At 60.5% G+C, this 64,899-nt stretch overlaps 3 protein-coding genes across 3 annotated transcripts in view; all 3 read left to right on the top strand.

The window, feature by feature from the left end:
* Positions 1 to 4,648: 4,648 nt before the first annotated feature.
* Ireb2 (iron responsive element binding protein 2) lies at positions 4,649 to 43,839 on the top strand. The gene is made up of 22 exons (XM_048329333.1): positions 4,649 to 4,761; positions 6,929 to 7,018; positions 19,777 to 19,942; positions 22,150 to 22,287; positions 23,751 to 23,966; positions 25,602 to 25,671; positions 26,544 to 26,727; positions 28,374 to 28,513; positions 30,630 to 30,801; positions 31,983 to 32,080; positions 34,254 to 34,370; positions 34,926 to 35,085; positions 35,837 to 35,972; positions 37,029 to 37,113; positions 37,481 to 37,637; positions 37,854 to 37,978; positions 39,694 to 39,798; positions 39,890 to 40,032; positions 41,038 to 41,185; positions 41,271 to 41,393; positions 42,790 to 42,975; positions 43,429 to 43,839. Exons 1-22 carry the CDS (start codon positions 4,743 to 4,745, stop codon positions 43,537 to 43,539), a joined length of 2,889 nt encoding a protein of 962 aa, XP_048185290.1. The 5' UTR covers positions 4,649 to 4,742; the 3' UTR covers positions 43,540 to 43,839.
* A 10,816-nt stretch (positions 43,840 to 54,655) lies between these two features.
* On the top strand, positions 54,656 to 60,429 carry Hykk (hydroxylysine kinase). The gene is made up of 5 exons (XM_048369085.1): positions 54,656 to 55,033; positions 55,406 to 55,545; positions 55,997 to 56,180; positions 56,840 to 57,321; positions 59,893 to 60,429. Exons 1-5 carry the CDS (start codon positions 54,691 to 54,693, stop codon positions 60,427 to 60,429), a joined length of 1,686 nt encoding a protein of 561 aa, XP_048225042.1. The 5' UTR covers positions 54,656 to 54,690.
* Positions 60,336 to 64,899, top strand: part of Psma4 (proteasome 20S subunit alpha 4) — an 11,275-nt gene continuing 6,711 nt past the window's right edge. Inside the window, exons 1-5 of the mRNA XM_048369451.1 lie at positions 60,336 to 60,425; positions 61,207 to 61,232; positions 61,405 to 61,447; positions 61,770 to 61,932; positions 64,032 to 64,109. Of these exons, the coding sequence (XP_048225408.1) occupies positions 61,230 to 61,232; positions 61,405 to 61,447; positions 61,770 to 61,932; positions 64,032 to 64,109 (287 nt within the window). The 5' untranslated portion in view covers positions 60,336 to 60,425; positions 61,207 to 61,229. The remainder of the gene's footprint in view (positions 60,426 to 61,206; positions 61,233 to 61,404; positions 61,448 to 61,769; positions 61,933 to 64,031; positions 64,110 to 64,899) is intronic.

Here is a 64,899-nt window from a genome sequence, read left to right as displayed (position 1 = left end):
GGAAAAGAGTCTGACAGGCTCTCCCGCCCAGGCTGGCTTTGAACCGTGACCCTCCGGTCTTGGCCTCCCAGTAGCTGGGAGGACAGGCGTGCGCAGCCGATCCGTTCTCTGCCCCCTGTCCCGTGTGGGGGCGCGTGCCGAGCCTCAGCACTTCCAGTGTAAAGTCGTCAGCTCGCGTCGGTGCAGGCGAGTGGACACAGGAGACTTAGACTCCGTCTGGTCTCAGAACCCAGAACTAGGGCCGGGCGCCGGTGCTCACGCCCGTCGTCCCTGCTGCTCACGGAGGCCGAGATCTGAGGGTTTAGGGTTCGAACCAACTCAGGCAGCAAAGTCTAGGCAACTCTACCTTCCATGAACCAGCAAAAGGCCAGAGTGAAGTTGCGGTTCAAGTGGTAGAACACCAAAGCAGAAGGCCAAAGGAAAGCATAGTGCCCCGAGTTCAAACCCAGAACCGTTACGTACCAAATTAGTAATAATAATAATAATAATACCGTGTTCCAAGTGGGAGGTTTGCCTTGCCGAGGTGGTGGCTACACTGGCAGCAGAGAGGGCGGAGGCTCGAACAGTTTTCAACCCGGACGGAGAGGGCAAGCGAGAGCCGGACCGCAGCACAGGCCGAGCAAGAACTTGACGCCCGCCGGGGGGTTCAGTGCTCTCCCCTACCCGTGCCGATGAGAGGAACCTCAAGTTCAGAGACTGGGGGTGGCTTTGCTGAGACGCGCGGCCGCTCCAGTCCAACGGCTGGGAGGGAGGGGAGGGAGGCCCCGGACAGCAGCCGCTCCAGTCCCGAGGCTGGGAGGGAGGGAGGGAGGGAGGCCCTGGACAGCAGCCGCTCCAGTCCCGACGGCTGGGAGGGAGGGAGGCCCTGGACAGCAGCGGCTCCAGTCCCGACGGCTGGGTGGGAGGGAGGGAGGGAGCCCTGGACAGCAGCCGCTCCAGTCCCGACGGCTGGGTGGGAGGGAGGGAGGGAGGCCCTGGACAGCAGCCGCTCCAGTCCCGACGGCTGGGAGGGAGGGAGGGAGGGAGGCCCTGGACAGCAGCCGCTCCAGTCCCGACGGCTGGGAGGGAGGGAGGGAGGCCCTGGACAGCAGCCGCTCCAGTCCCGACGGCTGGGTGGGAGGGAGGGAGGGAGGCCCTGGACAGCAGCCGCTCCAGTCCCGACGGCTGGGAGGGAGGGAGGGAGGGAGGCCCTGGACAGCAGCCGCTCCAGTCCCGACGGCTGGGAGGGAGGGAGGCCCTGGACAGCAGCCGCTCCAGTCCCGACGGCTGGGTGGGAGGGAGGGAGGGAGGCCCCGGACAGCAGCGGCTCCAGTCCCGACGGCTGGGAGGGAGGGAGGGAGGCCCTGGACAGCAGCCGCTCCAGTCCCGACGGCTGGGTGGGAGGGAGGGAGGGCGGCCCTGGACAGCAGCCGCTCAGTCCCCACGGCTGGGTGGGAGGGAGGGAGGGCGGCCCTGGACAGCAGCCGCTCCAGTCCGACGGCTGGGTGGGAGGGAGGGAGGGAGGCCCTGGACAGCAGCCGCTCCAGTCCCGACGGCTGGGTGGGAGGGAGGGAGGGAGGCCCTGGACAGCAGCGGCTCCAGTCCCGACGGCTGGGTGGGAGGGAGGCGGCCTGGACAGCAGCCGCTCCAGTCCCGACGGCTGGGTGGGAGGGAGGGAGGGAGGCCCTGGACAGCAGCCGCTCCAGTCCCCACGGCTGGGTGGGAGGGAGGGAGGGAGGCCCTGGACAGCAGCGGCTCCAGTCCCGACGGCTGGGTGGGAGGGAGGGAGGCCCTGGACAGCAGCCGCTCCAGTCCCGACGGCTGGGAGGGAGGGAGGGAGGGAGGCCCTGGACAGCAGCCGCTCCAGTCCCGACGGCTGGGTGGGAGGGAGGGAGGGAGGCCCTGGACAGCAGCGGCTCCAGTCCCGACGGCTGGGTGGGAGGGAGGGAGGCGGCCTGGACAGCAGCCGCTCCAGTCCCGACGGCTGGGAGGGAGGAGGGAGGGAGGCAGCCTGGACAGCAGCCGCTCCAGTCCCGACGGCTGGGTGGGAGGGAGGGAGGGAGGCCCTGGACAGCAGCCGCTCCAGTCCCCACGGCTGGGAGGGAGGGAGGGAGGCCCTGGACAGCAGCCGCTCCAGTCCCCACGGCTGGGAGGGAGGGAGGGAGGCCCTGGACAGCAGCGGCTCCAGTCCCGACGGCTGGGTGGGAGGGAGGGAGGGAGGCCCTGGACAGCAGCCGCTCCAGTCCCGACGGCTGGGTGGGAGGGAGGGAGGGAGGCCCTGGACAGCAGCCGCTCCAGTCCCGACGGCTGGGTGGGAGGGAGGGAGGGAGGCCCTGGACAGCAGCCGCTCCAGTCCCGACGGCTGGGTGGGAGGGAGGGAGGGAGGCCCTGGACAGCAGCGGCTCCAGTCCCGACGGCTGGGTGGGAGGGAGGCGGCCTGGACAGCAGCGGCTCCAGTCCCGACGGCTGGGTGGGAGGGAGGGAGGGAGGCCCTGGACAGCAGCCGCTCCAGTCCCCACGGCTGGGTGGGAGGGAGGGAGGCCCTGGACAGCAGCCGCTCCAGTCCCCACGGCTGGGTGGGAGGGAGGGAGGAGGCCCTGGACAGCAGCCGCTCCAGTCCAACGGCTGGGTGGGAGGGAGGGAGGGAGGCCCTGGACAGCAGCGGCTCCAGTCCCGACGGCTGGGTGGGAGGGAGGGAGGCCCTGGACAGCAGCGGCTCCAGTCCCGACGGCTGGGTGGGAGGGAGGGAGGGAGGCCCTGGACAGCAGCGGCTCCAGTCCCGACGGCTGGGTGGGAGGGAGGGAGGCGGCCTGGACAGCAGCCGCTCCAGTCCCGACGGCTGGGAGGGAGGGAGGGAGGGAGGCCCTGGACAGCAGCCGCTCCAGTCCCGACGGCTGGGTGGGAGGGAGGGAGGGAGGCCCTGGACAGCAGCCGCTCCAGTCCCGACGGCTGGGAGGGAGGGAGGGAGGGAGGCCCTGGACAGCAGCCGCTCCAGTCCCGACGGCTGGGTGGGAGGGAGGGAGGGAGGCCCTGGACAGCAGCCGCTCCAGTCCCGACGGCTGGGTGGGAGGGAGGGAGGGAGGCCCTGGACAGCAGCCGCTCCAGTCCCGACGGCTGGGAGGCGGCCCCGGGCTGCGTGCTCGCCGCCCCCGCGCGCCTCTCCAGGGCTCCGGGCGGCCGCCCCCTGCCGGCCCCCGCGCCGCCCCGCAGCCCGCGCGCGGCCGTCATTCCCGGGGATCATTCCCGGGGGTCACCGGCCTGCAGAACCGCGGGGACAAGCACTCGGTCCTCACTTTCCGGGGGTCACAGACCCGGAAGAGGCCAGGAGGGGCGCTGTGGGCCACGCGGCAGGGCGCTGGCCTGGAGCCAAAGGGGGGGACAGCGCCCGGGCCCCGAGGTCAAGGCCCAGGACGGGCCACCAACCACCACCAAAGCCAGCGCGTGAAGCAGCGCGCTCGGGGCTCCCGCCACCGCCCTGGGCGCGGGGGCTCCCATCGGCCCGCAGGCAGGAGCCGGGCCCGGGGCTCCCGCCGGTGACCTCGAGGGCTGCGGATCGTGGTTCGAAGCCAGCCTGGCAGCAAAGCCCCCGAGGCTCTGATCTCCAGTGAGCCAGAAAAGAAACCCCAAACAGCCGGAAGTGGGGCGCCAGCCTCGAGCACGGGGGTCCCGAGTTCAAGCCCCACGCCCAGCTCAAACCAGCAAACAACAAGCCCGCAGGCGCCATGAGAGGCCTGTGGCCCGCAGCCGCGGTCTGAGGGTGCTGGGACTTGAACTCAGGGCCGCGTGATGTCATTGGGATCTTCTGCCCCCCCTCCCCGGGGGGCGGGGGCGGGAGGCGGGGTGGGGGCGGGGGCGGGGGCGGGGGCGGGGGCGCCCGCAGCACGCAGCCCGCCTCGCTGCCGTCCCCGGTGCCCCGGGAGGCGGGGTGGGGGCGGGGTGGGGGCGGGGGCGGGGGCGGGGGCGGGGGCGCCCGCAGCACGCAGCCCGCCTCGCGGCCGTCCCCGGTGCCCCGGGAGGCGGGGTGGGGGCGGGGGTGGGGGCGGGGGTGGGGGCGGGGGCGGGGGCGGGGGCGCCCGCAGCACGCAGCCCGCCTCGCGGCCGTCCCCGGTGCCCCGGGAGGCGGGGTGGGGGCGGGGGTGGGGGCGGGGGCGGGGGCGGGGGCGGGGGCGCCCGCAGCACGCAGCCCGCCTCGCGGCCGTCCCCGGCGCGGCCGGCACTGGGGCTGGAGGCCGGCGGGCGCCCAGGCCCGAGTTCGAGCCCCGGGGCCAGCACAGCGTGGAGAAGGAAATGCCGGGCCCGCCTGACCCCGCGGCCCGCGGCCCCGCTCCGCCCGCCCCGCCAGGCCCGCGTTCCGTCCCCGCCCCCCGTCCCCGGGCGGCCCGGCGGAGGGAAAGCCGCGCTCCGGACCCGAGGCCGAGGCCCCGCGCGCGCCGCGCCCCCTCCGAACCTGGAGGCCCCTCCCCGCGGGGCGGAGCCAGCGACGTCACGCGCCCCGCCCTCGGAGAGCCCCGCCCCTCGCCCGCCGCGACTGCGCACGGAGCCGCTTCCCTCCTCGGCTCCGCCCCCTCCCTTCCTTTGTTTCCCCGGGTCCCAGGATCTCGCGGGAGCGAGGCGCCAAGTCCCGCGAACGCTGACCTGGGGCCCGGCCCGTCAGCTCTCGCGGTGTTTCGCGCGAGACTGCTCCTTTCCGTCCCCCCGCGCCGGTCCTCCCGGCCCGGTCCCTCCTCCCGCCGCCCTCCCCGCGGGGAATATGGTCGCCGGCCATGGACGCCCCCGGTGCAGGTCGGTGCGGGGCTGCCGCGTGGGTCGCGGCCCGCGGACGCGCGCGGCCCGAGCTCGGCCCTCAGGGCCCGCCCGGCGCGGGGCCTGCGGGGTTCGGGGTTCGAGCTCCCCGCGGGGCGCTGGGCCGCCCGGGCCTCCGGGGTTCGGGGCTCCCCGCGGGGCGCGGGGCCTCTGGGGTTCGGGGTTCCCTGCCCGGCGCGGGGCCTGCGGGGTTCGGGGTTCGGGGTTCGGGCCTCCCCGCGGGGCGCTGGGCCCCCCGGGCCTCCGGGGTTCGAGGCTCCCTGACCGGCACGGGGCCTGCGGGGTTCGGGGTCCCCGCGGGGCGCTGGGCCTTCGGGGTTCGGGGCTCCCCGCGGGGCGCTGGGCCTTCGGGGTTCGGGGCTCCCCTCGCTGGGCCGCACTGGGCGCCCGGGCCTGCGGGGTTCGGGGCTCCCCGCGGGGCGCTGGGCCGCACTGGGCGCCCGGGCCTGCGGGGTTCGGGGCTCCCCGCGGGGCGCTGGGCCGCACTGGGCGCTCGGGCCTGCGGGGTTCGGGCTCCCCTCAGAACGAGGGGCCGCGGACGCCGGGCCTCGGCCTCGACACCCCCGGGGCCGCGTCCGTCCCCGCGGGGCCCGCAGCTGGGCGCCCCCGAGTCTCCCCTGCCCGCTCCGCCGCACGTCAGCGGGCCGCAGATCCGCACACAAGGCCGGACCCTCCTTCCAGGGCCACCGTCCGATGAGACCCCTGGGGTGCTGAACCTGGGGGCTCTGCCTCGACGGTGCGGAACCAGAAGCTCTGTCCCTGTAGGAGAGGGTGCTCATTTTACTCTCTTTGGTGTTTCTGCCAGTCCTGGGCCTTGAACTCGGGGCCTGAGCACTGTCCCTGGCTTGTTTGTGCTCCAGGCTAGCACTCTGCCACCTGAGCCGCAGCGCCACTTCCGGTTTTCTCCATCTATGTGGTGCTGGGGAATCGAACCCAGGGCTTCATGCCTGCTAGGCGAGCGCTCTACCGCTCAGCCGCCTTCCCAGCCCTAATTTTACTCCTTTAAGAATTTTCAATGTTCGATTTTGAGACCTGAGAACTGTTGGTTCGGTCTGTTCTTGAGTGCCCTGTAAAAGTCGACAGTTGTTTTGTTGGTTTCTTTTAAACATCCTTCTAACGTTGTTATCTCAAGCTGTCTTGTCTGTCCTTGCTCAATTTTCAGGGCATAGCTTTACGGCACGCCATGTACATTGTTTAAATCATCGTTCTTGTCTCTTCTCATGCATTTAATGCGTTTTAGGAGTCGATTATTTACCCCTTTTTACTTGATAAGTCGTAGTTCATCTAAGGACCCAGAGCCAGTAACCCCAGCCAGTCTGAAGACTGAGATCCCAGTTGGAACCCAGATAGGGCAGGAAAGTCCAGTTAATCAGCAGAAAGCTGGAAGTGGAATTATGATGACTCAAGTGGTAGAGCACTGGCTTTGAGTGGGAAAAGCTAAGAGATAAGAGTTCAAGCTCTGGTACCCGTACACACTCAGGTGTACGCCAAGTCCCGGTTGAGAACTATGCTGTCCTAATATGGTTGGCACTTGGCCATGTGGGATTGTGTACCCAGTGGTGATGCTTCAGCTCGGGGCACAGGCACTGACTGGCCCATAACTTTTTCACTCAAGGATGGCACTCTACTATTTGAGCCACAGGTTTACTTCTAGCTTTGGGTAGTTAAATGGACTTTACAATCTGAGCTGGCTTTGATCCTCAGATCTCTACTCCTGAATAGCCAGACTACAGACATGAGCCATCAGTGCCCAGCCCTATATGTGCTTTTAATTAAAATTTAATCCATTTAATGATTTAAACTGGGGATGGGAATGTGGCTTGGTGATAGAGTGCTTGCCTAGTGTGCATGAAGCCCCGGATTCGATTCCTTAGTACCACAGCAACAGAAAAAGCCGGAAGTGGTGCTGTATCTCAAGTGGTAGAACACTAGCCTTGAGCAAAAGAAGTCCAGTCCCTGAGTTCAAGCCCCAGGACTGGCACCAGAAAACATTGAATCCCTCTGTCCTGGGTGTCACTGTAGGCTATTTTACGGAGTAGCACAAATGTGTAAGGACATTTTCCCCATTTGCAGCGAGTTCTCTTGGACAGCTTCCCAGGTGTCTGTACTTTGTAGCTGTGTTTAGTAAAGTTATTTTTTTTTCCAGGATATGCCTTTGAGCATCTTATTGAAACATTAGATGACATATCACCTAAGAAGTTCTTCAACGTACCTAAACTTGGAGGCGCCAAGTATGGTAAGGTAGCTTTGCATTTGCCTGGGTTTGTTTGTTTTTCAGTGACTGTCATGCCTTTGTCAGCTTGAGCTCATAAGGAGGTTTGAAGTGTGTTTCCACCGTGTGGAAACACGTGTACCTGCACGTATCCTTGTCAACTTTTGTGTGAGGGAGACTCCAGCTTGTGCCCTCATTTCTCATGTGAAAGTCCTGAGCTAGAGGTGAGGCTCCGTGGGTGGCGCACCAGCGAGTGAGCGAAGACGTCAGGGGCCGAGGTTGAGGCCCAAGGTTGAACCAAAGAAAGAAAAATCTTAAGTTCAACCATAATGGGAAAAAACCCAGAGAAACAAATAATATTTTAAAAAAGAAAGCCTTATTCATAATTCTATGTCATTAACTGTTAACTTACTATCAGGTACTCTGTGTGTGTGTATATGTGTACATGTGCGTGTAAGGACACTCTTGCATATGCTAGTACTGTGGCTTGAACTTAGGGCCTTGTACACTCACTGGCGTGCTCTACCACTTGAGCTACACCTCCACCTACGTCCCCCTTTTTTTCTGGTTAATCAGATTTGTATGCCTGGGCTGGCTTTAAACTAGAATCCTCAGATCTTAACCTCTTGAGTAGTTTTCTGTAGATTTTTATGAATTTAAAAATTGTAGACTTATGTGTGCAGTATTTGTGTGTATGTGCATTCTGAGATATTGTCAAGGTCCAAGAAATCATTTGATCTGCCAGGTGCTGTTGGGTTATGCCTTAATCCTAGCTACTCAGGAGGCTGAGATCAGAGGATCTCGGTTCAAAGCCAGCTCAGGCAGGTAAGTCTGTGAGACTCTTACCTCCAATGAACCGTCAGAAAACCAGAAGTGGCAAGGTGGCTCAAAGTGGTAGAGCACTAGCTTTGAGCAAAAAAGAGCTCAGGGGCAGCGCCCAGGCCCTGAGTCCCAGCCCCAGGATGAGCCAGAAGGAAAGGAGGAAGGAAGAGGAACGAACGAAGGAACAAAGGGAGTGTCTTCGCTGGGCAATGGTGGCTCGCACGGGGAATCCTAGCTACTTGGGGGCTGAGATCTGAGGATCACGGTTTGAAGCCAGCTGGGGCAAGATAGCCTGTCGAAACTGTGATGTCCAGTTGACCCCTACAAAGCTGGAAGGGCAGGTGTGGCTCAGGTGGCAGAGTGACAGCCTTGAGCAGGGAGGGAAAAAGGCCAAGGTCCTAAGCTCAAACCCCAGCACACACATCATGAACGTCGCTTGTTTTCCTTCTCCCAGATACCTAGGGATTCTTGCCTGGAAGTTTTGTTTGTTTTGTTTTACCCAAATCTCATGTTAGTAAGTTGGAAGAGCATTTATAAGGATGGTGGGGGCGGGGTGCTGGGGCTTGAACCCTGGGCCTCATGCTTGCAAGGCTAGTGCTTTATCACTTGAGCCACACCTCCATTCCATCATCAGGGCGGTCTTGAACTTGAGTACAATACTTTCTGTGTTGGGAATTTGTGGAAATGGGCCAGTTTGAAGATGGCCTATGTTTCCCAATGCAGGAAATTTGTAGGGAGTCAACAACAACAAATGCATTAGAAAGGAAGGCTTGCTAATGAAAGAGTAGTTGCTGTTGGGTAATAAGGTGACAGAAGCATCTGAAACTGCAGAATAAGCTGTGCACACTCCCAGAGTTACTGGAATTTTATGAGTGTAGTAAACATAATAGAAATGCATAATACAAATATAAATGCTTTTAAGATAGATCTGTTTTAGTGTGTAATCAATACCCTGTTGTTTTTAATACAGTGATAACCATAAGAGGTTTGTCAGTGGTTACTTATTTTTTTTATAATTAAGGGGAATAGTGTTTAAGAAAAGAACTGAGTTTGAAAGGCAGGATCATCTTGGGTAAAAGTGTAGCATCAGAACCAAACGCTTCCGGTCACATGTTTGGAAGGACCAGGTTGAGTGCCAACCTAGACGCGTCTTCAGGAAGAGTGAGAATCAGGCTGGAAAGAATATTCTTATTGAGGGGAATGCACTCTAACTCCTGTCTATTGGGAAGGGAAGATAATTGAGACCCGCTGGTTTTTGTTTCTTGTCTTGTCTTTTTTGGTACTAGAGATTGAACCCAGGACAAGGGCTTTGCTGTTGAGCTACGTCCCAGCCCCGTTTTTCTTGTTTGTTTGGTGATGGTCGTGGGGCTTGATCTCAGGGCCTGGAGCTGCCCTGAGCTTTTTTGCTCAAGGTTTTTGCCCTAGCATTTGAACCACAGCTCCGCTTTGGGCTTTTCTGGTGCTTAATTGGAGCTGAGAGCCTCAGACTTTCCTGCTGGGCTGACTTCAGCTCTCAGTCCTCAGACCTCAGCTTGGTGAGCAGCTGGGTTACAGGTGAGAGCCACCGGTGCCTGACTGAAAGCTGCTCTTCTAAGCTCCAAGCTAACCGGGAATGTTCACAGCTGTGCATGACTAAAACACGGGCCATGTGTTTGGCACAGCTAGGAGCGTGAGATGAATAGGCTGGAACTGTGTATCACCAATCTTAGTAAGGATCCAGATTTTTCTTTTCCATTGGTTTTTTTTTTTTCCCTTGGTCCCAGTCCTGGGGCTTGAACCTAAGGGCTAGGTGCTGTTCGCTTTGCTCAAGGCTGGCACTCCACCACTTGAGCCACAGCTTTACTTCTGGATTTTTCCTGGTCAATGAGTCTTACAAACTTTCCTGCCCTGGCTGGCTTCAAACTAGGATCCTCCGATCTCAGAGTGGCTGAGGTTACAAGCCTGAACTATCAATGCCTGGCTTCCGTTCTCCTTTTTCTTTCTTTTTCTGGTTAGAACGCAGGAACTTGCTCATGTCAACGGGCAAGTGCTCGGCCACCGAGCTGCATCCCCATGTCATGGTTTTCTGAGGCTCTCTCAAGATGTAGTCCAGATGGGCCTGGAATTCTGCTCCTTTATGTTCTCTACTTCTGAGTGCAGGGATTAAAGGAGTGTGCCACCAGCCCTGCTCCGTTTGGCTTTTATTCTTTTGGCTGAAGAATAGGTACTGTATCTTCTAAACAGGAGGAACAAAACAAAGAAATGAATGTCGGTGGCTACATATGCCTTCTGGAAGGCTGACATGGTTGTTCTAGCCTTACATCTTTTACAGTGGGAAAAGGGGAAGGGAGGAAGGGTTGGGAGAGGCCTGCACACAGTTCTTGACTTCTTCTTTACTGCCATCTTGTCTTTTTGCTTCCCAAATTTAGACTCAAGGTGTGGGAGTGGACACATCGTAGGCACTGGTTACATTTTGATCCTTCCTGGGCCTTTGGCGCTCGGGAGCCGGGCTTGGCATTCCACCGCCCTGACTGGAAACGTGGAGACTTGGAGCAGGACTCTGTTCAAGTCAGTCTCGGGATTTGAAACTCTGCCTGTCTTTGTTCTCAGGAATAGGAACGGAGCCTCACATTGCTCTTGAACAAAGGACATGATAGAGGGCAGTTAGCCTGGAGAAGTCAAAGACACACGTGGTGGAGCCAGGAGTGAACAAGTTGGTGAGGGAGAGGCAGTGAGGAGGCTGGCTGGGGTGAAGTGTCCATTTAGAGGGCAGCTGCCCTTCGTCTCTCTCCGAGTCGGAAGCCCACACTCTGTGTTTCTCTCTCTCTCTCTCTCTCTCTCTCTTCCCCCCTCCCTCTCCCTTCCCTCTCCCTCCCTCCTTTCCGTTTATTTGTTTAGTTTTTGTTGCCAGTCCTGGGGCTTGAACTCAGGGCCTGAGCACCGTCCCTGGCTTCTTTTTGCTCAAGGCCAGCACTCTGCCACTTGAGCCACAGCGCCACTTCTGGCTTTTTCTATCTATGTGGTGCTGAGGAATCGAACTCAGGGCTTCATGCATGCTAGGCAAGCACTCTACCATTAGGCCATATTCCCAGCCCCTTCTTCCTTCCTTTTGTGCCAGTCCTGGGGCATGAAGTGAGGCCTGGCTGCTGTCCCTGAGCTTTGTCCACTCAAGGCGAGTGCTCTCCCACTTGAGCCAGGGCTCTGCTTCCCAGGCCCCCTTGTTTATTTCGGGGCATCTCATGTCCCACTGTTCCCTTCCAGGCTGCTTTCTTGACCACCGGCCGGCCTCTGTGCTCAGTTCTGCCTTGCGGCTGAGCATGGTGGCGCACACCTGCAGTGCCAGCGTCGAGAAGGCAGCGCTCACTCAGAGCCTGGGTTACGTAGCAAGTTCAAGGCCGGCTTTAGCTCCATTGTGGGACCCTGCCTCAGAAACACCAAGGGCTGAAAGTGTAGCTCAGTGGCACAGTGTTTGCCAGCCACGATCTATTAAGGTCCTAGCGAGGTGTGTTTGCTTGTCAAGGTCTGTGTTCAATCTAGCCAGCACTGCAGAAAAACAAATGTCCTGCTTTGCCCTCTCTGAAGACACCTGCTTCATGTTTTAGGAGCGGTTTGCTTGGGTTGGGTTCTAGCACAAGCTTAAGAGTCTCACCGATGTGTCTGCCCAGATTGGCTTCGAACCTCTGTCCTCGCATCTCAGCCTCCTGAGTGGCGTGGTGGGGGGGTGCGCGTGGGCGCGTGTGCACATGTATGTGTGTACCTTGAACTTGAGCTCGGGGCCTGGGTGCTGTCTGTAAGCTTTTTTGCTCAAGGCTCGTTCTCTCCCACTTGAGCTACAACTCCAGCTCTGGCTTTTTGTGTGTGTCTGTGTGACTAATTGGAGATGAGAGCGTCGTAGACTTTCCTTCCCAGGCTGGCTTCCAGCCGCGAGCCTCCGCTCTCAGCCTCCTGAGTGGCTGGGTTATAGACGTGAGCCCCTGGCCCTGGCTCTGAGCAGTGTGTGATTCACCTTGTCGCTACTCTAGCTGGTTCTCGCCCAAGCCCGCAGCCTTCTCTTCCCAGTCTGGACTCCAGAGATAACTCCATCTCGTTGAGGCTTTTGGTAGGTAAGGAGTAGCTGGACTTGCAGTGTTTGAGTGTTCTGCCATATTTAGTTCTCTAACGCCTGTTGTTGTTGTTGTTGTTGTTGTTTTTTTGGCCACTCCTGGGCCTTGGACTCAGGGCCTGAGCACTGTCCCTGGCTTCCTTTTGCTCAAGGCTAGCACTCTGCCACTTGAGCCACAGCACCACTTCTGGCCGTTTTCTGTATATGTGGTGCTGGGGAAATCGAACCCAGGGCCTCATGTATACAAGGCAAGCTCTCTTGCCACTAGGCCATATCCCCAGCCCCCTAACGCCTGTTGATGAGCCCACAATAATCCTGATACTCCCCATGGGGGATTCATTCGTCTTCTAAGTGGGGACACTCACGTTGTCTTCTGTTTCCAAGACCAGCCCCCCATCTCTTCCCAGCTGAATATCGTAAGAACGCTGCTAGAACTTGTTGAGATTTGCTTATTTTTTTTTTTTTGGCCAGTCCTGGGCCTTGAACTCAGGGCCTGAGCACCATCCCTGGCTTCTTTTTGCTCCAGGCTAGCACTCTGCCACTTGAGTCACAGCGCCGCTTCTGGCCGTTTTCTGTATATGTGGTGCTGGGGAATCGAACCTAGGGCCTCGTGTATCCGAGGCAGGCACTCTTGCCACTAGGCCATATCCCCAGCCCGAGATTTGCTTATTGTTATCCACGCGAGCACCCCACACGAGCACCCCACGCGAGCACCCCACGCGAGCACCCCACACGAGCACCCCACGCGAGCACCCCACGCGACTAGGCCTCATCGCCTGCCATGTGTGGACGAGAGGCAGGAGCCCAGCCTGCGAATTGAAAGCTTGTGCTTGCGAACCCCTGCTAGGCCAGCGCTTCCAGGAACCAGAGCCACCGCCGGGGAGTGAAGGGCCTGGGGGGTATGGCGCCCCCGGAGCGCAGAAGCCCTCCACAAAGCCTCTGCTGCCGAGGCCCGGCACACCGGGGAGAGCCAGATTACACAACTGTATATTCCCTTCAGAAGCCAGAAAATGGGGTTTCCATGGGAAGAATTAATTTGGCTTTTATTTATATCTTTTTGTTGGTCACAGGGCTTGAACTCAGGGCCTGGGCGCTGTCTTTGAGCTCTTCTGGTCAAGGCTAGCACTCTACCACTTTGAGCCACAGCGCCACTTGTCATTTTCTGGTGGGTCATTGGAACTAAGAGTAACAGACTTTCTTGCCCGGGCTGGCTTTGAACCGCGATCCTCAGATCTCAGCCTCCTGAGCAGCTGACAGGTGTGCACCACTGGCCCCTGGCTAGGTTGTTGTTATTGTTGTTGTTGTTTTGGTGCCAGTCCTGGGTCATGAACTCAGTTCTTCTCCCTCAAGGTTAGTACTCCAGCACGGAACCACAGCTCTGCTTCTGGCTTTTCGGTGATGAATTGAAAATAAGAATCTTGTGGGCTTTCCAGCCTGAGCTGGCTTCAAGCCCCCATCCTCCAATCTCAGCCTCCCGAGTGAGCGCCTGGGTTGATAGGTGGGCGGCACCAGCTCTCAGCTTTGCTTTTTGTTTTTGTTTTGTCAATTTCTTTGGTATTGGTACTCAGGCTTGAACTCAGGGGTCTCACACTCTGGCTTGGCGTTTTCAACTCAAGGCTAGTATTCTACCACTTGAGCTGTTCCTCCATTCTGGCTTTTTGCTGGTTAACTAGAGCCTTGCAGATTTGTCTGCGTAGCTTGGCTTTGAATCTCCTCAGCCTCCTGAGTAGCTAGGATGGCAGGTGAGCCACCCGAACCCAGCTCATAGCATCCATTTAGCCCAGACTAATGGGGTCTGCAGTTCCAGGATCCTGGGTATGCCCTCATCAACTGTCTCCCATGGCAAATCTCGGGCCTTTGTGTCTTTTTTTGAGAGCATGAGCCACTTGTTAACTCTTCCACTGAGTTGCTGATCAAAAAGATAGCTGTAGGGGGCTGGGGATATAGCCTAGTGGCAAGAGTGCCTGCCTCGGATACATGAGGCCCTAGGTTCGATTCCCCAGTACCACATATACAGAAAACGGCCAGAAGCGGCGCTGTGGCTCAAGTGGCAGAGTGCTAGCCTTGAGCTGGAAGAAGCCAGGGACAGTGCTCAGGCCCTGAGTCCAAGGCCCAGGACTGGCCAAAAAAAAAAAAAAGATAGCTGTTGTTTTCTGCTGATTTCAGAAGTGTGACAAACGGTCCCATTTCCAAGCTTAAGTTATGAGCATCCTGGTTCCTATATGTCTCTTTGAAAGAGTAGCTCGCTGGATTTGGAATACTCAGAGGGCACATCTCCCAAGAACCCTGCTTGGTTTACCCAGCTAACATTGTTGGCTGCCCGCTGATTCCTGGCAGCAGAGCGTGAGAGAGAGCGTCTGTGGGAGAAAGCACCCTTGAGTACCGGTGACGCGCCCAGGCGCCCGTGGGTCCTGCAGCAGGCGCGGTGCTGTGCCACCCCAGACCCACGGGGTCGGGGGGCGGGGACTGACTGGGCGGCTGGAGCCACGTCCTTCCTCCCTGTAGTGAGAGCCGCTGTCCGTGTGAGGGACGCCGCTGTGCCACCCCAGACCCACTCGAGGGGGGGGACCGACTGGGCGGCTGGAGCCACGTCCTTCCTCCCTGTAGTGAGAGCCGCTGTCCGTGTGAGGGACGCCGCGTGGCCGAGGGAACCGGCCCGGGAACGCACGCGGCAGGTGTGCAGACTTTGTGAAGAGGAGGGATGGGGCCGCGGGATTGCCGAGGGGCTCACTGGCGTGGTGCGGCCAGTGGGGCTGGTCTGGAGCCCCATTCTTAGAGCTTTTCTCCTCTTCCTTCCTTTACATACACTAAAACCAGTGAAGCCAGGTCGACGGCACAGATCTAAGGCAGGAGGATCATGAGTTACTTCCAGCTTGGACTACAGAATCCCTCCCTCTAAAAACAAACAAAACCCCACTACGATGAGCTACCATCTCCTCACCCCTAGAATGGGTCTTATATAAAAACAGACCAGTGCAGGCGTTGGGTACCATGTGGAGAAATGGAAACATGGATTACTGGTTCTTAAAACTGGAAGACAGTTTAGCTGTTTCCTAAAAACTGAAGGGGTTGCTGGATGCCATTGGCTTAATCCTGTCATCCTAGCTACTCAAGAGGCTGAGATCTGAGGATCATGGTTCAAAGTCAGCCTGAGGAGGAAAGTGTGTGAGACTCTTATCTCCAATTAACTACCAGAAAACTGGAAGTGGTGCTGTGGTTCAAGTGATAGAGTGCTAGCTTTGAGCAAAAGAAAAAGTGCAGGGACAGTGCTCAGAGCCAGAGTTCAAGCCCCATGACTGGCAGAAACAAAACAAAACACTATCGAAGGGGCTGTGCAATGGTGGCTCACACCTGTAATCCCAGCTACTCAGGAGGATGACACTTGAGGACCAAGGCCCAGAGCCCACCTAAGCGGAAAGCCTGTGAGACTCTTGTCTGTACTTAACCAGCAACAAAAGCTGGAGGTGGAGGTGTGGTTCAAGTAGTAGAAAACCAGGGCTGCACAAAGAAGTTAAGAGGTAGTGACCAGGCCCTGAGTTCAAGCCCGAGTACCAGTGCACACGCGCACACGCGCACACACACGCACACACGCACACACACGCACATTTACAATGTGACCCAACAAGTCCATTCAAAAGAAATGAAAACATTTATCCACACAAGATTTACAAGCAGTGATCTTAGGGACGTCTATCCTCGGTGAACGTTAGGAACAGTCCAGATGTCCTTCCAAAGGGTCGGTGGACAGGCATTCATAACCGAACGAGATTGCTGAGTGTGCTGCATCCGCCCTCCGCGTGCGAGGAGGCTCCGCGAGGCCGTCCTTGGGGGCACGCTCGGGGGAGAGTGGGGAACGCGTCACGCCAGGGTGGGGTCGTACAGGGGCCCGCCTCGCGGGATTCCGCGGGAGGGGGCTCAGGAAAGGCAGGCGGGGAGCGCGCGGATGCCCCGGGCGAGCAGGGTGAAGGGGAACCGTCTCGGTGCGCGGGCTTGAGGCCGTGGAGGGGGCGCTCGCCCGGCCGGTCCCCTTTCAGCAGTGACTGCAGTGTGCACTTGGGGAGGGCAAGGTGCAGGATGTGGAAGATGTGCCCTGGTGAACTTAGGCAATAAGAGAGGCGAGCGAACTCTTGAGGCAGGAAGTAGAGTCGGGGAGGACCCGCTGGAAAAGGGAAACGGCCAAGATGGAGTCTGTGGGGGTGGGGGTGGGAAGCCCAGGGAGGGAGGAAGAGTTTACGCACCGTCCTGAACCTTGTACCTGTTCCCGAGTGGCTGTAGAGATAATATCGTTCCAAGCAAAACAATAAAAGAAGCAGCCGCACGCCTGCGTGGCCACGCTCCCACGCCTGCCAGCCTTCCTCGCGTTCCTCGCTCTGCACATCTACCTATAGGTCCGCGCCAAGGCCCAGGCCAGACGACAGAAAGCAGCTCGCCCAGTTCCTGCTCCTCAGTGGGCCCTAGATAAGAAATGCAGGCTTTTATCAGAGAAGCTTCGTGTCTGCACGGCAGCCCAGAAGCTCTGCCCGGAGCCCTCATCGTCCCGTCACTCCTGTTGGTTAGGATTTCCAGAGGCCGGGCGGGGAGTGTCTGGCTCACCATCTTGCGTGCGGCTTCGTCCCACACCGGTGGCTGGGCTCCCGTCCCTGGCCGACCCCCCCAGGCTCATGCCGATGGCCGAGCGCGGAGCGGCCTCGGTTCTGCCACGTGTGGGCATCTCTGCTGCCCGCTCGCCTCCTAGCCAGGAGCTGCCGGCTCTTGCAGAGAGAGGAGCCGGACAGGAGAAGAGCGACCCTGGGCTCCTTTGGAACGTGGCGGCCTTGGGTGCCGCAGTGTCTTCTCGGCCGCGCCCTCGCTGGTCCCCAGGTAGAGCTCGGTCAGAGCAGGCTCAGTGCAGCTCGAGGAGCAGGGGTGAGGGACCGGTGCCATCGTGGAGACGGGCTGCCAAGGCGAGACGTCAGAAATGAGGCGGTTGTTCTTTTGGCATGTATTAGGTTGCATCTTTCTTTGCAGTAGGCCTCTTGTCACTACCACTGTGACTTTAGAGTCTTTTCTTCCTCTGTTCTGGTGGCGCTGAGGACTCAACTGGGCCTCACGTTTGCCAGGCAGATGCACTGCTTCTTGAGATCTGCCCCAGTCCTTTTGCTTTTCAGTTTATTGTTCAGATAAGGTCCCGGGCTTTTGTCTGGGCCGGCCTCAGAGTGTCCCCCTTCCTCCCTCTACCTCCTGTGCACCTGGGAGTACAGGTCTGTATTACCACCCAGCCCAAATTTACACAACTTTATAATAGTGGTTCCTTAAAACATTTTTTATGTATTATTGCTGTTGTTTTGCCAGTCCTGGGGCTTGGACTCAGGGCCTGAGCACTGTCCCTGGCTTCTTTTTTGCTCAAGGCTAGCACTCTGCCACTTGAGCCACAGCTCCATTTCTGGCTTTTTTCTATCTATATGGTGCTGGGGAATGGAACCCAGGGCTTCATGTATACGAGGCGAGCTCTCTACCACTAGGCCACGTTCCCAGCCCCCAGAGAGTGCGTTACGTTTCTTATCAAACTTGCTACCTCGTCCCTCCTTTCCCCCCACCTTCCCCCCTTGTAATAGTGGTTCTCAATGAAAAACGTCTGGTTCCTATTTGTTTCATAGCATTGCCTGCTATTGTTCAAAAGCTACAGCTAAACACTTGCACCAAGCTGGGTGTGGTGGTGCACACACTTGTGGTGCACACCCTGGCTCAGGAAGCTGAGGCAGGAGGATCCTGAGTCGAGGCCAGCCTGGACTATGTAGGGAGGCTCGGTCTCAAAAATCACACCAGGCCAATAAATGCCACCAGGATTAATGATCACGAAAGCGCCAGCCCCTTGTGCTGCGCCCCTTCTTCAGCATCTGCTCCCAGGTCACCTAGCTGTTCTTTCTGGTAATTTCTCCCATACTATTAGTCTTGCCTCTCCTGTCATGTCTTGATTTCTGTGGGGGCTGTTTTTCTTTTTCAGTTTTAGACGCTGGTAAGTTACTGCTGTGGAAAGTGAGAGTTCCTCATCCATACACCTCATTGTTATGTTTGAATGTTTTTATTGCTGTTATAAAGGTGATGCACGTCTCCTTTGGGACAGTGTCACCCTGTCGTCCCTTTCTCCCATCTCCACCCACAAGGTGTGCGGCTCATTTTCTCATAGATTGCTTTATTATCACTGTAGATAATTCTCAGTGCGTCCATGCAATGAAAGAATGTTGTAGTATACAACTTGAAGGGTATATTAACTGTGTACAAAGTAAGAGTTTTCATCGTGGTGTTGGAAACGCGCACGGGCTTCCCTTGGACCCTTGTTTGCCCTCTGTTGTCCTGTGTTCCTCTTTCCTTCTTCCTTCTCCTGGGGCACCCTTTTATTTTCATGGCCTGTGATGATGGCCCGTGTTTTGTTTGCTGCGTTCCTGCGTTCTCATCAGCTCACCTCCAGACTCTTCAGAGGAGCTCAGGTCCTGTGCCATCAGTGGTCTGCCCGCTTCCCGTTCTCCCGGCAGCATCTCTTCCGGGCTCTCCGGGTCCTTGGGTTGGACCTGTGTCCCAAGCCTCTGCTCTCCTGTCTTAATCGGAGGGTAGCTCTCACATGTGCCTTTATAATCTCTTGTTTTATGTTTGAACTCAGGGCCTGGGTGCTGACCCTAAGCTTCTTTTGGCTCAATGCTAGTGTTCTGCCACTTGAGCCACAGCTCCACTTTTGGCATTTTAGTGGCTTAATTGCACATGAGTCTCATGAACTTTCCTGCCCAGGCCGGCTTTGAACTGGGATTCTCAGATCTCAGCCTCTTGAGTAGGGTTGCAGGTGTCAGGGCCTGAGCACTGTCCCTGGCTTCTTTTTGCTCAAGGCTAACACTCTACCTCTTGAGCCACAGTGCCATTTCTGGCTTTTTCTATATATGTGGTGCTGAAGAATCGAACCCAGGGCCTCATGTATGCAAAGCAAGCGCTCTACTACCAGGCCCTATTCCCAACTCAGCCTGGAAGTTTTTAACTCTCCTTTTTTATTGGCTTTGGGTATAAGAGCAAGAAAGTCAAAATAAACAGGAGTGGCATTATATTCCATGTTTACTAGACTAAAAAGTGAATTTCTTTTTTTACTTTGATAAATATTATTTTATACGATCAGAGACACAGGCATTGTGCCTTTGTTTCTCCTTTGGTCTCAGTACATGTGAATGCCTAGAGTACTATATAATTTATTGTGTCCTATTCCGTTTTAGATCTAGCTTCTGCAAATGAGAAAATGTGTGCCTTTTGTGTCTCTAAGCTTGGCTTACCTCACTGAGCATGATTTGTTCTGGGTCTATTCCATTTCCCTGCGAATAACATAATGTTCTTTCTAATGGCTGTGTAAAATTCCCCTGTGTTTAGGTACCACTTTTTTTTTGGGGGGGGGGGCTGGTGCTGGGGCTTGAACTCAGGGCCTGGATACTGCCCCTGAGGTCTTTAGGTTAAGGCTAACACTCGACCACTTTGAGCCACAGCTCCACTTCTGGTCACTTAGAGATAAGAGTCCCATGGACTTTCCTGCCTGGGCTGGCTTCAGCTGCGATCCAGACCTCAGCCTCCTGAGCAGCTCGGGTGACAGGCGTGAGCCGCCAGCACCTGGCAGCTACCACATTTTTAAAAAATCCAAACGTGAATTTCCTTGGCCTGGAGAACAGAGCATTTCTACCTCTTTGCTATTGTAGTTTTGTTACTATGAAAGTGTTGTTCAGAGGGGTTATCATTTCATAAGTCGTGGTGAGTGCATTTTGGGGGGTGGCAGTGTCCCCCTGCCTTTGCTCTCGCGGCGGTTGCGCTTTGTACAGTGTGCCGGTACATGCTGCGGTCCTCTTCCTCACTGTCACGCTTCCTCCTGCCCCAGATGCTCTGCCTTACTCAATACGGGTCCTGTTGGAAGCTGCTGTGCGAAACTGTGACGGCTTTTTCATGAAGAGGGAAGACGTCATGAACATTTTAGACTGGAAAACCACGCAGCGCACCGTGGAAGTGCCCCTGTTCCCCGCCCGCGTCCTCCTCCAGGACTTCACGTGAGTGGCGCCTTGATCCTTCGCGCAGGGGTTGCATGATCTCTGTGAAACGCGCAGACCCTCGGGCTTGGCTGGCGCCTCGGCCGGGCCGGGCCGCCCTTCCCGGACGGAAGCGGTGCCGGCCAGGGCCAGGCAGCCGTGACATCGAAGTGCCTGCTCTTCCACGGTCCGTAGCCTTCTTGGCCTGGGTCTCCTCGTTGCCTGCCGCACACCCGTCACCTGTCCCAGAAGCCCACGCGCTCCCCTGGCTCCTGCCCTGAACACCCCGGAACCCGACTGTCAGCAGACGTTGTCGGTGCCACCTCCCCAGACGTTCCCGGTTGTCCTCATCGCAGTCAGGCGGGCGCTAGCTCCATTGGTGTCTCTCAATTCCCCGTCTTCCTCTCTCTGGGTGGCTGGACTGGTGTTGGGGGTTGAACCACGACCTCGTGCTCCCTGGGCAGGCACGTGGGTAACTTGCGTCACGTGCATGCCTTTCTTGTTTTAGCTATCTTTCGGGTAGGATCTCTTCATTTTTACCCAGTGCCTCCTAACGACATCAGTGGAGCTTGAAATAAAGGCATGTGCCCCCACTCTTGGCCAGTGTTTTGGTTTTGTTTTTTAATTAAGTAATTTTTTGCCAGTCCTGGGGCTTGAACTCAGGGCCTGGCCACTGTCCCGGAGCTTTTTTTTGCTTAAGGCTCGTGCTCAACCCCTGGAGCCACAGCGCCCCTTCCAGCTTTTTCTGTGTGTGTGGTGCCGAGGATCGGAACCCGGGGCTTCGTGCGTGCCGGGCGAGCGCTCGACCGCCAGCCACATCCCCAGCCCATTGGCCTGTTTTTTGAGATGGGGCTCAACTCTTTGCCCCGTCTGCCTCAGGTGGTGGTTTCCCCCAAACGCCACGTGTAAGTAGCTGGGAAGCTGGGCGTGCGCCGGTGCTGCCGGCTGGACTTGCCCTTGCCCACACAGTAGCTGCTGCCGCAGCCTCTGGCCCGGAGGCCTCGCTCCCACGGGAAGCCTGCGCCTGCTCTGCGCACGGCCGGAGGCCTCGCTCCCACGGGAAGCCTGCGCCTGCTCTGCGCACGGCCGGAGGCCTCGCTCCCACGGGAAGCCTGCGCCTGCTCTGCGCACGGCCGACGGCGGGGCCGGTTAGCCGAGCGCCTCGCACCATTCTTCACGCCCTGCTGGGCCTGCAGCCCGGGGACGGGGGCATTCGGAGGGGCCACTGTCTGTTTGCTGGAAGAGGTCAACATCCGCTAGGGTTTGAAGGCGCCGGGGGTAGGTGGGGTGGGGGTGGCGGCGGCGGCGGCCAGCCCCGTCGCCCCCAGTCTGGGGCGTGTGCCCTGTGCGGGCGTCCTCAGTGCCGCTGCGGAACCGCTCAGGCTCGCTACCCCGCGACTGGGACGTGAGCTGTGGTAGGGCAGCGAAGGCGGGGCCGGGAGCCGTGTGCGGGGACGGGCGTGTGTCCAGGGCTTTGAGGAGACGTGCCACCCAGGCTGCATAGTCAGATCTTGTCTCAGAGGAAGAAAAGTAAAACACTAGGAAAAACTTGAAGACAAAGGGAAAGCATTCTGTAGGCAGTCCCTTGATGATCACTTGTCTCCAGAAATCAGGTCTTTGGGGTTAGGCAAATAGAGGGACGGAGAAAAAAAGGGGGGACCCGTTCACTCCTGAGTGCTCAGGTTCTCAGGTAATATTTCATGTTAATGTTTATTGAGCAGGGCCCCTCCTACTTTAGATTATAAGCACATTATCGAAAATGAATACAAATGAAGCTGGGCTTGGTATCTCGTGCCTGTAACCCCAGCTACTTGGGAGATTAAATTTGGAGGACTATATGCAGTTTGAGAGCAGCCTAGACAAAAGCTTAGTGAGACCCTGTCCCAACAATAAAGTCAGGCTGGGGTGGTTTGCTTCCGGAACCCCAGCTTTGTGGTAGGCCTAGGTTAGAAGGTCATGGTTTAGGCCGGCCAGAGTCAAAGTGCAAGCTCCTATCTGGGAAATGAAGCATAGAGGTCTTGGTTTGTGGTTTGAGCAGTAGAATTTCCTGCCTTACTCTGACTCCCTGGGTTCAAGTTCTCGTCATCTCCCTCCCCACCACAAAGAATCCAAACTGAAAAGAGACACTTGTTAAAAATTACGATGAGTGTGTACGTGATAACCCTTGTATAACAAGCGTCTGTACGCGCAGTTGGATAACTGTAACTTGATGGTGCTTCATTCTTCAGTGGGATCCCAGCTATGGTGGATTTTGCTGCTATGCGAGAAGCAGTGAAAACTCTGGGAGGAGACCCCAAGAAAGTGCACCCCGCTTGTCCCACGGACCTCACGGCTGACCACTCTCTACAGATCGACTTCAGCAAATGGTACTGCCTGGGTGGCTGGGGGGGGGCGGGGGGGGCCCAGGGGCAGGCTCACCCCACGACAGGCTGCCGGGGGCTCACTGGCGTCCTGGAAAATCGGTGGACGGGTTTGGGCTGGCGAGACGTTCTGGCCTCCGTCTGAGTTTCCGAGTGGTCTCGTGCTCGTGTATTTCGTCACTGTATTTGACAGAAGTGGACAGTCTCAGAGCCTGTGTTTTGAGTCAGGATCTAAATTAGGTTTGGCTTTTTAAGACAGGTTGCACGGTGTAGTTCAGCCTTGGCTGCCGTACTGCTTCAGCTCTCAGCTGCGGGCCAGCCTGCTGTTACTTATTTGCTTTTGCCTTTTTTTTTTTTAATATTTTCAGAGGAAGAATTACTTTTTCATTTGAGGTTCTGGGGATAGACTGGAATGCTTCCCTGTGAGCCACTTCTTCAGCCCCAAAGATTTGTCTTAAATCGGTGATGAAAATCTCTGTTTGGGCTGGGAAGGTGGCCTAGTGGCAGAGCGCTCACCTCATATACATGAAGCCCTGGGTTCGATTCCCCGGCACCACATATACAGAAAATGGCCAGAAGTGGCGCTGTGGCTCAGGTGGCAGAGTGCTAGCCTTGAGCAAAACGAAGCCAGGGACAGTGCTGAGGCCCTGAGTCCAAGGCCCAGGACTGGCAAAAAAAAAACACCCACAAACAACCCTCTGTTTGCTAAAGCTCTATGTTCTTTCCACTGAAAGAAGTTGTTTTGTTTGTTTTCTGTTTGTACTTGTACTTGGGCTTGAACTCAGGGCCTGGGCACTATCCTGTGGCTTTTATACCACTTGAGCCACGCCTTTACGTCCAGCTTTTTTTGGTGGTTAGTTGAAGATAAGAATCTCACATATATTTTTTTTGGCCAGTCCTGGGGCTTGAACTCAGGGCCTGAGCACAGTCCCTGGCTTCTTTTTGCTCAAAGCTAGCACTCTACCTCTTGAGCCACAGCGCCACTTCTGGCCTTTTCTATATATGTGGTGCTGAGGAATTGAACCCAGGGCCTCATGTATACATGAGGTGAGCACTCTACCACTAGGCCACATTCCCAGCCCTCACAAACTTTTCTGCCTGGTCTGGCTTTGAGCCGTGATCCTCAGATCTCAGCCTCCCTGAGTAGCGAGGATGACAAGAGTGAGCCACCATCTCCCAGCTTCGTTGTTTTATGTTTCTGAGGTCCGAGAGCAAGGGCAAGCTTTGGAAGACAGCGTGCTGTTGGTGTGAATCAGAACACTTCGGTGTGTTCTGGAGTGGCAGTATTCCTGCCGTAGGGAGAGCTCAGGCGGGTTTGCACCATGGCTGGGTGGGGGGTGGCTGTTGGCTGCTGAGTTCAGTGGCGGACTTGAGCCTCGGGCATCATTGACTCCCAGGCAGTGCGTTCGGAAGCGCCAAGTTCCTGCCACTTTCAAATGTGTTTTATTTCCTTTCTTTTGGGGTGGCAGTGCAATACAGAATGCTCCCAATCCTGGAGGCGGCGACCTGCCGAAGGCCGGAAAGCTTTCTCCACTCCGAGTGCCCAAGAAGCCTCCGTGCCGAGGCCAGACTCCCTGCCGAGGACCCTGCGATTCCGGAGAGCTGGGCCGCGCCTCAGGAACGTTCTCCTCGCAGATCGAGAACACGCCCATCCTGTGTCCTTTCCATTTGCAACCAGTGCCTGAGTACGCGTGCTTTCCGTGGGGATTCGTGAGTGCCCGCCGGTTCAGGGAAGGGCCTGAGCGCTCTCTCAGTGCCTGAGCACGCGTGCTTTCCGTGGGCATCCGTGAAGGGCCTGAGCGCTCTCAGTGCCTGAGCACGCGTGCTTTCTGTGGGCATCCATGAGTGCCCGCCGGTTCAGGGAAAGGCGTGAGCGCTCACCCCACTCCTGTCGCAGGAGCTTGGCTCCGCCCGGCCTCCTGGGTTGTACTGGACGAAGCAGCTGTTCTGTATCGCTCCCTTAGGAAGCAAGCCTGTAGAGAGTTCGCTGTACAAAGACGTTTTTAAAGGGCTGAGGGTGTGGCTCCAGCCTAGCAATGGAAGACAATGAGGCCAAGCCCTAGTGCTGCTAGTAAAGGCGTGTGTGCGTGCCTGTGCGTGTGTGTAAAATACATGTGCTCTGTGGTTCTGTGTGTAAAATACATGTGCTCTGTGGTTCTGGGGGTTGAACCTAGAGTCTTGCATTAGCCCAGGACAGCACTGTCACTGAGCTGACCCTACTACCTGCATTTCATTGGTGTGATTAGGGTAGGCAGAAAATGGATTCTTGTTTTCTATTGCTTTTTTTTTTTTCCTCTGGCCAGACCTGGGCCTTGGACTCAGGGCCTGAGCACTGTCCCTGGCTTCTTTTTGCTCAAGGCTAGCACTCTGCCACTTGAGCCACAGCGCCACTTTCGGCTTTTTCTATCTATGTGGTGCTGAGGAATTGAACCCAGGGCTTCATGTATATGAGGCAGGCACTCTTGCCACTAGGCCACCTTCCCAGGACTCTCTCTGCCACTTTGACCCATAGCACCAGTTCTGGTTTTCTGGTGGTTCATTGGAGATGAGAGTCTCATGGACTTTCCTGCCTGGACTAGATTTGAACTGTGTATATGTGTACGTATAACTCACATATATATGATTCACACACACACAGATGATTTACATAAAGTAAGCTATCGCTAAAGCAAAATGGCCATCTGTTTGGGTTGAGTTGACTGGGGACTAGGAAGCTTTCTGTATATTTGTTTAGTTTTGTTTTGCCAGTCCTGGGGCTGGCTTCTTTTTGCTCAAGGCTAGCACTCTACCTCTTGAACCACAGTACCACTTCTGGCCATTTTCTATCTATGTGGTGCTGAGGAATGGAACCCAGGGCGAGGCGAGCTCTCTTGCCACTAGGCCACATTCCCAGTCCCGACTAGGAAGCTTTCTGCCCAAAGATCTTTTGAGTCTGTAGGATGATGTGCAGGTAACTGGCACAAGAACCGAGTGGGTGAGACCGTGCCCACCTAGTGCCCAGAACCGCTTGCTAGCGGCAGAAACTGCAACGCAGCTTGCGGCTTCTCACAGCCGTGCGTTAGAACTGCCTGCTTGGCACTGGCCTGCACTGGCTTTGTTATACCTGGTGAAATAATAACTCCTGTGGCTGTCTAGTTACTGCGTAAATCAGAAAGAGCTTCCTGTTGAAAAGAAAAATGGACGAATTCTGAGAAATTGAGTGAATTGTTCTTCCTGTGGCTTTTTAATTCTTGTGTATGCAAGCATAGGGTCAAGGTTTAGAAACAAGGCAGGACCTTGTTCTGATGCCTACGTTTAATGCCAACTTTCCTTCCTTTTAGACCTGAAGCAGTGTTAAAAAACCAAGAAGTTGAATTTGGCAGAAACCGAGAGAGGCTTCAATTTTTTAAGGTATAAGAGATGGATTGTTCTGCCATGGCACGCTTTTATGGGTAGACTTGTGGCTTTCAGAGGCTTTCTGGTGGTCTTCCTGGAAGCCGTCCTGTGTGAAAGGGGAGAATCATGGCTCCATTCAGATGAGCCCACAGGTCCCCTCTTCACCTTCCTGCTCTCAGGCTTGAAGAACCCAAGCACTACCACTGATACGGGCTATTTGAACAGGTTTCTTCAGCCCAGTTTAATTTAATAATCAGCAAAATGACAGTTACAAGTTCAGTATATACGTGTGTGTGTGTGTGTGTGTGTGTGTGTGTGTGTGTGTGTACGCGTGTATGAGAACTGGGTCTTGAACTTAGGCCTTAGCTCTGTCCCTTAGCTTTTTCACTCTAGCTAGCACTCTACCACTTGAGCCATAGCTCTGCTTGCAGAATTTTTTGGTGGTTAATTTAAAATAAGAATCTCATAGGGGTTGGGAATGTGCCTAGCGGTAGAATGCTTGCCTCGTATACATAAAGCCCTGGGTTCGATTCCTCAGTACCACATAGATAGAAAATGGCCAGAGGTGGCGCTGTGGCTCAAGTGGCAGAGTGCTAGCCTTGAGCAAAAAGAAGCCAGGAACAGTGCTCAGGCCCTGAGTTCAAGTGCAGGACTGCGGGGGGGGGAATGAATCTCATAGACTTTTCTTGCTCAGGCCAGCTTTGAACAACAATCCTCCAATCTCAGCCTCCTTTAGTATGTGTCTATGTAAATATGTTATATATGCTTAATATATATTGCCAATGTTACATTTATATAAATACGAAATGCTTCTAGCATCAATATGTCTATCTGGGTAGTGAATACAAACTCATGCACTACGTTTCTTAAATCCTTACAAACCGCAGTGGAGCTCTCGAGTGTTCAAGAATGTGGCTGTCATCCCTCCTGGAACGGGAATTGCTCACCAGGTGAACTTGGAATATCTGTCACGAGTGGTTTGTGAAGACCAGGGCCTCCTCTTTCCCGACAGCGTGGTTGGCACAGACTCTCACATCACCATGGTCAATGGTTTGGGGATTCTTGGGTGGGGTAAGTAAATGGCCGCGTAGTCCGTTCTCAGTGTCTAGCCTGTTATGGAAGAATAAGGGGGCGGTCTTTGTGGTCGGGTGTGAGGGAGAGTGCTTGTGGTGTCCAGTGCGTCTGTGTCATGGTGGTGGCCTGGTGGCCCGGGGCTTCTCCCGAGGCCTTCCCCGGCCCAGACTCCCTGACCCGTCACTAAGGCTTTGGATTGAGAGCCTTTCACCCACACCCATCAGACAGGCTCGTGCTCCATTCCCCTGACCGGGCTGCGGTGCTCCTCCCTGTGCTCTCTGTCCTGTTGCTGGAATGTGGCCACTGTTGATCCTGCCCCCAGATATGCTCTCGGCTTCCTGCCCCCCCCCCCCCACTTGAGTTAAGAAGGCACTCCTCGGGGCTGGGGATATGGCCTAGTGGCGAGAGAGCTTGCCTTGTATTCATGAGGCCCTGGGTTCAGTTCCCCAGCACCACATATACAGAAAATGGCCAGAAGTGGCGCTGTGGCTCAAGTGGCAGAGTGCCAGCCTTGAGCAAAAAGAAGCCAGGGACAGTGCTCAGGCCCTGAGTCCAAGGCCCAGGACTGGAAAAAAAAAAAAAAAAAGGCACGCCTCCTCTTCATGACTCGTTTTATTTATTTATTTTTGGCAGGTGTGCAGCTTGAATTCAGGGTGTAGGTACTGTTCCCAGGCTTTTTCACTCAAAGCTAGCACTCTATCACTGTGATCCACAGCTCTACTTCCAGTTTTCTAGTGGCTAATTGGAGACAATAGTGCAATGGGCTTTCCTGCTTGGACTGGCTTTGAACTGTGATCTTTAGATCTCAGCCTCCTGAGTAGCAAGGACTATAGACATGAGCCACCAGGCCCACCTTTTCTTACGCTTTTACAGCCTTATAATGTTTAATTTTGTTTATAGTGTAATATAATAAATATAAGCTTACGGTGGACTGGGCTCTACTCCTATCTTTCTTTTTGATGCTAGTACTAGGACTTGAACTCAAGGCCTAGGCACTGTCCCTAAGCTTTTTTTGCTGAGGTTTGGCACACGACCATTAGCGGACAGTTCCGTTTCTAGTTGTTTTGTTGTTGTTTTGAGGGAAAGGAATGGTGGTTAGTTGGAGGCGAGATTCTCATGAACTCTCCTGCCAGGGTGACTTGGCGTCACGATCCTCAGGTCTCAGCGTCCCGAGCAGCTAGGATGACCGGTGTGAGCCGCCAGCGCCAGGCCATAGCTGTGTTCTGAGCAGAGTACAGAAATGCCTCGCATAGACATATGGGTTTAGAAAATTTAATAACGGTAAAAGCATCCCTTCTTTTTCCTGTTGTGTTTTTTGGCCAGTCCTGGGCTTGGACTCAGGGCCTGAGCACTGTCCCTGGCTTCTTCTTGCTCAAGGCTAGCACTCTGCCACCTGAGCCACAGCGCCCCTTCTGGCCGTTTCTGTGTATGTGGTGCTGGGGACTCGAACCCAGGGCTGCATGGCTGTTAGGCGAGCGCTCCACCGCTGAGCCCCGTTCCCAACCCTACGCATCGTCTTTGACTCGGGTGGCGTTGGGGAGGTGTGGCTTCGGGTCCCCAGCGCTGGCAGGGCTGGCTCTGGTGAGGCGCCGGGCCGCGTCCCCCGCGCCCCGGGCCCACACCCCGGTCTCGTCTGTCTCCAGGAGTGGGCGGCATTGAGACAGAAGCCGTCATGCTGGGCCTGCCCGTGTCTCTGACTCTACCGGAGGTGGTTGGGTGTGAGCTCACCGGCTCGTGCAACCCCTTCGTGACGTCCATCGATGTCGTCCTCGGCATCACCAAGGTGAGTGCGCAGGGAGGAGGCGGTGTTGACCCAGCGCGGGGGCCCGGGGCCGAGGCGGCCGCCGCCAGCCCCGAGTCCCGAGAAACTGAAGGGCCTGGGCGAACCCCAGCAGCCGCGCGGACAGCAGCCGGGCGGGCTCCGCTGCGCCACTTGGCGGTGTTTTCTCAGTAGGTAGTTGGACACCACGTGAGCATTTAAAAATCCCCCATTTTGCAAAAGTGTCTTTGCAGCTCCTTTAATATTTAATGGAATCATTTGCCCTTTCAAATCCAGTACACTGTTGAGAAGTACTGCTTTCAAAAACAGGGACTGTAGACAGGGCTGGGAATGTGACCCAAGTGGCAGAGTGCTAGCCTTGAGCAAAAAGAAGCCTGGGACAGTGCTCAGGCCCTGAGTTCAGGTCCCTGAACTGGCCAAAAAAAGGACTGCGCTCCCCCCCCCAAAAAAAAAGGGACCGTATAGACTTTTTCTATTGCTTGAACTCGTCTTTGCACTACCGCGTCGGGGTCCTTCGCTCTGAACTTCTCAAATCAGCCACAGGCCTGTATTTTGTGCGCTTGAGGGGCTTGTGGATCCCGTTTTTCAGAACCATTGCATGTGGGAAGTATCCCACCCATCCCACCGGGCAAGAGAGTGGTGATGCCTCGCTCTCAGTGGTTAGTACTGATCCTGCCCCCGTTAGGAAACGTAGGCGACACGTCAGGGGCAGCGATGGGTGGGAAGCGGTGCGGAGACCAGCAGGTCGGCTGGAGGCGGCCCGCGGGACTGCTCTAAAGGAAGCGTCCTAGAGAGGAGCGCCGCTGTAGACCCCGCTAGCAATGTTTTTGTCTGATAATTACCCAATTAAACTTTAATCTATTGTTAGTGTTTCCTTGCATAGACTTCCTTATCTTTTTGAGGTCTCATTATCTTAATGATCTGATGAAGAAGCATTTGGCTTAGCATATGTAATCTGGGTTTCTCTTACTCTTCAAAGTATAAACATAGAACTACAAATAGAGAATCTCGTAAGGGTTGAGTTTCTGCATCTTTGGAAACAAGTTTGGTACGTGTCGGGATTGAACTTTATTCACTGGTTGAAGGTTGCTTCTCTGTGTTTTCTCCTGGCACCCTCCCCATGCTCGTTGGAGACCTCTTTCCTAATTTAGAAAAGATGATTATTACTTGGTACTAAAATGATTTTGGACAGAATTAAGTTTCAGCCGGGTGCTGGCGGCCCATGCATGCCTGTCATCCTAGCTACGCAGGAGGCTGAGCTCTAAGGACTATGGTTAGAAGCCAGATTGGGCAGGGAAGTCCGTGAGACTTTTTCTTTTTTTGCCAGTCCTGGGCCTTGAACTCAGGGCCTGAGCACTGTCCCTGGCTCCTTTTTGCTCAAGGCTAGCACTCTACCACTTGAGCCACAGTGCCACTTCTGGCGTTTTCTATCTATGTGGTGCTGAGGAATCAAACCCAGGGCTTTGTGTATACGAGGCAAGCGCTCTACCACTAGGCCATATTCCCAGCCCTGTGAGACTCTTAATATCTCCAATTAACCACCTGGAAATCAGGAATGATGCTGTGGCTCAAAGTGGTAGAGCACTAGCCTTGAGCAGAAGAGCTCAGGGCAGCGCCCAGGCCCAAGTTCAAGCCCCATGATCAACTAAAGAAACAAAAAATTAAGTTTAAAATCATGTTAAGTCTTACCAAAATGGAATTTACCAATAATGATGTCATAAATATTTTGTCTGGTAGTTGCAACTTGAAGAACGTATGGTTGTATCATTTTAACATAACTGCAGTGTCATCAGTAGTAGTAATATCTCACTAAATTAAATCTAAGAGGCCACCAGTGGTTTTGTGTGAGGGGCTGCTAAGAAAGGGAAAAGTTCCCAACTGGGCAGAATCACGTGGTGAGCCCGGGTACCCCGACTCCGTCGTGGACACGTGAATCTCCTGGAACTTCCAGGACCTTTTCTGCCCTTATTAACAATGAATGACATTAGACAACAACTCATAAAATGCTGTGAAGATTGAAAGCTCTTGTCACCAGTATTAGTTAAAAATTAGATCTTAACAGCTTCTAGAAGATCTGTGTTCCTCCTGCTGTGCTCACTGTTTCTGCCTGTCCCCAAAGCACCTGCGGCAAGTAGGAGTGGCTGGAAAGTTCGTGGAGTTTTTCGGAAGTGGAGTTTCCCAGTTATCTGTTGTCGATCGAACTACCATAGCAAACATGTGTCCGGAGTACGGTGCTGTCCTCAGCTTTTTTCCTGTTGACAATGTGACATTGAAACACTTAGAACACACAGGTAAGCCAATGTGCCACCGTCGGAACAAACACGCTTTGTTTCTAGTGTAAATCACAGCGCGCCCATGACCTCGTGTTCACACTGCAACTCTCTTCTGAACCCGTGGTGTCAGGGGCCTGCAGAGTTCACACTCGCCCCGTGACCCATGGATCCTCACCTGGCCTGTCCCCCTGCCCCCCACAGTGAAGGGACCCCCACACACACACCCCTCCGCCCGGTAGAAGTCAGCCCGAGCCCATTCTGTACTCAGTTGTGAACTCCCTTGCCTCCTCTCTGTGTGCACAAGCACACACCCACGTGCGCAGCCATTGCCAATACTGGGGCTTGAACTCTGAGCCCAGGTGCCGTCCCTGAGATGTTTTTTTGCTCAAGCTGGCACTCTGCCACTTGAACCAAGCATTTTGGTGTTTCATCAGGGACTTTTCCTGCCCTGGCTGGCTTCAGACGGAGATCCTTACAGCGAGGATTCCTGACACGAGCCACTGGTGCCGGCCAGTGACCTTGGGCATTCTCAGTGTCCCCTGCTGTAACCGGGAGGCGGGGAGCCACCAGGCAAAAGTGTGGACATCAGTCTCTTCCAGGAATAAGAAGCACACCGCCTTGGGAAAACAGCAAACAAGGGTTCCGTTCTCGGTGTTCTTGTAGCCTGGTTGACTGGGAACTTGGACCGCTGTCCTGCTGACTGTGGATATTTCATGCACCATTTTAAAAGTCCATGTTTTTTGAAGCCCTGGGTTCGATTCCCCAGCACCACATATACAGAAACTGGCCAGAAGTGGTGCTGGGGCTCAAGTGGCAGAGTGCTAGCCTTGAGGAAAAGAGGCCAGGGACGGTGCTCAGGCCCTGAGTCCAAGCCCCAGGACTGGCCAAAAAAAAAAATAAATAAATGAATAATAAAATGAAATCAAAGTCCATGTTTTTGTTCCTCTTTGTGTGAAGAGCTCTTGTCGAGCTGTTCATTTCTAGTCAGAGATACATCTTAGGAGCTGCATTCTGTGCTTGCAGTTTGGGGGGGCACAGTTTTACAAGTGAATTAATTCATCACCTAGCAGAGTGGATGGGTGAGTCGTATGGACCCCTGGGAAGAACAGGCCTTGTAGAATGCAGCACTCTCTCCCAGCTAGAGAGAGAAATTCATGAGAGTTATTAGAGGTGCTTCATTATTGTGTCTTCTTTTTTAGGTTTTGACAAAACCAAACTTGAGTCTGTTGAAAAGTACCTGCAAGCTGTGAAGTTGTTTAGGAACGAGCAGAGTTCTTCAGAGCCTGAGTACTCGCAGGTAGGTCCACCAGCCCGCCTGGCCGGGCCACAGAGGGCCATTGTGCAGCCCGGTGCGTCGGAAGCACTTGAGAGCTGTTGTTTGTACCCCGTTGTTTTGATTCATTTCTTCACCCGGTGTTTTCTTCCTCTGGTCATGTCCCTAGTTAATGTATTCATTTTTTTTTACCTACTTAGCCATCTTCCCCCAGCTAGAACACAAGCTTCATGAGGACAGGAACTTTGATTTGGTTTTACGTCCCAGCTCCTAGCTTCTGGCCTGAGCACTGTCCCTGGCTTCTTTAGCTCAAGGCTAGCACTCTGCCACCTGAGCCACAGCGCCACTTCTGGCTTTTTCTGTGTGTGTGGTGCTGAGGAATGGAACCCAGGGCTTCATGTATAGGAGGCGAGCGCTCTTGCCTAGGCCACATTCCCAGCCCTGCCTGCGTTGTGTTTGAGATAGGCTCTGGACGTTTCTCTTGAGATTCCCACCTGGACTGCAGGGGTGGCCGGCGCCCATCACCGTGCCCCGCTGCGTCTGTCGAGAGGGAGTCTTGAAAACGTTTTGTGTGGGCTGGCCTGGGATTCTAATTCTCTGTACCCCAGCTCCTAGGTAGCTAGAATTGCTGACGCAAGCTGCCATGGCCCACGTGTCCACATCTTTAATGTAATATAAAAAAAATAGGAAAAAGTAAGTTGAAGTAAAGTGGAAATGGAAGGAATGTGCCCATTAGCAAAAAAACCTCGCCAAGCATAATGGCGCACCCCTGTAATCCCCGCGCCTGGGCGCCTGAGGCGAGGTGGTGAGTTTAAATCCGCCCGGCCCGCAGAGCAGAATCCTGTCTGTAACGAATGCCGGAAACCTCACTACCACCCGAGGAGCACCCACCCCACCCGTCAGGAAGCGCGCGTGCTCCCGCGGCACGGCGGGCGTGGCGGCACGGTGGGCCATGGGGTGCGGGCTGGGCGGAGCCAGGGTCGCCAGCTCCAGCCAGTGAGGGAGCCGGGCCCGCGCACAAAGGAGGTGGCCGTGGAGCCCTCCGTGCGTGCACCCGGCAGCGAGTGTGCGGAGCCCTCCGTGTGCACAGGGCAGCGAGTGTGCGGAGCCCTCCGTGTGCACAGGGCAGCGAGTGTGCGGAGCCCTCCGTGCGTGCACAGGGCGAGTGTGCGGAGCCCTCCGTGCGTGCACACACACAGCAGCGAGTGTGCGGAGCCCTCCGTGTGCACCCGGCAGCGAGTGTGCGGAGCCCTCCGTGCGTGCACAGGGCAGCGAGTGTGCGGAGCCCTCCGTGTGCACAGGGCAGCGAGTGTGCGGAGCCCTCCGTGTGCACAGGGCAGCGAGTGTGCGGAGCCCTCCCTGTGCACACGGCAGCGAGTGTGCGGAGCCCTCCGTGCGTGCACAGGGCAGCGAGTGTGCGGAGCCCTCCGTGCGTGCACCCGGCAGCGAGTGTGCGGAGCCCTCCGTGTGCACAGGGCAGCGAGTGTGCGGAGCCCTCCGTGTGCACAGGGCAGCGAGTGTGCGGAGCCCTCCGTGTGCACAGGGCAGCGAGTGTGCGGAGCCCTCCGTGCGTGCACCCGGCAGCGAGTGTGCGGAGCCCTCCGTGTGCACAGGGCAGCGAGTGTGCGGAGCCCTCCGTGTGCACAGGGCAGCGAGTGTGCGGAGCCCTCCGTGCGTGCACAGGGCGAGTGTGCGGAGCCCTCCGTGCGTGCACACACACAGCAGCGAGTGTGCGGAGCCCTCCGTGTGCACCCGGCAGCGAGTGTGCGGAGCCCTCCGTGCGTGCACAGGGCAGCGAGTGTGCGGAGCCCTCCGTGTGCACAGGGCAGCGAGTGTGCGGAGCCCTCCGTGTGCACAGGGCAGCGAGTGTGTGGAGCCCTCCCTGTGCACACGGCAGCGAGTGTGCGGAGCCCTCCGTGCGTGCACAGGGCAGCGAGTGTGCGGAGCCCTCCGTGCGTGCACACACACAGCAGCGAGTGGACCCCACATCTCACCCGGGCCTTCCCGTTCGGGGGCCCCTTGGTTGTGCGCTGATGTCCGTGTGTGGTAGTGAGCGTCCCGGTGTCTGGAAGCTCGAGTGGGCTCGGTGTGTCCCGCGCCGCGTGGAGTGGGAATGTGCGCTGTGCTTTAGGAAGAAGTGCGGGGCATGCACTGACGGTCTCGCCCTCCCCGCTTCCCCCCCCCCTCGGCTCTGTAGGTGACGCAGATGAACCTCAGCTCCATCGTTCCCGCCGTCAGTGGCCCCCGACGGCCTCAGGACAGAGTGGCGGTGGCGGACATGAAAAGTGATTTCCAGGCCTGCCTCAGCGAGAAGGTGAGTCCTTGTGCCGGCAGTGAGTCCACGTGCCGTCAGTGAGTCCGTGTGCCGTCAGTGAGTCCGTGTGCCGTCAGCGAGTCCGCGTGCCGTCAGCGAGTCCGCGGGCCGTCGCCCGTGTGGGTCTGGGCATGGGTCTTGCTGCCGTGTTTTCTTAGTTGCGGCACAGGTCGCGGCCTTGCTATTCCTCCACTGCTGCTGTCTGCTGAGCAGGTCCATCGTGGCGGGGGCCGTTCCCCGTCGTGGAGGGGGGCCGCTCCCCGTCATGGAGGGGGGTCGTTCCCCGTCGTGGAGGGGGGCCGTTCCCCGTCGTGGAGGGGGGCCGTTCCCCGTCGTGGAGGGGGGCCGTTCCCCGTCGTGGAGGGGGGCCGCTCCCCGTCGTGGAGGGGGGCCGTTCCCCGTCGTGGAGGGGGGCCGTTCCCCGTCGTGGAGGGGGGCCGCTCCCCGTCGTGGAGGGGGGCCGCTCCCCTGCGTGCATTCGGTGTGAGCGTGCCTCGGCCGTGGCTGCGTCCCTCGCGAGCCCCCGCGACGTAGCCCCCTTCGGTGCACCGGCAGGTTGGATTCCGGGGCTTCCAGATCGCGGCGGAGCGACAGAAGGACGTGGTGCGCATCGAGTACGAGGGCAGCGAGTACGCGCTGTCTCACGGGGCGGTGGTCATCGCGGCCGTCATCAGCTGCACCAACAACTGCAACCCGTCCGTCATGCTGGCTGCAGGTACCGGGCCCAGGCCACGCGCCGGCCTTGCTTGGCTTTCGTGTGTGGTGGGGCTTGAACTCGCGGCCTGGGCGCTGACCCTGAGCTTCTCACGGGAGGCTAAGCGCGCCACCTCTTTGAGCCACAGCTCCCCGTGTCAGTGTTCCGGTGGTTAATGGGAGATGAGGGCCTCACGGAGCGCTGCTGGTAGAGCTCCTGCCTGTAACCCCACGACCCCAGGGACCGAGGCCTGGGGACCGCAGCGCCGCGCCAGCCTGGCCTGCCTGACCCTCCTCGCCAATTAGCCACTCAAAAACCCGAAGCGGGGCTGAGGCGCAAGTGGTGGAGCGCCAGCCTTGAGCAAAAGGAGGCTCCGGACGGCGCCCAGGCCCCGGGTTCAAGCCCCACGACTGAAAAATTAAATGAATGAGCGATTGAATGAATGAATCCGTGAGGGTCTCACGGACCTTCCTGCCCGGGCTGGCTTTGAACCATGCTCCTCCTAGCTCCGCCTCCTGAGTAGGTAGGGTGACAGGCGCGAGCCCCCGCCGTCGGGCTTCCTACCTCAGTCGGCGGGGTCTCCAGTGCGTGTCCACGGCCTTGTGTTCCACCTGACGTAATGCTAGCATCCACGGGCGTTTCCAGTTGTCAGTGCCGCGAACCCACGTCGAGTAGACAGAAGGGGGAAGGCGCGCTGGGGGCCGGGAGGCCGCTCTGCTCCCCACCGAACACGGCGGCCGCCGCCCTCAGCCCTTGTTTGCTGGCGGCGCAGGTCTTCTGGCTAAGAAGGCGGTGGAGGCCGGGCTGCGCGTGAGGCCGTACATCCGGACGAGCGTGTCCCCGGGCAGCGGCATGGTGACGCACTACCTCGGCTCCAGCGGCGTGCTCCCCTACCTGAGCAAGCTCGGGTAAGTGGCAGCGCGCGCGTGGCCGCGTCCCACGGCCTTTCCTGAGCCACGAGAGGAGGGAACGAGACGGCACGCCGGGGCACGCGCGCGTGGCCATCTCCACGGCGCCTGTGAGGCCCCCCACCCATAAGGCGTGAGCGCTCGAGGACCCTTAGAGGAGACACGCAGACAAGGAAACACGGCGCCACGGCCTCCGTGTCAGAGTGGCACCGACCAGGGCTCCCCCACCCCACGCGTGCGTCCCGCGCAGCTCAGGAAAGAAGAACACCTTACAGGCTGTGTGTGTGTGTGTGTGTGTGTGTGCGCGTGCCTGTGTGTGTGTGTGTGTGTGTGTGCATGCATGCTGCTGGTAGTGGGGATTGAATTCAGAGCCTTCCATTGTCACCCCACCACCTGAGCCATACCTCCCTTCTGGCCTTTTCCTGGTTAATTGGAGGTAAGAGTCAGAGTTTTCCATTCAGCTGTCTTTGAACCTGATCCTCAGACCTCGGCTTCCTGAGCAGCTGGGATTACAAGTATAGCTGGCTTCCGTTTGTTAACATAGTCTAAAATTAAGTGATCGTGCTAGTTATATTTCCAGGATGTATTTTGGAACTTCTTTTTTTTTTCCAGTCCTGGGGCCTGAACTCAGGGCCCGAGCACTGTCCCTGAGATTCTTTTTGCTCAAGGCTAGCGCTTTACCACTTGAGCCACAGCGCCCCTTCCAACTTTTTGCTTGTTATTTTGGGGCTAGGAGTCGTACAGACTTTCCTGCTCAGAGCAGCTTCAGACCACGGCCCTGAGCTCTCAGCCTCCTAGGGAGTGGCTGAGATTGCCGGTGTGAGCCACCAGCACCTGGCGTGACTGTGTTTGGGAAGGTTACGTTGTGTCCGGCGTGTGTTGTATTTGAAGAGTTCCCTTGTGTGATGTAGGCACAGCCTGTGAGTGTTTCGGCGTGCTAATCTCAGAGTGTGGTGAGACGGTGTACGCCTGATAGAGATTCACCGCGTGTCCTGGGCCGTCTTGGAGCGATCTCACCGGTGTGCTCCGTCACCGTGTTGCCCTTGTTGAACACAGGTTTGAAATCGTTGGCTATGGATGCTCCACCTGCGTGGGGAACACGGCGCCCCTGTCAGAAGCAGTCTTGAATGCCGTGAAACAGGTAAAGGGTGGCCGCCTGGCGTCACGCACACATTGTAAACTGAGCTGCCTTAGGTGACAGGAAGTACATATTGATGGGTTGACGTTTCTCTAGTTCTTGCACATCTTGGAAAGAGTAAACTCGTGAGTCTCCATGATACCACGCATCATTTCTGCGTTTCTGGAATGATTCCTTTCATGGAAGGAATTGTGAGCTATGTGTAGGATTTGTAGTTTCCGTACCTGCGACTGAGTGGTACGCTTTGCTTATCTTATTCTCAGAGCTAGAATATTGAGGTGGCTCACGTGGGGTTACCCAGCTTGGTCGGAGCTTGTGAGTCACGTGTATTTGTGTGTGTGGCTTTTTGTGCTTGTGTTTTGTTTTCCAGGGTGATTTGGTTACCTGTGGAGTATTATCTGGAAACAAACATTTTGAAGGCCGTCTTTGTGATTGCGTCCGTGCCAATTACCTCGCCTCCCCTCCCCTGGTGGTCGCCTACGCCCTGGCCGGCACGGTGAACATCGATTTCCAGACAGAGCCGTTAGGTGCGCCTCCCGTGTCTGTCCATCCTTTGCGCGCTTAGGAGCTCCCGTGTCGTGATGACGGAGTCGGAGCGAGCAGATGCCAGTCGGGTGGCCGCTGGCGCCCGCCCGCGCTTCGGGGCCTTCCCTTGGTTCCCTGCGGGGACTCGGGAGCAGCCTGAGCATTGGAAGGGGAGCCTTCTGCTCTGACGCTGAGCTTCACCTGACACTTTCCTCCAGGGACTGACCCCACCGGCAAGGACGTTTACCTGCATGACATTTGGCCTAGCCGGGAAGAGGTTCAGCGGGTAGAAGAAGAGCATGTGATTTTGTCCATGTTTAAAGCACTGAAGGAGAAGATAGAGGTAAGAGCCTGGCTTGTCTCCCTATGAGTTCAAAGCATCGTAGGAGGTTTATGGCTCTTTCATCATGAATCTTTCTGGAGAGAATAAAATTTGAAAGGAGCCCCGCGTGTAGACATGGGTCTCAGCACTGTCGCTCTGCCTGGAGCTGCTGACTTCGGGGAGCGCGGCTGAGCGCCTCGCAGCCGACGCCACGCCCTCGCCTCACCGGAGCTCCGGAGAAGCTGCCCTCACCCGACGCCCATCCACGGCTCACCTTTCACAGGGAACAGCAACACCCCGTGACATCTTGGTCTCACCCATTTCCTACCTATGTACTTTGCCTTTCTAGAAAAATTGGTGCTTTTCAGAGGCGGTGTGGGTGAGCACGCACGCCGGTACGGGGCTCGAGCTCGGCGTCAGGCCCTGCCCCGGCCTTTGCACTCAGGGCTGCGCTCTGCCCCTCTACCTCCACTGGGTTGAGTGGTTAACTGGAAATAAAAGGCTCTGGATTTAGCTGCCTGGGCTGGCTCTGAGTGCAAGGCTCAGCTCTCGGCTCCCGAGCAGCGAGGAGCATGGGCCGGACACGCTGAAACCAGCTCGAGGTTTTAGTTTTTAATTTTAAAACTGGAAATACGGAGACAGAAAAGGCACCTATTTAGCAAATGCTTCAGGCCCTACCGTGTACCGGATGCTCTTGTACATGTTTAGTTCATCACTGAAACACAAGCTTCACACAGTGAGCTAGAAAGAAAACGGGTAAATGGTACATCATGTTAAAAAGTAAAGACCAGGGCTGGGGATATGGCCTAGTGGTAGAGTGCTCGCCTCATATACATGAAGCCCTGGGTTCGATTCCCCAGCACCACGTACATAGAAAACGGCCAGAAGTGGCGCTGTGGCTCAAGTGGCAGAGTGCTAGCCTTGAGCGGGAAGAAGCCAAGGACAGTGCTCAGGCCCTGAGTCCAAGGCCCAGGACTGGCAAAAAAAAAAAAAGGTAAAGACCAGCCAGGCACCAGTGGCTCACACCTGTCATCCTAGCTACTCTGGAGGCTGAGATCTGAGGAGCATGATTCAAAGCCAGCCCGGGCTGAAACCACCAGAAAACTGCACGTGGCGCTGTGGCTCAACCCGCTAGAGCGCCAGCCTCGAGCAGAGATTGTCAGGGACAGCGCCCAGGCCCCGAGTTCAAGCCCCACAACCAACTAAAAAAAATAGTTAAGACATGTGGAAAAGAATAAGAGGATCGTTTCCGTGGGTCAGTTGTGTCCTCTGGAAAGCTGGTTGCAGGAGTTTTGGTTTTGTTTGTGCGCTCGTTTCCTTAGGTAGTCTTGTTTTGTAATCTAGGCTGGTTCGCACTTGCCAGTCCCAGCCTCCCAAGGGCTCAGCTGAACTGCCACACCAGGCTCAGGCTGGAAAGTCGGTGAACCACCAGAAAACCGGAAGTGGCGCTGTGCCTCCAAGCGGCAGGGCACCAGCCCTGAGCAAAAGGCGCAGGGACAGCGCCCAGGCCCCGAGTTCAAGCCTCAAGGGTTTTCCTGCCTGGCCTGACTTTGAACTGTGGTCCACAGATGGCAGTCTCCTGAGTAGCTGGGAATGTCAGCCATGTAGAACACAGAGTGCGCTAGCTTCGCTTTCCAAGTAGACAGGGCTGCCCAGCATTTCAGTCTCACCCTGGGTCTTTCTGAGTCTTTTTGGTGACCTTTCCTTTGGTTGATCTGCCGGAACTACATTTGCAGATGGGAAACAAGCGGTGGAATTCTCTAGAAGTCCCCGACTCCATTTTGTTCCCATGGGACGTGAAGTCAACCTACATCCGCTGTCCCTCGTTTTTTGACAAGCTTGTGAGTACTCTCGTTGCTGGATGTCGTAAGGACCGCCACCGCCTGAGCCCCTGGGGAAGCGCTCAGAGCTCTGTGAACTCTCTCCTCCCAGACCAAAGAGCCGGCCCCCGTCCCGCCCCTGGAGGGCGCGCACGTCCTGCTGTACCTGGGGGACTGCGTCACCACCGACCACATATCGCCCGCGGGGAGCATCGCGCGGAGCAGTGCTGCTGCCAAGTACCTGACCAACAGAGGGTAGGCGCCCGCCCCGCCCCGCCCCGCCCCGCCCCGCGTCCCCGCCGCCTCCCCTCCCCCGCCGGGCAGAGGCCGGAGAGGAGGCTGGTCAGGGGGAGGCCGCCCGGCCTGCACAGGAAGACGTGGTCTCCTCAGAAAAGCCTCAGTCCAGCTGACGCTAAATCAACAGCTGATTTGAGAAGCACACTTTTTACTTTCAGAGCTTTGTTTCTTTTTCTTGGTGCCAGTCCTGCGGCTTGAACCCCTTGGGGTCTGGGTGCTGTGCCGAGTTTTTTTCTCAACGGTGTGCTCTGTCTGCAACTTAAGCAGCAGTTCTGCGTTCAGCTTTTTCTGGTTAATTGGAGATCTGAGTCTCTTGGAGTTTCCCTGCCTGCCCTGGCTGGCTTTGAACCATGATCCTCCAAATCTCAACCTCCCAAATAGCTAGTATTAACAGGCATGAGCCTCCGGCATCTGGCTTGCTATTTTTTTAAATTCAATTTCTTTTTTTTGCCTGCCCTGGGCCTTGGACTCAGGGCCTGAGCACTGTCCCTGGCTTCTTTGTGCTCAAGGCTAGCACTCTGCCACTTGAGCCACAGCGCCACCTTTGGCTTTTTCTATCTATGTGGTGCTGGGGAATCGAACCCAGGGCTTCACGTATACGAGGCAGGCTCTCTTGCCACTAGGCCATATCCCCAGCCCTTAGTTCAATTTCTTTAGATAAAAGGAAAAATGGAAAGAGAACGTAAAGGTTTTCTAAGAGGCTTGAGATCACTGAGTGCTCGTGGATGGTACTGGGATGCTAGTGTGAGCTCCTAGCTTCTCGAGAGCTCGGCTGGGTTTGGCTCTGCGCCGCGCTCTCCCAGCAGAGGTGAAGGCCTGAGCCCCGCCGCGCAGCCCGGGGCCTCTCGACGGCCGCTCGCTCGCTCGCAGAGCCGGCGTCGAGTTTGCCTTGTAAGGGAGACGCGTGTGCCTGAGTTTCCTGCTGAGCAGCGCGTGCTCCCTCTGCCCCTGCCTTTCTCGCAGCCTTACCCCTCGTGAGTTCAACTCCTACGGAGCCCGCAGGGGCAACGACGCGGTGATGACCAGGGGCACCTTTGCCAACATCAAGCTTTTTAACAAGTTCATTGGGAAGCCGGCCCCCAAAACGATCCATTTTCCATCCGGACGCACGGTAAGGGCGGCGCTCGGTGCGGGGGCCCGCGGGGCTCCGGGACCCGCGCTTGCACTGAGGACCCGCGTGTCTGTTCCACCTACAGCTGGATGTGTTTGAAGCCGCGGAGCTGTACCAGAAAGAAGGTATCCCCCTGATTATCTTAGCAGGAAAGAAGTATGGCTCCGGGAACTCACGAGACTGGGCCGCCAAAGGACCGTATTTGCTGGTAGGGTCTTCACGGTCATCTTCTTAGAATGGGGGGTGGGGCAGGGATACACCTCTGTGCCCACCTGGGGCGCCGCACAGCGAGACTGCCCTGCACAACGCCTCGGTGCTACGGAAGAAGGCGGGGAGGGCTGGGGATATGGCCTAGTGGCAAGAGAGCTCGCCTCCTATCCATGAAGCCCTGGGTTCGATTCCCCAGCTCCACATATATAGAAAACGGCCAGAAGTGGCTCTGTGGCTCAAGTGGCAGAGTGCTAGCCTTGAGCAAAGAAGAGGCCAGGGACAGTGCTCAGGTCCTGAGTTCAAGGCCCAGGAAAAAAAAAAGGTGGGGAAAGACGATCTTCACCTTAAAAGAAATAGTGGGCTGGGAATATGGCTGAGTGGTAGAGTAAGCTCACCTTGTATCCATGAAGCCCTGGGTTTGATTCCTCAGCACCACATATACAGAAAAAGCCAGAAGTGGCGCTGTGGCTCAGGTGGCAGAGTGCTAGCCTTGAGCAGAAAGAAGCCAGGCACAGTGCTCAGGCCCTGAGTTCAAGACCCAGGACTGGCAAAAAAGTAAATAAAAAGATAAGAAATGCTAGTGTTCCTTTGTCAGGAACAGCCTGTCCAAGTTTATTTTGCTTACTTGGATTTTTTTGTGATTATTTGGACCTCATGGTGAAGAGTTTCTGTTGGGTGATGGTGAATGACGTCAGTACTCACATCGCTGGAATCAATACTCCAGTCAAGCTCTAGGTCTTGGATGAGAATTTATTAGCATTCCCCGCAGTGGCCGTGGAGGCAAACATTCTCGATTCCCGAGTCTCGAGCACGGAATTCAATACAGACACACGCACAAGTGAAGTGACAAGGCAGGGAGTTTAATGGAGAGAAGGCCCCTTGTTAAGTAAAGAGCAGGCGAGCCAAGTGCTCGGGCACACTCGTGGTCGATCCCTGCGGGAAGGGGAGCCGCTCCCCCACCCCCCCCCTTTGTGTATGAGGTGCACACTGGATGCACAGGCCAGGGACTTTCCCAGGGGCATGTGCCTCAGTTTACTACTTTCTCTGCCACTGGAAACACAGGTCCTGCAGGCACACCGAGCAGTGATGACCCCGGGGGAGAGGCCCTGGAAGCCGCGGGGGGAGGGGGTGGGGGGCGTCCTTCCCCACAGCCAGCCGGCCTCCGCAGATGAGAGAGGGCGAGGGGATCTTAAACTGCTGCACTGCAGTCCAGAGGGTTCCGGAGCCACCAGGGCTCGGAGCAGTTCCCCACCCCCACCCCACCCCCCACAGCCACAGCAGGCGTCCCTTGGGGAGCCTGCCTCTGCTGACCTTTAACCTTTGCCCGGAGGGGTTAGAGACAGTCGAGGGCTGCAGCCTCGGGCCGGGAGGAAGTGACGGCGCGTTCGTTCCAGGGTGTCCGAGCTGTGCTGGCTGAGAGCTACGAGAAGATCCACAAGGACCACCTGGTGGGCATGGGCATCGCGCCACTCCAGTTCCTCCCGGGGGACAGCGCCGTCTCCCTGGGGCTGTCGGGCAGGGAGACCTTCTCCTGCGCCTTTCCGGAGGGGCTGGCGCCCGGGACGGCCTTGAGCATGAAGGTACCGGAAGCTGGCCCTCCCCGGGCGGGTGGGCGGGCGGGGAAACGGAGGCAGCCCCGCTGCCACCGCGTGCTGACCGCAGGCGTGTGCCCTTTGCCAGCCTGGTTGCGCCGCGTCCTCTGGCCACCATTCTCTGCACGCTGCGGCCATGGCGGGGGGGGGGGGGGCACTGGGACTCCGGCCGCTCCCGGCCCGCGCTGGCGTTGGGGGGACGAGGGGGACACGCGTGGGCATCGCCGGCTCTGGGGCCGGGGCTGCGCCACCGTCTCCTTGGCGGAGCAGCCGCGGCCGTGCCGGGCTCCTCTCAAGTCACCCCAGGTGACGGCCAGCCAGAGCCGAGGTCACGCTCGGAAAGGGGGGGCGGGGCGGATCCCCACCGCGCACGGGAGGGCCGGCGGCGGCGTGTGCCCTGGGGCACGGCGCCCCTCACGCGCGCGCTCTTTCCGTGTCAAGACGAGCACCGGGAAGGCGTTCCGCGTCCTGGCCGCCTTCGAAAGCGACGTGGACGTGACCTTGTTCAAGCACGGGGGACTGCTGAACTTCGTGGCGCGGAGGTTCTCCTAGTGTCGGCTCCCCGCCTCGCGGCGCTGGCGGCGGTCACCACCCGCGGCCTTTCCTGCGGGCCCCGGGCTCCCGCGGGGCGCCGGACCCCACCGCCCGGCCACGCCCGGCCACGCCCGGCCGCCCGGCCCCGGATGGTGATGGTGACCCACACAGTGACTGCGACGCGGTCTCGGTTTTCCATACAATCCGAATGGTGCTATTTACACTGCTGAAATCAACGTGTGGTGTGTGGTGTGGCAGAGCCTGTAAGTATGGGGGGTATTTTATCAGTCCATTTTGTAAATAAAAGGCGGAATCGGAGCTCGTGTCGGGCCTTCTTCTGGGGGTGCCCTTCCTCACGCGTCTGGGCGGCTTTGCACCCCGAACGCCACGCTGCTGCCCGGTTGCTGGCGGGGTTGGAGTGCGACCGCCGCGGGTCACAGCGGGAAGGGCTGGCTCAGCTCTGGGTGCACGCGGCGTGGAGGGCTTCCTCCGCAGAGGAGCCCAGCCGCCCCCCCTCCACCCCCCTACCCCCCCCCCCCCGGGCTCCAGCCTGAGCCCCTGGGCCGGTGAAGACGGACGGCGGGCGTGCATGTCACCTGTGCTCGTGCACACACACACGCGGGACACAGCCCCGTGCCAGGCGCATCCTGTTCATCGCGTTCGCTCATTGTGCTCACGCCCCTGCCGCCGTGACCTCCGGGGACCCCTCTGAGGACGCTGGCGAGGACGTGGCTCGAGTCTCGGCGCTTCCCTGACCCTCGGAGCCCCCTCACCACGTCGGTGCCGGCTGCGCACGGAACAAGCATGGCCTCTGTGTGACGACAACGCCCTCCGTCTGGGATCCGTGGGACGCCCGCCCTCCGTCTGGGATCCGTGGGACGCCCGCCCTCCGTCTGGGATCCGTGGGACGCCCGCCGCCCTCCGTCTGGGATCCGTGGGACGCCCGCCCTCCGTCTGGGATCCGTGGGACGCCCGCCCTCCGTCTGGGATCCGTGGGACACTGCCGCCCTCCGTCTGGGATCCGTGGGACACTGCCGCCCTCCGTCTGGGATCCGTGGGACGCTGCCGCCCTCCGTCTGGGATCCGTGGGACGCCCACCGCCCTCCGTCTGGGATCGGCGGCCATGTCTGGCTGCTCGGGTGACGCGGCCGCCCGCAGGGCAGTGCCGCTGCCTCTGTCCGCGCCCACGGCCCTGTGCGTGTCGCTGCCACGCGCGGCAGGGTCCTGTTGGCTTCTTGACGCCTGGTGACCGGCAGGCCCGCCGTCTCGCGCGGCGTGGGGCTCGCGGGGGCCGCTCCGCGCGGAACGAGCCGTGCACGGTCGGGGCAGACGCGCAGAATCCCCGGGCAGGAGGAGGCGGCCCGGAGCTGGCACGCGACCAGCCGCGCCGCCTCCCGAAACCCATGTGCGCACAGGCCCAGCACGTGACACGCGATCGTCCCGTGCCGCGCGATCGTCCCGTGACACGCGATCGTCCCGTGCCGCGCGATCGTCCCGTGACGCGCGATCGTCCCGTGACACACGATCGTCCCGTGACACGCGATCGTCCCGTGACGCGCGATCGTCCCGTGACACGCGATCGTCCCGTGCCACACGATCGTCCCGTGACACGCGATCGTCCCGTGACGCGCGATCGTCCCGTGACACACGATCGTCCCGTGACACGCGATCGTCCCGTGACGCGCGATCGTCCCGTGACACGCGATCGTCCCGTGACACGCGATCGTCCCGTGCCACACGATCGTCCCGTGACACGCGATCGTCCCGTGACGCGCGATCGTCCCGTGCCGCGCGATCGTCCCGTGACACGCGATCGTCCCGTGCCGCGCGATCGTCCCGTGACGCGCGATCGTCCCGTGACACGCGATCGTCCCGTGACACGCGATCGTCCCGTGCCACACGATCGTCCCGTGCCACGCAATCGCCCCGTGCCGGGGTCTTCGCCCGCGTGTCTGTGGCGCCCGCACGTCGCTGCGCTCACCTGAGCCGGGCACGGGCCGCGTGAGTTCCGGGGGACACCGCCACGTGCTTCCGTGAACCCCAGCGGCACGCGGCGGCCAGGGTTCCGCGGATGCCCACGCACGGCCGGGAGCCGGGCCCCCCGCCGTCCGCCGCCGCCACGCCCAGGCCACGCTGAGGGACGCACGCACGGAGGCGGGGAAGCCCGGCCTGCCCCGGGGGCCGCGCCCAGGCCACGCTGGGGGACGCCACGCACGGAGGCGGGGAAGCCCGGCCCGCCCCCCCGGCCACGCCCAGGCCACGCTGGGGGACGCACGCACGGAGGCGGGGAAGCCCGGCCCGCCCCCCCGGCCACGCCCAGGCCACGCTGGGGGACGCACGCACGGAGGCGGGGAAGCCCGGCCCGCCCCCCCCGGCCACGCCCAGGCCACGCTGGGGGACGCACGCACGGAGGCGGGGAAGCCCGGCCCGCCCCCCCCGGCCACGCCCAGGCCACGCTGGGGGACGCACGCACGGAGGCGGGGAAGCCCGGCCCGCCCCGGGGGCCGCGCCCAGGCCACGCTGAGGGACGCACGCACGGAGGCGGGGAAGCCCGGCCCGCCCCCCCGGCCACGCCCAGGCCACGCTGGGGGACGCACGCACGGAGGCGGGGAAGCCCGGCCCGCCCCGGGGGCCGCGCCCAGGCCACGCTGAGGGACGCACGCACGGAGGCGGGGAAGCCCGGCCCGCCCCCCCGGCCACGCCCAGGCCACGCTGGGGGACGCACGCACGGAGGCGGGGAAGCCCGGCCTGCCCCGGGGGCCGCGCCCAGGCCACGCTGAGGGACGCACGCACGGAGGCGGGGAAGCCCGGCCCGCCCCCCCGGCCACGCCCAGGCCACGCTGGGGGACGCACGCACGGAGGGCGGGGAAGCCCGGCCTGCCCCGGGGGCCGCGCCCAGGCCACGCTGGGGGACGCACGCACGGAGGCGGGGAAGCCCGGCCCGCCCCCCCCGGCCACGCCCAGGCCACGCTGGGGGACGCACGCACGGAGGCGGGGAAGCCCGGCCCGCCCCCCCGGCCACGCCCAGGCCACGCTGGGGGACGCACGCACGGAGGCGGGGAAGCCCGGCCCGCCCCCCCGGCCGCGCCCAGGCCACGCTGGGGGACGCACGCACGGAGGCGGGGAAGCCCGGCCCGCCCCGGGGGCCGCGCCCAGGCCACGCTGGGGGACGCACGCACGGAGGCGGGGAAGCCCGGCCTGCCCCGGGGGCCGCGCCCAGGCCACGCTGGGGGACGCACGCACGGAGGCGGGGAAGCCCGGCCCGCCCCCCCGGCCACGCCCAGGCCACGCTGGGGGACGCACGCACGGAGGCGGGTGATCTCCTGACAGGGAAACGATAGCCCGCTGCGGACGGGAGCCCCACAGGCGCGGGGGGGGGGGGGGGGAGGGCGGGGGCGGGCGGGAGCGCTTCCCCAGCGAGGGGTGCGCAGCCGCGGTCCTCAGACTCGGGAGCCGCCGGCCCAGGGCCACGGTTCAAAGCCAGGCCTCCCTCGCAGCAGAGTCGGGGAAACCATCTCCAGTGTGCACCCCAAAGCTGGAGGTAGCGGGGTGGCCCAAGCCCCGGCACACACGCACACACGCACGCACACCACGCTGCCGGGTTTGCTAGTCGTGTGAAATGAGGTGGGGGGCCCCCGCCTAGCCCGCTACGCACACGGCACTGCCCCCCAACACGGCAGTCGGGGTTGGGCTCGGCCTCCGTGCCGACACTGGACCACGTGGGGGGGGCTGCCGCGTGGTGCTGGCCACGGCCGCCCTGGGGGGGGGAGGGGGGCTGCCGCGTGGTGCTGGCCACGGCCGCCCTGGGGGGGGAGGGGGGGCTGCCGCGTGGTGCTGGCCACGGCCGCCCTGGGGAGGGGGGGAGGGGGGCTGCCGCGTGGTGCTGGCCACGGCCGCCCTGGGGAGGGGGGGAGGGGCGCTGCCGCGTGGTGCTGGCCACGGCCGCCCTGGGGAGGGGGGAGGGGGGCTGCCGCGTGGTGCTGGCCACGGCCGCCCTGGGGAGGGGAGGGGGGCTGCCGCGTGGTGCTGGCCACGGCCGCCCTGGGGGGGGAGGGGGGCTGCCGCGTGGTGCTGGCCACGGCCGCCCTGGGGGGGGGGAGGGGCGCTGCCGCGTGGTGCTGGCCACGGTGGAGGCTGGCAGGTGCCAAGCGGGCGCTGCGGCCCGGCGTGGGCGAGTTGCGTGGCCCCCGGCCTTCGACCCTGACCGCAGGTTTAGGAGAGGACGGCCTGGCTCAGTTTGCGCTGACTCAGCGGGGGGGGGGGGGGGGGGCCTTGGCCTCTGGTCCCCTCGAGGGGGCCGGGCCGTGTTGCCGTCCGCAGTCTGAGGCTCCGCACCGTCTCTGTCTCCTCGTATTGAAAGGCACCGCGCGGGTGACGGAAGCCGCTCCTGTGGAGTAGCGCACAGGAATCTATCGGAGGCAAATCGAGCCGATGACAGCTGTGCGTGTTACTGACGCTCTAAGTATTTTTAGTAAAGAGAATTGTATTGTCATGTCCGACTGGGTATGTTTTCTTGTTTGTTTGTTTTGTTTTTTGCCAGTCCCGGGGCTGGAACTCAGCGCCTGAGCACTGTGCTCCAGCTAGCACTCTGCCACTTTAATCCATGGCTCCACTTGTTTCCTTAAGTGCCAACTAACCAGTGGACTTTCCAGCCTAGCTGGGATCAAACTCCCAACCTCCCAAGTAGCTAGGATTACGGGCATGATCCACCCGCACCTATGAAATACTTTGGTAGTAATTAAAAATGAAAACACGGGGGCTGGGGATATGGCCTAGTGGCAGAGCGCTCGCCTCGTATACATGAAGCCCTGGGTTCGATTCCCAGCACCACATACACAGAAAATGGCCAGAAGGGGCGCTGTGGCTCAAGTGGCAGAGTGCTAGCCTTGAGCAAAGGGAAGCCAGGGACAGTGCTCAGGCCCTGAGTCAAGGCCCAGGACTGGCCAAAAAAAAACACCAAAAACGTAAACACCGTGACTTGTAAAGAAACGAGATGGCATCCAGAAGTTTCTTCTCCGCGTACTGGGTGTCTGAATGTTCAGACAGGAGCTGTTCTCTGGCCTGGGGGCTGCCTGGGCCTCCCCTTCTGCTCCTGGGCTGCGAGAACAGTGAAGAGGCAGAAGTTTGACACCAGTGCACGAGGACATTAGTGAGCAAAAGCTGAGCTGCATCCAGGAAGTGTCCCGCCAGCTCCCTGGATTAAACCAACGCTGCCTAGAGCAGGTCCCGGCGCTCATCTCTTAATTGGACAGCCTCAGCTGGGCACTGGCGCCTTATAGTCCCAGCCACTCAGGAAGCTGAGATCTGAGGGTCTCGGTGTGGAGCCGGCCCAGCAGGACGTCCATGGGACTCCTGCCTCCAAGTAGCCAGCAAAAAGCTGGAAGTGGAGCTGCGGCTCAAGAGGTAGAGCACCGGCCTTGGGCACAAAGGCCCAGGCATAGCACCCGGACCCTGAGTTCAAGCCCCAGTACCACCTCCCCAAGAAACAAAAGCATGCTTGCACAAAGGGGTTTCCTCTCCACACGCCAACTTGTGAGTAAAGTGCATCTTGGTCCGCGTCACCCTTCCATCTTCCCCGCCCCTGGGTGACCCAGGTCCATTTCCATCTCAGTACACTGGGCTGCGACGGTCCCCCATCGTCCTGCCTGGCCGCCCCACTTCCCACCGGCCCCCCGCTCACACAACAGGACCTCCCGCTTCCTGCGGTTGATTTTGTGCCGCTTGTTCAAAGGACCTGCACCCTTGACATCTGCTTTGCCATACTAGTGAGCACGGGTGTGCGTAGCTGCAGGTGGCTGTGTTTGCACGCTTGCTTATGATCTAGAGCTAGCTTCCAAGCATGTCTTGTCTTTCTGAGCCTGACTTCATTTCGCTTCATGTCCTATTTTCCAGGCCCATCCTTTTCCCTTAAAATGACAGAATCCCACTGTGTGCAGCACATATTTTTTTCCTTCCTCGGTGCCGGGAGGAGCTCCGGGCCGCGTGCGCGCGGTGCTTCCAGCCTGGTGCTGGTTCGCTGGAGATGAGAGACAGACTTTCCAGCCCAGGCTGCGTGTGAACTTCATGAGATCGCAGCCTCCTGAGTAATGCAGATTACATACATGAGCCACTGGTGCCCAGCTGGGGGTGTGTGTGTGTGCACGCGCGCGTGCCAGCACTAGGACGGAACTCTGGGCCCACACTGTTTCTTAGCTCTTCCACTCAAGCCGCACTTCCATTTCCTGCTTTTTGCTGGTTAATTGAAGATGAGGATCTCACCCACTTTCCTGCCCGGGGGTGGCTTTGAACCCTGTCATCGGATCTGAGCCCCCAGTACCCTGCCCGCCCCAGGCTTGCTGGTGAGATGGTTATCTCAGTAACCTTAGGCCCAAACTAGTGTTGAGCCACCCGCCTCCCGCGGCTGGGATTACAGGCAAGCCCCCCACGCCCGACAAGAGCACCCTATTTGAGGAAGCCCCAGGGAGGCCGCGGTGGGCCATCCAGCCTCAAATCCCTTCACTCCCCCTCGACAAGGCCGCGGCGGGGGGGGGGGGCAGGTGGGCGATCACAGGGCTGCGTGGCAGGGGTTCAGACACCCGGAAGGAGGGAGGCACGCCCGTCAGCCTGCGGGTGGACAGGACGTGATCAGGCAGAAGGCAGAACGAGGACGCCAAATGCTCCAGGTGTGCGTGCGGTGGGGGGAGAGGGGAGGACGGGGCGTGCGTGGGGGGGGAGAGGGGAGGACGGGGCGTGCGTGGGGGGGAGAGGGGAGGACGGGGCGTGCGTGGGGGGGAGGGGAGGACGAGAGGGGAGGACGGGGCGTGCGTGGGGGGGAGGGGAGGACGAGAGGGGAGGACGGGGCGTGCGTGGGGGGGAGGGGAGGACGAGAGGGGAGGACGGGGCGTGCGTGGGGGGAGAGGGGAGGACGGGGCGTGCGTGGGGGGGGAGAGGGGAGGACGGGGCGTGCGTGGGGGGGAAGGAGAGGACGGGGCGTGCGTGGGGGGGAGGTGCGGCTCCGCAGGGCCTCCATCTCCAGGTCCTCGGCCTCCCGAGGCTCCGGTCCGGGCGGGGCAGAGGCCGGGCGTCCCCGAGCCACAGGTCCCGGGGAGCGGACGGGGAGCGGCGCCGTGTGCACAGGATCCCCCACGGGAGACCCCGCTGCGGCCGGCTCTCCGCCTGTCAATCAACCGGAACCCACGCGCGCCGCGGAGGCGACCTGTCAGCCAACCGGAACCCACGCAGCAGAGACGACCTGTCAATCAACCGGAACCCACGCACGCCACAGAGATGGCGCTCCCATCTGTCAGTCAACCCGCGGGGGGGAGAGGCGGGGCCCGGGCCTGTCAGTCAACCCGCGGGGGAGAGGCGGGGCTCGGGCCTGTCAGTCAACCCGCGGGGGAGAGGCGGGGCCCGGGCCTGTCAGTCAACCCGCGGGGGAGAGGCGGGGCTCGGGCCTGTCAGTCAACCCGCGGGGGAGAGGCGGGGCCCGGGCCTGTCAGTCAACCCGCGGGGGAGAGGCGGGGTTCGGGCCTGTCAGTCAACCCGCGGGGGGAGAAGCGGGGCTCGGGCCTGTCAGTCAACCCGCGGGGGAGAGGCGGGGCTCGGGCCTGTCAGTCAACCCGAGCGGGAGAGGCGGGGCCCGGGCCTGTCAGTCAACCCGCGGGGGGAGAGGCGGGGCTCGGCCTGTCAGTCAACCCGCGCGGGAGAGGCGGGGCCCGGGCCTGTCAGTCAACCCGCGCGGGAGAGGCGGGGCTCGGGCCTGTCAGTCAACCCGCGGGGGAGAGGCGGGGCCCGGGCCTGTCAGTCAACCCGCGGGGGAGAGGCGGGGCTCGGGCCTGTCAGTCAACCCTCGGGGGAGAGGCGGGGCCCGGGCCTGGCAGTCAACCCGCGCGGGAGAGGCGAGGCCGGGGGGCGCCCTGGGCGGCGGGGCTCCTCCTGGCCCCGGCTGGGCCGCCCCTCGCGCTCCCCAGGGCGCCCTCCCGGCCGCGGGAGCCGGGAGATGACGCCCGGACACGGAGCTCCACGCGGCACGCGCTCGGGCGGGGCCGGGGGCGGCGCTCGGGGGCCGCGCTTCCTAAGTGGCCGCGCCCCGGCGAGGGGGACGGCGCGCGGCCAATCGGGCGGCAGGAGCCCCCGCCCCGCCGCGGGCGTCCGGGCTGCGATTGGTCACTGGCCCGGCGAGGTGGGGCTACGGCCGCCGCCAGCCAATGAGCAGCCTCGGCTCGTCCCTTCTCCTGGGGCTCCGGGGCGGGGCGGGGCCGAGCCCGGGGCGTTGAACCCAGACCCGGCCGGGCAGCGGCGCGCGCCGATTGGGCGGCGCGGAGGCCGGGCGGAGCCAATCGCCGGTCGCCGCTCGCGGGGCCGGGCGCGGACCCCGCCGCCCCACCGGAGTGCCCGGCGACGGCGGATCGGGGCGGGTAAGGCGGTCCGCGCGGCGGGGGCGGCGGCGACCTCGGGGTCCCGCAGGGGGGGGGGGGCCCGCCCCGGGGCCGGGGCGCGGGCGGGCGGGGGCTCGCGCGGGGGGACCCGGGACCCCGGCGGGGCGGGGGGGCGGGGGCTCCGAGAGGCGCTGCCCGGGGTCGGGTCGCCGGGCCGGGGCGGGGAAGGGCCGCTGCGGTTCTGGTCCTTCTGCGGCCCCGGGGGCAGAGGGGAAAGTCCGGCCCGCCCAGGGATGGGAGCCCGGCCCGCCCTGGGCGACGGGGCGGGCGCGGCTCCCGGGGCTTCTCTGGAGCGGGAGATCGGGAGCGGCCCGCCTGCAGGGCGCGAACCCTTCCTCTGCGGGCGCAGTGTGTGCGTGTGCGTGTGAATGGGTGGCTGCATGGGTGTGTGGATGTGTGCGTGCATGGGTGAATGGGTGCGTGTACTCATGGGTGAATGTATGCACGTGTGTGCGTGCATGGGTGGAAGTGTGCCTGTGAATGTGAGCGTGTGTGCCTGTGTGTGTGCACGTGACAGTGCTAGGGCTTGAACTCAGGGTCCCGTGTCTCGATTTTACTTGAGCTACAGCTCCTGGCTTCTTGCCGGTGACCTGGAGATGAGTCTGGCCGATTGGTCCGCCCAGGCTGGCTTTGAACCTTGGTTCTGAAGACCTAGGATTCCAGGCCTGAGCAGCGAGACCCTGGCTCTGATTTCACCGCAGTCCTGGCTTGTATGACTTAGAGCCCTAAAGATACAAAGGGAAGCCACTTTCAGCCCCACGAGAGAATGTGAACCCTGCTGGGTTTCAGAGCTTGAAAAGACGTTTCGGGATAATCTACCCCGGGGTGGTTAGTCCAGACTTTGGTCGATCCGGTAGCAGAGGTGAAATTTAAATAGGACACCTCTCCCAGGCAACTTTTTAGCTTATCAGATTGTCCTTGCTAACAGTGAGCTCAAGGTTAAGCAGGTAGGCTTCAGCTCCAACTCCACTTCTGACTATTTGCTGGTTCATTGGAGACAAGAATGTTGTCATTTTGCTGATTAATTGGAGGCTGAGTCTCCAGGATCTTCCAGCCTTGGCTGGCTGCCGGCCTGGATCCTCAGGTCTCCTGAGTAGCTGGGATTACCGGTGGGAACCGCTCCTGCCCGGTGAAAGCGGGTCTTTCCTGAAGCTCCACGTAGGGCGTGTTTTCTGGACCTGAGAGCGCGCCCTCGGTCCCGCTCCACTTCCCAGACCGTCGCTGGTGGCTCACCCCGACACCCCAGCCCCTGAGGAGGCTGAGTCCTGTGGGAAGGAGCTCTGAAGAGCCAGGGGCAGAAACGTCCTCAAGATTCATGTCCAACTAACCAGCAAAACGCCAGACTGGAGGCGTGGCTCAGGTGGAAGAACGCCGCCATGAACAAGAAAGCTCAGTGAGAGTCCCAAGGATCCTGAAGCCAAGCACCAGTATCAGCGCACACATGCACGCACGCACACGCACACGTCACACCAGATCCAGAATTGCTCTCGTATCCTTAGCACTTTGGAAATGAAATTTTACTTCAGGCTCTCCTCTAGGAGCTAATACTTCAGATCATCTCACAGTCTGAATCCAGGCCTTACACCAGTTTGTGTATATCCATGTTTCATGTACTTGTTTAGTTTTGTGGGTCTTGGAGTGTGAACTCAGGACCTGAGCGCTGTCCCTGAGCTTTTTTGCTCAATGCTAGCGCTCGACCCTTTGGAACCATAGGCCACTTCTACTTTTCTGGTGGTTAATTAAAGAGTCTTGTGAGGTAGCTTCAAACCTGATCCTCAGATTTCAGCCTCGGGGTAGCTAGGATGACAGGTGTGAGCCTCCAGCTCCTGCCTAAAATTTCTTTTAGTCTTAAGTCCCAAACAGTGGGACAGGACACACTACTTCCCGTACAGTTCAGGTGCAGCCATGGCTTTGAAACCTTTAGACTTTGTAACAATATCTTCAGTCAACAAAACCTGAGCAGCTTAATTTTGCTTCTGAAAACAACAAGTGCTGTGGTTAAACTTAAACCTGGGAAATTATTGCTAAGAAGGAAATAAAAGGAAATAACTAGCCAGGCATCGGTGGTTCACACCTGTAATTCTAGCTGTAACTCAAGTGGTAGAGGGCTAGCGTTGAGCAAAAAAGCTCAGGGACAGCACCCAGGCCCTGGGTTCAAGCCCCAGGACCAGCACAAACAGGAAAAATAAAACAACAAAGAAAAATAAAAGCTGAGCACTAGCAGCTCCAGTAATTCTACCTACTCAGGAAGCTGAGATCTGAGGGTCAAGGTTCAAAGCCATCGGGCAGGAAATTCCATGAAATTCTTCAGTTAACCAGAAAAAAAAAGCCAGAGGGGCTGGGAATATGGCCTAGTGGTGGATTGCTCGCCTCCTATACATGAAGTCCCGAGTTTGATTCCTCAACACCGCATATATAGAAAAAGGCAGAAGTGGCGCTGTGGCTCAGGTGGCAGAGTGCTAGCCTTGAGCGGGAAGAAGCCAGGGACAGTGCTCAGGCCCCGAGTCCAAGCCCAGGACTGGCAAAAATAATAATAATAATGGGTGTCAGGGACTGTCCTGCCTGGGCTGGCTTTGAACCCGGATCCTCAGATCTCAGCCTCGTGAGTGGCTGGGATCACGGGCGTGAACCATCCGTGCCTGGTTGAAGAGTGACTCGGTTTCCCTCCCTCGTTTGCTCTTTTGTAAGCCTGGCGAGCGGAGAGCCGTGCACGGAGACCGCCGCTGCCCCCCGCTGCCCCCCGCCCGGTAGGATGTCGAGCGGGGACGCCGGCCCGGCCGCGGCCCACGCCAAGCCCGCCTTCACCGAGCCGCAGGCCGCGGCGCTGCTGGAGTCGGTGTTCGGGTTCAAGGCGGCCCGGGTCCAGCCGCTGCCCAGCTACGACGACCAGAACTTCCACGTGCACGTGGCGGGCGCGGGCGCGGGCGAGGGCCTGGGGTTCGTGCTCAAGATCAGCAACAGCGAGAGCAGCGCCCACGCCGAGCTCATCGCGCTGCAGAACGACGCCATCGCCTTCCTCCGGGCCAGCGGCTTCCCCACCGCCTCCGTGTGCCGCACGCGCCGCGGCCACACCGCCTCCTCGTGTCCGTGGGTGAGTCCCCGCCCTCGGCCCCGCCCCCTGCCATCAGCCCCGCCCCTCGGCTCAGCCCGGCCATAGGCCCCGCCCACGGCCATCAGCCCCGCCCCCTGACCCGGCCCCCGCCCCCGGCCATCAGCTCCGCCCCTCGGCCCGGCCCCGCCCCCCTGGCCCGGCCCGACCCCGCCCGCCATGGCTCCCTGGGCGCGCTTGCCTAGTGCTGGGAGCCCCGGATTCGAGTCCTCAGCCCCGCCGACCCAGAAAAAGCTGGGAGTGGCGCCGTGGCTCGCGCGGTAGAGCGCCGGCCTGGAGCGGGAACGCTCAGGGACCGCGCCCGGGCCCAGGCCCGGCCACACGCAGGGCTGACGGGCCGTGTCGTGGCCGCGTCTAGACAGCGGGTCGGGGATCCGAAGCCACCTGGTGCGGCTCATGACCTACCTCCCGGGCCGCCCCATCGCCGAGGTGCCCGTCGGCCCCGCGCTGCTCTACGAGGTGGGAAGGCTGGCCGCCAGCCTGGACAAGACGCTGGAGGTGAGGCGCGGGGGGGGGGCGTTCGAGGGGGCGGTCGAGGGCGTTGGGAGTCAAAGCCCTGGCCGGAGGGGGGGCCCGCCGGGGCGGGCGCGGGCAGCCCGGGCTCAGGCCTCCGGCCCTCCGGCCGCGGGAGCCCAGTGCGGTTGGCGTTGAGGACAAAGAAGCGGGGGGGGCGGCCAGCGCGGGGTACGGGGGGGCGGCCAGCGCGGGGGGGGTGGCCAGCGCGGGGTACGGGGGGGGGCGGCCGGCGCGGGGGGGGGGGCGGCCGGCGCGGGGGGGGGTGGCCAGCGCGGGGTACGGGGGGGGGGCGGCCGGCGCGGGGGGGGGCGGCCGGCGCGGGGGGGGCGGCCGGCGCGGGGGGGGGGCGGCCGGCGCGGGGGGGGGGGGCGGCCGGCGCGGGGAGCGGCGTGGAGCGTCCAGCACGAGGCCGTGTCCCCCTCCTCCGCCGCAGCGGTTCCAGCACCCCGACCTGGGCCTCCTCCACCGGGAGGACTTCATCTGGAACCTGAGGAACCTGCCGCTGCTGGAGCGGTTCGTGGGCGCCCTGGGCCGCGACGGCCGGCGCGCGCTGGTGGAGCGCGTCCTCCAGCTCTTCCGGCAGGACGTGCTCCCCAAGCTCGGCCTCTTCCGGCAGTGTGAGTGTGCCCGGGGGGGGAGCGGCGCCCTGCGCACCCCGGGCCCGGAGCCGCGCGGGGCGGGAGGCGGCGCGCCCTACCCCCCGCCGCGGCGCCTCGGGGTTTGGGGGGGCCCTCGGAGGTGGGTCTCCCAGGGAGTCCCCGCCCGGGCCGCCCTTGAGCTGCCGTCTCCCAGCCTCCGCCTCCGCCTCTTTTTTCATTGTTTTTATTTTGCCAGTCCTGGGCCTCGAACTCGGGGCCTGAGCACTGTCCCTGGCTTCCTCCCGCTCAAGGCCGGCACTCTGCCGCCTGAGCCGCGGCGCCGCCTCTGGCCGTCCCCCCCCACCCCCCACCCCCCCGCCGGGCACGGTGGTTCCCGCCCCCCCCCCCCCCCCGCGGGCGCGCTGGCTCCCGCCCGTCCCGTCCCCCCCCACCCCCCCACCCCACCCCCGGTGCTGAGGCGGCGGGGGAGGCAGCCCGGCCGGGAAGCCCCTAGGCAAGCGCAGGGAAGGGAGGCGGCGCCCCGCTCGGGAGGGAGTGCGCGCCTGGAGCCGCGGGGCTCCCGACGGCGCCCGGGCCACGCACGCACGCGCGCACGCACAGGCCACGCACGCGCGCACGCGCAGAGGCGGCGCCGAGCCGGGTCCCCTGACGGCTCGGGCGCGGCTTCCCCGCCGCAGGCCTCAACCACGGCGACCTGAACGACCACAACGTCCTGGTGGAGCCCAGCGCGGCGGGCGGCGACGCCCCGTACCGCGTGTCGGGCGTGCTGGACTTCGGCGACATGAGCTTCGGGTACTACGTGTTCGAGGCGGCCATCGCCATCACGTACATGATGGTGGAGAGCCCCAGCCCGCTGCCGGCGGGCGGCCACGTGCTGGCCGGCTTCGAGAGCGTCGTCCCGCTCACGGCCGCCGAGCGCGGCGCCCTCTTCCCGCTCGTGTGCGCCCGCTTCGCCCAGTCCCTCGTCATGGCCGCCCACACCTGCCAGCTGCAGCCCGACAACCGCGAGTACCTCATGGTCACCGCCAAGACCGGGTGGAAGCGCCTGCAGCTCCTGCTCGACGCGGGCCGGGACGCCGTCGAGGAGGTCTGGTTCCAGACCGCCCGGTCCTACGAGGCCGCGCGGGCCCCCGGGCCCGGAGCCCAGCGCCCATTAAACGCGCGATCGTTAAACACCACCCGAGCCCTCCGTGGCCGCCGCCCGCCGCGCCCTCCCGCGCGCCCCGCCCCCGTGGCCGCCGCCCGCCGCGCCCTCCCGCGCGCCCCGCCCCCGTGGCCGCCGCCCGCCGCGCCCTCCCGCGCGCCCCGCCCCCGTGGCATGTGCGCACACACACCCCGCAACACTCCCAGACACGCACGCGTGCGTGTGCGCGCACACCCCCCCGCAACACTCCCAGACACGTGCGTGTGCGCACACACACCCCGCAACACTCCGACACGGCACGCGTGCATGTGCGCACACACACCCCGCAACACTCCCAGACACGGCACGCGTGCGTGTGCGCGCACACCCCTCCCGCAACACTCCCAGACACGCACGCGTGCATGTGCGCACACACCCCGGCAACACTCCCAGACACGCACGCGTGCATGTGCGCGCACACACACCCCGGCAACACTCCCAGACTGCACACGCACACATCTCAGTAGGATTGAATCAAGATTTGTGAAGGATTTCATTCTCCTGCATTGCTGGGGAAGAGCCATTGTGACGATCGGCAGAGCACATAAGCCCCTGAGGTCTTCAAGGCATCGCGCGTGGCCATTGCTAAAGCCTGAGAGAGCTGGGGCACACACCGGTCACCCCAGCTACTCAGGAGGCTGAGATCTCAGGACTGCGGATCAAACCTGGGTAGAAAAGTCCATGAGACTCATCGCCAGTGAGCCACCAGACAACCGGAAGTGGTGCTGTGGCTCAAGTGGTAGAGCCCCAGATTTGAGCTGAAGAGCTCACAACACACACACACACACACACACACACACGAGAGAAAGCACTTGAGCAAGCTTGCCTTTCCGTAGTTCTCACTTGCCTGTCTGTCACTCTCTCTTCCCTCCCTCCCTTCTCCCTTTTATGTGTTGGTGCTGAGGATCAAGACGAGGCCCTGTGCCCCCAGGATGTCCGGTCTGGTTTTGAATCACATAATCTCCCCGGTTCTAGCCCAGCTCTTAAGTCAGTACTTATTTTTATTTATTTTGCCAGTCCTGGGCCTTGGACTCAGGGCCTGAGCACTGTCCCTGCTTCTTTCTGCTCAAGGCTAGCACTCTGCCACCTGAGCCACAGCGCCACTTCTGGCTTTTTCTATGTGGCGCTGGGGAATCGAACCCAGGGCTTCATGGATACGAGGTGAGCACTCTACCCCTAGGCCATATCCCCAGCCCCTCTTATCTCTTCTTCACCAGCAAAAAAAGCCAGAAGCCCTGCTGTAAGCAAGTACATTACTGCTCAGCCACATTCCCGGCCCATTGTTTGTAATTCCACCTGCTGTGTTTCTCTAAAGTAATTTGTGTTGGCCTGGATTGGCCACACAGTGGGGATCGTCCGGGGATGCCATAGGAAGAAATGCAGGTGGTATTCATACAAAAAATAGGTATTTGTTTAGCTGGGTGTCTGTGGCTCATCTCTGTGGTCCCAGCTGCTCAGGAGGCTGAGGTCTGAGGACCGTGGTTCAAAGCCAGCCCGGGCAGCAAAGCCCTTGAGACTCTTACTTCTCATTAACCACCAAAAGCCTGAAGTGGAGCTGTGGTTCAAGTTGGTAGAGTGCCCGCCTTGGGAAAGAAAGCCAAAGGAGAACAGGAGGCCCTCAGTTCAAGCCCCAGTGTCCGCACCAAAAAAACTGCCCCAAACCTTGAGGAGATGGAAACAGACTTTGGGACTCCAAAGACAGATGCTTCTAGAAGACGCTCCAACTATAAGCAAGGAAAAGATGTCCAGGATAAACTGCCAAGCTACTAGCTGCCTAAACAGGGGAAGCTTTCACGCTGGACACTGCTCAGGGGCTGAGAGCTGAGGCTCCCGCCCGCCCCCCCCCCCCAGCCGCTCAGGGGGCTGAGAGCTGAGGCTCCCGCCCGCCCCCCCCCCCCAGCCGCTCAGGGGGCTGAGAGCTGAGGCTCCCGCCCGCCCACCCCCCCAGCCGCTCAGGGGGCTGAGAGCTCAGGCTCCCGCCTGCCCCGCCCCAGCCGCTCAGGAAGCCCAGGATGGGAGTTTGAAGCCAGGCTGGACAGGAAAGTCCCTGAATCTCTTATCTTTTTTTATTTTATTTTATTTTTCCCAGTCCCAGGGCTTGGACTCAGGCCTGAGCACTGTCCCTGGCTTCTTGCTCAAGGCTAGCACTCTGCCACCTAGCCACAGCGCCGCTTCTGGCCGTTTTCTGTATATGTGGTGCTGGGGAATCGAACCCAGGGCTTCATGTATGCGAGGCAAGCGCTCTACCGCTAGGCCACATTCCCAGCCCCTCTTATCTCTTCTTAACCAGCCAAGAAAGCCTGAGGTGGCGCCCTGGCTCGCCTGGTGGAGCGCCCCCAGCCTTGGGCACACACACCCCAGGACCGGCACCCAGGCCCGGCGCTCGTCCCCCGACGGGACGGCACCCAAGGACGAGGCGGTCAGGCGGCTGGGCTCCGGGAAGGGCCCGGCGCTGGGCTGTGCGGAGGCCTGGCGGCCCCTCGTTGGGCCTGCGCCCCGGGAGAACGCGCATTCCAGGCCGTGACCCCCCCCCCAGGGCGGGTGTAGGTGACCCGGCCGCTCCCGCCGCTCCCCTTCCCCGCCGGACACCTGCCCGTGGGACACTGCCCCGCACGGCTCCTCGGAGCGGCCCGGGGCTGGGGCGCGGGGCGCTGCCGCACCGTCCTCCCCGCCCCCCTGCAGGGCCCCGACGCCGCCCCCGGGAGCCGAGCCAGCGCGGCCGGCCACCCGCCCTCCGGTGCCGCGCGCTTCTGGGGCTGGGACTCGGGCCCGGGCCCCGCCCGCCACCGGGCCCCACCCCCGGGGACCCCCGTCCGCCCCGCCCCCTCCCCCGGGGACCCCCGCCGCCGGGCCCCCACCCGCCCCCTGTCCCGCCGCCGGCCCCCACCCCCGAGCGCAGCGCCGCTGGCCCCGCCCCCCGCGCACTTCCGCGTGCCGCGCCGCGCAGCCACGCCCCCCGGCCGGCGTGCGCACGCGCGGCGGCCATCTTGGCGGCGCGTCTTCCGGCCGGCGAGCGGTTTCCCCCGAGCGGAGCCGCGGTCCTCGGCGCCCCGGTGCGCGGTCCTGGCTCGAGCCCCTCGGTGAGCGCCGGGCGGCCCGCGTTCTGGGGGCTCCGCGGGCGGGGCGGGCGGGCGGGGCGGCGTCGGGACAGCGCGTGCGCCCCGCGGGCCGCCGCCGCCGCCGCGATGACTCCGCGCCCGCCGGGCCGCTCGCCGGGCCTCGCCTCGCCTCGCCGGCGCCCCGCGGCCGGACCCGGGACCCCGCGCGGAGCCGCGCTGCGCACGCGCTGAGGCCGGCCGCCCGGACGGGGGGGCACCGGGCTGGGGGCGTCCCGGCGGGGGGCACCGGGCTGGGGGCGTCCGGGCGGGGGGCACCGGGCTGGGGGGCACCGGGCGGGGGGGCGTCCGGGCTGGGGGCGCACCGGGCTGGGGGCACCGGGCTGGGGGGCACCGGGCTGGGGGGCACCGGGCGGGGGGCGTCCGGGCTGGGGGCGCACCGGGCTGGGGGCGTCCGGGCGGGGGGGCACCGGGCTGGGGGGCACCGGGCGGGGGGCACTGGGCTGGGGGCGCACCGGGCTGGGGGCGTCCGGGCGGGGGGGCACCGGGTTGGGGGGCGTCCGGGCGGGGGGCACCGGGTTGGGGGGCGTCCGGGCGTGCAGACCCGGGGAAGGCCGCCCCAGCGCCCGCAGCCGCCCTCCCGGCCCGGGCCTTCACCCTGGACGTCCCTCCCTCGGCTTCCCCAGTAGCGGGGGTCACGCGTGGGTTCCCCCCGACCCGGAGGGAACGGTGAACTGTGTGTGCGTGTGCGTGCGTGTGCGTGCGTGAGAGTTGTGTTCTGATGACTCCGCGTCCTTTTCTCCAGGAGTTCGGTGAAGTTCAGAAACCATGGTGAGCGGACGAGGCGCGTCAGCTTCTCTCCCCGGGGAAACCGGGTGGAGGGAGGAGGGACGGGCTGCACCCTCCTCCTCCCCCTCCTCCTCCTCGCCCCCCCACGCTGAACCCTGTGCCCAGACAGGCCTCAGTCAGCAGGTAGCAGTCACGTGTGTGTTTCCTCTTGCAGTCTCGCAGATATGACTCCAGGACCACTATATTTTCTCCAGAAGGTAAAAGAATCGACAGTGCTTTGTGTGCCTGTTTTTTTTAAGTGCTAGATCTTTTAATCAGTGGCGTGGCTTCAACTCGCAGCCTAGACGCTGTCCCTTAGCCGTCGGGTGGTTCGCTGGAGATGAGAGGCTCGTGGTCTTTCCTGCCTGGCTGGCTTGGAACCTCGATCCTCAGCTCCTAACCTCCTCAGTAGCTAGGATTGTAGTGGGAGCATCCGTGCCCAGCTAAAGAGTTGGAGGTTGGGGAGGGGTCTGCAGACAGTCGGGGGGCCCCTTGGGATGCGGGAGGCGGGGCCGGGCCTCTCACTGCCGCGTGCCGCAGGCCGCCTGTACCAGGTGGAGTACGCCATGGAGGCCATCGGGCACGCCGGCACCTGCCTGGGGATTTTGGCAAACGACGGCGTTCTGCTGGCTGCCGAGAGGCGCAACATCCACAAGCTTCTCGACGAGGTCTTCTTCTCTGAGAAGATTTACAAGCTCAATGAGTGAGTGGGGGGGCAGAGGGTGTCCCGTCCCTCCCTCCCCAGCCATGGCATCTGCACGCCTGCGCAGGGCTCTTGTGAGTGACAAGGCGGAATTGAGCAGCTTAGTCTATGGTGGCTTGCGAGATTTCGTGAGGCTTCCGCTTTGTTTAGCTTGAACACTGAGGCTCCGTACCCTGTACCGTCCTCCTTTGTACCGTTTGCTAGGACTTGAGTACGCAGTCCTTTTTTTACGTCGGTGGGGCTTGAGCTCAGGACCCTCATCACACTGGGTCCCCAGCCCTGGTCCCCTCAAGGGGGTTTTGGCTGGAGAAAGCATGATGGCATGATTTATTGATTTGTTTATTTTGTCGGTTGTGGCGCTGGAACTCTCTGGCCCTAGGTGCTGTCCCTAAGCCCCTCAGCTCTGGGCTGGCGCTCTACCACCTGAGCCACAGCACCACTTCCGCTTCTCTGTTGGTTTATTGGAGATGACAGTCTCACGCTTTCCTACCCGGGCTGGCTTTGAACAGTGGGCCTCAGATCCCAAGCCTCCTGAGTGGCTGGATGGTAGGCGTGAGCCACCGGTGCCCGGCTATGTGATTTCTTTTACAATCAGGGCTAAAACCTTGGCTGAGAGCAATGGCATTGCGTGCTGGCGTGAGCTTAGTCTTGGTTTCCCTCTTAGTGGCAGTGCTGGAGCTCGCGCTCAGCATCTGCATGTTGCCCTGAATTTGGCTTCCTTCCTCCACCGCCACCCCGCCACAGCTTCGCTTCCTGCTTTTTGTTTGCTTGGGGGGGGGGGGTTGTTTGTGCCAGTCCTGGGGCTTGAACCTCAGGGTCTAGGGGTTGTACCTGAGCTTTTTTGCTCAAGACTAGCACTCGACCACATTGAGCTACAGGTGCACTTTGCCTTTTTGGGGGGTGGGGGGATTGATGGTGCTAGCTTATTCGAGATACGCATCTCGTGGACTTCCCTGTCTAGGCTGCTTTGAAGCTTGGTCCTCAAACTCACCTCCTGGATAGGTAGGGTTATAGGTGTAAGGCACTGGCACCTGGTGAACCTTACGTTTGAGTTGTGATTCAGGCTTCCCCAGTATATGCTGTGTAAACTTACGCTGGTTATTGACTTTGGGCCATACAGATTCTGGGGCTTGAACTCAGAGCCCCAGCACTGTCCCTGGCCACTTCCAGCTTTTTCTGTGTCCATGGTGCTGAAGAATCAAACCCAGGGCTTCATGCATGCAAGGCAAGCAGTCTACCACCAGGCCACATTCCCAGCCCCTCTCAGAGTAATTTTTTTTTTTTTTTTTTTGCGCCAGTCCTGGGCCTTGGACTCAGGGCCTGAGCACTGTCCCTGGCTTCTTCCCGCTCAAGGCTAGCACTCTGCCACTTGAGCCACAGCGCCGCTTCTGGCCATTTTCTGTATATGTGGTGCTGGGGAATCGAACCTAGGGCCTCGTGTATCCAAGGCAGGCACTCTTGCCACTAGGCCATATCCCCAGCCCCTCAGAGTGATTTTTTAAAGTGTAACTACTGTAAAATGAATGTGATGACTGCTAGCATAAAGAAGGCCCTTGAAATACTTAGAATGGCTGCTTGAGACTGTAGAGTTAAACCGAATCTGTACCAGACAAGAGAGCTCGTGGAAGTCTGGGCACCGGCCAGCCATGCCCTGTCTCGTGGGATCTCTGTCCCGTTTTGTTCGATGTGCACACTGGCAGTTCGCAGCAGGCTGGGGAGGCCGGCCACTGGGTGCTCCTGGGGCCCTTGACACTCCGCAGTGTCGCCTCCCTCCAAGGGGCTCCTGGGGGCCCGCTCGGCAGCCCACGGGCTCGCTGGGCCTCGGGACAGCGGCTCTCTAGCCTGGACACGCACACCCCACACCCAAGCGGGAACTTGGGGGCTGGGAACGTGGCCTGGAGGTAGAGCGCTCGCCTCGTATACATGGAAGGGGCGCTGGGGCTCACGTGGCAGAGCGCTGGCCTTGAGCAAGAAGGAGCCAGGGACAGTGCTCAGGCCCTGAGTTCAAGGCCCAGGACTGGGGGGGGGGACAAGCTTGAGGTTTTCCGAGCGGCTGGCAGCCCCTGCCTGTCACACACGGTCCCCTCTTCCTTCCCCAGGGACATGGCCTGCAGTGTGGCCGGCATCACCTCAGACGCCAACGTCCTCACCAACGAGCTGAGGCTCATCGCGCAGAGGTGCGGCGGCCGCGGGCGGCGGGGAGCGCGAGGTTTAAAGTCCTGTCCCGCGGGCGGCGGGGAGCGCGAGGTTTAAAGTCCTGTCCCGCGGGCGGCGGGGAGCGCGTGGTTTAAAGTCCTGACCGGCGGGGAGCGCGAGGTTTAAAGTCCTGTCCCGCGGGCGGCGGGGAGCGCGAGGTTTAAAGTCCTGTCCCCGGGCGGCGGGGAGCGCGTGGTTTAAAGTCCTGTCCCGTGGGGAGCGCGAGGTTTAAAGTCCTGTCCCGCGGGGAGCGCGAGGTTTAAAGTCCTGTCCCGTGGGGAGCGCGTGGTTTAAAGTCCTGACCGGCGGGGAGCGCGAGGTTTAAAGTCCTGTCCCGCGGGCGGCGGGGAGCGCGTGGTTTAAAGTCCTGACCGGCGGGGAGCGCGAGGTTTAAAGTCCTGTCCCCGGGCGGCGGGGAGCGCGTGGTTTAAAGTCCTGTCCCGTGGGGAGCGCGTGGTTTAAAGTCCTGTCCCCGGGCGGCGGGGAGCGCGTGGTTTAAAGTCCTGTCCCCGGGCGGCGGGGAGCGCGTGGTTTAAAGTCCTGTCCCGTGGGCGGCGGGAGCGCGAGGTTTAAAGTCCTGTCCCCGGGCGGCGGGGAGCGCGTGGTTTAAAGTCCTGTCCCGCGGGGAGCGCGTGGTTTAAAGTCCTGACCCGCGGGGAGCGCGTGGTTTAAAGTCCTGTCCCCGGGCGGCGGGGAGCGCGTGGTTTAAAGTCCTGTCCCGCGGGGAGCGCGTGGTTTAAAGTCCTGTCCCGCGGGGAGCGCGAGGTTTAA

Source organism: Perognathus longimembris, chromosome 20 (genome assembly GCF_023159225.1).
Source record: "Perognathus longimembris pacificus isolate PPM17 chromosome 20, ASM2315922v1, whole genome shotgun sequence".
Lineage (NCBI taxonomy): Eukaryota > Metazoa > Chordata > Mammalia > Rodentia > Heteromyidae > Perognathus > Perognathus longimembris.
The sequence above is the reverse complement of the archived record's forward strand: the minus strand, read 5'-3'. Positions and strand labels throughout refer to the sequence as shown.

What these genes read in the sequence shown, in the direction of transcription:
- Hykk (XM_048369085.1), top strand. Translation starts at nt 54,691, where the DNA reads ATGTCGAGCGGGGACGCCGGCCCGGCCGCGGCCCACGCCAAGCCCGCC. An exon ending in GCTCGGCCTCTTCCGGCAGT is followed by an intron (nt 56,181 to 56,839) that starts GTGAGTGTGCCC and finishes TCCCCGCCGCAG; the next exon opens with GCCTCAACCACGGCGACCTG. An exon ending in GAGCCCAGCGCCCATTAAAC is followed by an intron (nt 57,322 to 59,892) that starts GCGCGATCGTTA and finishes GGGCGGGTGTAG; the next exon opens with GTGACCCGGCCGCTCCCGCC.
- Ireb2 (XM_048329333.1), top strand. An exon ending in CACTGAAGGAGAAGATAGAG is followed by an intron (nt 37,979 to 39,693) that starts GTAAGAGCCTGG and finishes CTACATTTGCAG; the next exon opens with ATGGGAAACAAGCGGTGGAA. An exon ending in ATTTTCCATCCGGACGCACG is followed by an intron (nt 41,186 to 41,270) that starts GTAAGGGCGGCG and finishes TTCCACCTACAG; the next exon opens with CTGGATGTGTTTGAAGCCGC.